General features: G+C 31.4%; 1 long non-coding RNA gene across 1 annotated transcript; it reads left to right on the forward strand.

Annotated features, from left to right (window-relative positions):
* Positions 1–818: 818 nt before the first annotated feature.
* LOC136271075 (uncharacterized) lies at positions 819–48,740 on the forward strand. The gene is made up of 3 exons (XR_010708879.1): positions 819–897; positions 3,407–3,478; positions 48,666–48,740. It is a non-coding gene; the product is annotated as an uncharacterized lncRNA (long non-coding RNA).
* The last annotated feature ends 23,349 nt before the right edge of the window (positions 48,741–72,089 follow it).

A 72,089-nucleotide genomic window follows, 5' to 3' on the forward strand; every position in this document is an offset into this window, starting at 1 on the left:
TTCATGCGGGGATCTAGAAAGGAGGGGGTCAGGGGATCTGGACCCCCTCCTCGGGAAAATTGGAGCTTATTAAATTTACATAGTAAAATTTTTTGAAATTGGCCTAGGACCCCCTACAGAAAAAATTAGCTACGCTTATGAAGTTCTCTACCATAACCGCATTTTTACACAAAAGGGGTGAATAAACCTGGGTTTTAAACTATTACTGGTAGTGAAATACCTTAGGGTTCAAACGCATCAGGTGGAAATGCACCAGGGCAAACAAAATCACTTAAATCCGCGAAGCACACTGCATTATTACTAGTCTACTTAGATATTCTGTGTAAAAGTAAATACAAATAATTATTAAGTAAGGTAGGTAGAAGTGAACATAGCATTTATTTGTATATAAGAGCATGTACGTATGATTTTTATTTAGAACAGTTTGATGTCGCTAGGATACATATTTTCAGATCCTTGATTTGATTGGTTAATTTAGATATTGAATCTCGAATTTCGAATCTCGAATCTCGTATTTCGAATCTCGTATTTCGAATCTCGAATCTCGAATGATCCTTCTCGGCTTTCGTATGATATAGATGTGAAGCATTGAAAACTCTTTTGCAACCTAACTGTTGCAATGTGAATATGAATATTGAAGTTTAACCAGTGTATACTGTTGCGTTGTTTTTGGATATCTAAATTGCAAAAATAAGTTATACATGTTAATACGAATAATAACTTTATTTGGAATATGAAACATATCCGGATGCAATATTTTTTTTAATATATTTTTTATGTCAATTCTGTGATTAACGTATTAGGTTTTTTTATATACCCAATAAGGGACCTTCGTAACAACCAGATAAGTGGAATCGACAGGAATGCCTTTCAAGGATTATTACAGGTTAAAACATTGTAAGTCACAAAAATATATTACTCCCTTTACCTACCTTTTCTTTGTAACAAATTGAGCATACTGACATGTACTTGTTTAAGAGAAAATTCAACTAAAATACACAACAGCCTTGCTTCAAGAAAAACGAAATTTAATGTTTAATATTCAATACGTGTACCTCGAATATGCAGATAAAAATGAAAGACTTTGATTCTGATACATTTAAAGAATATTTAAAGGTTTATTATGACAAATATTTAGTGACAAAAGCAGTCGTCATTTTTCAATTGTTCTGAGTTTGGTTGATAAAATTATATTTCTATTTTTTAAAATCATTGCATTTGTTAAAGTATTAAATAGCTAAGAATAATTTATATCGTACTCATTGGTTGCACAAAAAAATTCTACTTTAAATCTGTTCTTGGATACTGTGGAATCATTAGATTTCATGGTCGTTCAACTTTCGTGGATTTTGTGGGACCTCTTTACCACGAATAAACATCCTCCACAAATTAATTATTCAATTGATTAAGGTCATAAAGTCATATTCCCCTTTGTTGGTATAAGAAAACACACGACATAACGTCTCCATGAACCTTTAAGTTTTTAGCAATCCACGAATATTGACCCCATTATTTAAATGATTCCACAGTAAACTGATGAAACTTGTCTGATATAAATAATGTTATTACCTAATCAAAGGGATTTTGTTGTTCTATTACAAATTAAATATTTGCATCTATTTTGAACTGCCGGTCAATAGACTGCGATCTATTAGACCGCCGGTCATTAGACTGCGATCTATTGGACCGCCGGTCAATAGACTGTGATCTATTGGACCGGCAACGTATATCAGAACGCGTGTATGTTATACATGTAATGTTACATCCTTTCTCAGGGAATGTATATTCCTTTACATAGACGCTGTTTTAAGTACAAAATTCAATGTTATCAAAATGGAGTATCAAATAATCAACAATTTTAAAGCCTCATATATTAAGGTAAAAGACTATTTAAAATCTAATGGGTTGAAGACTCCTCCTTCTTTGTGTAAACTACATGTAATATTAAACTGAGATGTTGTAATGCATGCAACAAGTTTGGTGCATGTAAAAGATGAAAAAAAAATCTTAGTATATTGCATAATGGCACGAAAACCATTTGCAGTTTGCAAATTGTAAACCCAGAAAACTAAAAAAGGAATTAGGTAATAAAACAATTAGGTAATAAAACAATTATTTAATGCTTGAACAGTCAATAGACCAGAATTGTTTCCCTTGGTGCAGGGAACAGCTCAGTATGATCTATTGCCCTCTGCCGTTGGCCTCGGGCAATATATCATACTGAGCTGTTCCCTGCACCTCGGGAAAATATTCTGGTCTATTGACTGCTCAAGCATTAAATAATTGTATATTGTTGCCTTATTGTTATTATATTTAGAATCAAAGTACTGAAGTACTGACGGGAGTTGATTTTATCGATCATTATTTATTCAAAATCAACTATATGTGATTTTGCATGGCAAGTAGTATCAGTAATCGAAATATTTCTTAGATATTGTATGGATCCAGGCAAGATTGAACTCTTTTTATTTCAACCAAACGCTCGGCTGTCTCCGTTTATTTCCGACAAGCAAGAGAGACTCTGTTTTGTCGGATATTAACGGAGACAACCAAGCGTCTGTTTGACCGAGAAAACATTGAACTCTGGCGTAGGAATACATACAACTTTTAAAAATATCTAAACTGTTTGTACAATTTGAAATCTTATCATTTTCATGGTATTAATAAATAAGTCTTCTTAAAAAACAATGCTTCAGCATCGAATTTATCGATTATTTTCAAGAACTAAGTGTTGTCTGCGGTATTGATTTGTGCTTAGGTCCAAACACTGTTTCACTTTAGCTTTGCCCTAGTAAGTGCATATGAGAATTGATTAAAATCAACTTCCAATAACGTGAATGATGATTAAGTCTCGAATACACACATTGAAAAAATGATTTGACCATTGGTGATGTGCAAAAAAAAAAATCTCCTTGAATATATTTTGTGATCCCGCCTAATTATGTACTAATTTAACTTTTGGGCTGTTGTCTCTCTGTTTATCCCTGTTTATATCGTATTTACTAATAATAAAATATATTTTAGTAATAAATTAAAAATGAGCTCCATAATGATTATATTTTCGACCAAACGTTTACTTGATTATCATGACATTGCATGACAGTCACTGGACGCACTTCACCAGGATTATTAGCCAATGCAGAGATCAACGCAATAGGTCTATAATACATATTTGTAAAGGTTTTAACAAGCATTCATCGGAAATATTAATTTCATACTTATATTAAATCTTACAAACTCTAACATGTGTGCAGGGAAGAAAATAACATTATAGTAATATGAAACCAACGTGCCTTCTTACATCATTGTATTTATTCTACATATGCATAATAATTTTCTCTGTTTGATTTTTATTGTTAACTTCCAAGCCTATTTTTATCATTTTATTGTTATTTTACTCATGTAGGTACCTCCAAGGCAATCAGATAAGTAGGATTGACGGCAACACCTTTCAGGGGTTATCACAGCTTCAAACTCTGTAAGTCTGTTACTCTACTGTATTATTCCTAAGAATAAATATTCCGCCGATTTATTTATTAGATAAAAAAGATTGTTGCCTGGTCTTAATTCACGTTTCTAATCTACTGCAAATAAACTTTTACTCAATTGTAATTGATGATGAAATAATTAATTTTTTTTTCAATCAGAAATCTAAATTGATTGTGTTAAAGTCGACTGGAACATGTTAGCAAGTAAGATATAAATAGGGTCCGAGCGATGCTTCTCTGATATATTTTGCATTATGGCTGTTACTGCACATTCCAGTAAGTATGGTCATAACCATCTAGTGATCATGGTATTTTCTAAAATTGCATAACAGAAATTTCAATATTTCTATCAAAAATGTAATGTCTATAAAATCAAATGATAATATTTCAATACCATTAATTTGGTGTTAGCCTTTGTTGCTTAGGTGAGTGATGTGACCCATATATCTCTTATTTCGTGATATGTTTGTGTTTAAAAACTGTTAAATGCAGTTGAAAAGATTTTGATTTCTAATATAAAATGCTTTTAAGGAATCATTTCTTTGCAGGAAAAATTTGTTTATTAGTAGGTCAATAATATAAAAAAAACAATCATTCAAAATTAGTTCTTGGAAATTAGTATATATAGCAGACTTTATCTTTATAATACACAAATTTATCTGAAAGTGCATTAACTCCCTGACATTGATAAAACAAGTGAAAAGCTGTCAATGTGACAGCAAACATGGTTTCCTTTTATGTGAACTGTATCTACAATCCATGTCAACCCTGCATTGATAAACGCTACCTACCGTATCCAGAGAAATGGAGTACCAATATGCAATATTTTGTCAAAAAATTACTAAGTTTAAAAGCTAGTATTTTTTCATTCATAATCAGAAATCAAAATCCTAGCAATTTGAACACCTCTGATTTATGTACAATTGATCTGCAAAAGAAGAACGTCCTACCTCGAAAACTGTAGGAGAACTTATCCGTAAAATAAGGGTACCCTATATGTAATATTTTGCCAAAAATGATAAGTTCAAACGCTGGTATATTTTTCATTAATTACCAGAAATTAAAATTCTAGCTATGTACCCACTTCTCATATATGTACAATTGATCTGCAAAAGAACAACTTCCTATCTTGAAAACTGTAGGAGGAGTTATCCGTACCATAAGGATACCCACTTGGCAGCCGCCCACCCACAATCTTCACTATTTCAATAACTGGATTTTTCCGTTGAAAAACCCGGTTAAAAAATAACAAGAGACGAATGGACCACATCGCTTACTTAATTTCTTCAAACACTACCAAAAACGCATATATACACTGCTAAATGGAAAAGCTACGTATCTCATTCTATTACAGCAGAGAACATTTTTAACTTTGAAAACTTGCCTAAAGGATTTTTTAAAATCAATATTTGCTATATTCATTTACAGGAAATGATGCTTTAAACTAAATTTCAATTGAATTTTGATTATTGGTCTCCTTCTGTCTAAGTTTTGCAGTAATTTTACTTTTGGAAAGAGATTGTTCTTAAACTTACAATAATTTATATATCCATATCCAGAATGATGATTACTTCAAAATTTAAGGAGATACGACATCTCTATAATATACGTTATGATAAAATAAAGTATCGTATAATACAATTCTGCATTTTACAAGTTCACCTTCAAATAAAATTAGATATTTATATAAAAAAAATGAAACTTCTTTTTTTTTTTTTTTTTTTTTATAGAAAACTGTGTCCGAAGTTGTTGCCCACGATGTAACTCACATTATAAATTTATAATGTGATATCACATTATAACATATTAATTCCATTGTGGGCGATTGCTGCTGACACATTTTCCACTTAAAAAAATGCGCCGGTTACTTCACTTTAAACTTAATCTTTAAAAAATGCCGATTTTGAAGTCATGAGTATTGCTAGATACAAGATAGAAGTGTATAATTTGGTACATTGTATACACACATATTCAAGATAGTATATGTGTATTTTCATTAGATTTAAAAAAAAACTTTTGAATTTCCTGGCGAATATTGAAAAAAAAACCTGAACATTATGTCTGTCTATTTTCCTGGCATCAATCCTTTTGCTTCTTTCCAAGATATTTTAAAAAAAATGGGCAGAGTTCTACAATTAAGTATGGATATTATATCATTAAGAGTGCAAATGCATTGCTTAATGATAAAAATGTTTGTATCATTAGGGGTTGAGCATGTAGCTTTTGGCTTGTTTCATTAAGTGTTAGGTCTGCTGTAAACTTGCGACCCTTAATGATAAAATTGCAACATAAAGCGGCGATTTATCATTAGCGGTTGATGTTGTCAACTATTAATGCAATAATTCAAAGTATAAGGGGTTGCAATTGCAACGCTTAATGATATTTTTATCATTAGGCGGTGTTTTATCGTAAGAGGTTGATACAAAGTGAAGTGAATATTGTACCTTAATTTTAGGGGAAACTATATCATCTTTTTGATCGAAAAAAAAAACCCCAGCAATAATTATTGTATCATATGATTCAGTGAGATATCGAAACCGACATATCAAATTGAGTGTTAGCAAGCGAATATTTGAATTTGAAATTATAGCCGAACGAACTGTGAAACGCGGTATTTCATCGGACGATCTATTTTTAGTCCAATGTAGAGAAAGTCAAATGTGATATTGACTTTCGAGGTCACATGCAGTTGATAGGGTTTTTTTCCCTAGTTAGTTGGATATGAGCCAATCAGAGAGCTAAGAATTAATCAATCATATAGTAAAATGGTTTATTATATATATTTTTCTTTGCTGCAAATGTTTATTAAACAAAAATGAAAAATTGTATGTGATGATAAATTTTATACAACTTGATGAATTTACATAAATCAAAGATAACAAAGATAATCATTAAACAAAACATTTAGTCACAAAATCAAAAAACATAGATTTACATAAAATGAATTCACAAATTATAAAAATGAACATAACAAAATAAACGAATTAAAATACCTTGTTATGTCTCTTTTTTGCGGCACAATCTGGGATAATTCAATGCAGTTTACTGGTATTTTTGGCTGAGATCCCTCGCCGATGTAAAGTACAGTTTTTAGTTCATCACATGTTCTACGGAACAGTTTTATTTTTTCATTAGCGCTGCATGGTACAATGTACATTTTCTCTGGGGATCTAGTACGAATGGCCAAAGTTCCTCGCTTTCCGATACACGCTTTTGTAATAGTTACTGTTCTTAGAACTCAGTATCAAGATTTACTGATATTTTTCACGACATACAGTAATTCAAGTTAATATAATCTTAAAGTCTACAATCCTTACTTGTAATAAACTTTTTGCAGAAAATACGAGTCGTAACTAATGCAACGGGTAAAAGCATGATTGAGTTTAACGTTTTTAAGAATATAACCCCGTACACGTACATTAATGATATTGTTAAAATGTTATTAATCTTACAATTTGTGTCTGAACTGTAATGTGAGTCCTACATGAAGAATTCATGAAGACATTAACCAGCTAATGTCATCGTTTCATGTTGTTAAAATGAATTCATTCCATTGACATCTGTTGATCTATGACGGAAAACAAAGCATGTTTGCATTGTCCGAATGCAGTTTATGCTTTCCTCCATTGTAATAAATTGTACTAGAACGGAGTTTGCATAGTATTATTCTTATTATAGGACACATCACGTTACATGCAAGGATCGTATTAGTTCCGGGTAGATTCGTCATGTAAAATAGATTACTTGAAAATCAAAGTCAGGCCTAGCATTATTCTCAGTTGAAATCATTTTCCAAATAAACTGGGTCATTTACGTAACTGGAAATATTCAAGAGGAAAGACAACGAAACGAATAGAAACTTTAAAAAGCTTGTATCATTTTGAAGATCGTTTTTTTAGACGCGCGCAGTTTTAATTTCAGCTCTGGTTCCTGAACCTAATACAAATTTGAAATGTCAATTAATTATTTACATTACTGACACCTTCCTTTAATTTTAAAGCAATCCTATTGGCTAATAAAGCTGATCTCACATTGAAAACGTTTGTACACTCAAATTACCCAATTATTTTAATGTTATTAAATCGAGTTTGTAATTCATTTGTTTACCTCTTGTCGTTATATGAGCACTAGTATATTCGGAAATCAAACTGTGTCATCGCTTGAAATACGCCGCGCATATTCACTAAATGAAAGTAAATAAATGCATTTATAACGATTTGGAAATGAAGAGTTATTCAACGAACGTTAAAATGAATGGAAGTTCTTGCATTCTTTGGTCGTTTCTTCTGATTACGGTGTGTTTTATTGGTATGACTGATGGTTGTCCTGCTGGCTGTTCTTGTTATGAAGGAACATGTAAAGATGTGTTATGCCAATATCAAGGCTTTAAAAACGTTCCGACGGGGATACCCAACGATACATGCATTCTGTAAGTCATTGTCGTATTTACTGTATACTTTATTACATGAAAAACTGATAATGATAATGATAACTAATAAGGTGATATACGTAACAAATGTAAAATTTACCAATTACAAATAAGTAACTGATACATATTGCCTCTCTTAATTTATAAAATTGACATTTATCTCCTTTAAGATTATTTGTTAGTAGAAACCGTAATTTATAATGCATATGTTAAATAATTTTGAAGGTCACAAGGTTAATATATTAAGAAAAAATAATTTGTTAGATTTTACAAGGTTCGTAGAAGTTAATATATACCAATTGATTAACCATTGCATGAAAATTGTATAACCATTTATCTTAACCATTTATCTTTAAAATTATGTGTCAAATCAAGATAAGTGTTTATCTTTCAAACGTGTTTTATTAGGAGAGAACATTATTCAATGAACACACTGATCTTGGTCAGTACCAGTCTCCGTGTCCCACAAAAGACTCAAATAGCACACAATTCTTCCTCATTGTCCATGGAAATGAATAAGAGACTTCCAGTCTGTGATTATTTCATGATTGACAATGCTGTCTGTAAAACTATTCGTAATGACACTCAATTAAGGGACCGAGTGGAGCTAGCTTTTTAAAGTATAAAACATAAAGTAATAAAACAAAAACTAATATGTTTCACAACACACCACCCTTCTTTACAAAAAAGGAGGCATAGTTTTCAATGAAATGTATAGTTTTACAGAAATGACCGCGATGCAACGGCATACGGTTAAAATATACAGAATTTAATCATGACATTGAGATTTTGTGAAACAGTAACCCAAAACACAATCGCTTCATACAATAATTTATGAATCATACTTTTTCAGAGAATTGACAGATATATGCTAGATTTGGCATGTTTATGTAGTCATTATTAATATATATATATATATATATATATATATATATATATATATATATATATATATATATATATATATATATATATATATATATAATTTAAAAATGATAAATATCCAGAATAAAATCACAAATTGATCCTATTAACCGCAAACGTTTTCGCCATTCCTGGCTCTTCAGGCAGTTATGTACAAATGACTAATATGTAACGTAGTAACGTCAATAAGCAAAAGTTCATTGTGACGTCATAATAACGTTAAAGTAGCGGAAAGTTAGAGTCACAGAGCAAAAAGGCGCTAAAATATAATAATCGCAAATATAACAAATGATTCAATTATATCACATGCATATAATAAATTTTTCACTGGGTGCGATTAAGTTTTGGTTTAAATAATTTAATAAAGTGGTCTTCCTTGGCTAAGCGCAGTATTTCATTTTCATTTGGAAGTTTATAAAATGGGAATAGGGTAAATTTTCCCTGGCCGCATTCAGCAAAATGTTCACAGCATGGAGTATTACGAACACTCGGGTCTTTAATCTGTTGCTTGTGGACACGAACACGCGCGTGTTCGTGTCCACAAGCAACAGATTAAAGACCCGAGTGTTCGTAATACTCCATGCTGTGAACATTTTGCTGAATGCGGCCAGGGAAAATTTACCCTATTCCCATTTTATAAACTTCCAAATGAAAATGAAATACTGCGCTTAGCCAAGGAAGACCACTTTATTAAATTATTTAAACCAAAACTTAATCGCACCCAGTGAAAAATTTATTATATGCATGTGATATAATTGAATCATTTGTTATATTTGCGATTATTATATTTTAGCGCCTTTTTGCTCTGTGACTCTAACTTTCCGCTACTTTAACGTTATTATGACGTCACAATGAACTTTTGCTTATTGACGTTACTACGTTACATATTAGTCATTTGTACATAACTGCCTGAAGAGCCAGGAATGGCGAAAACGTTTGCGGTTAATAGGATCAATTTGTGATTTTATTCTGGATATTTATCATTTTTAAATTATTTAAAACTGTGCCGATTTATTTTTTATTTTTTGTTGTATTGGGAAATTATATATATATATATATATATATATATATATATATATATATATATATATATATATATATATATATATAATCGTCAAAAAATTGTATTACATGTATTGTATCTCCTTGTATTATTACTGGTTGTTTGATATAGTTTACTTCTCCAATTTGTAAATAAATGGTAATGTAAATGACGTCAAAATAAATATCTATTTCAAGTTGTAACAAATTATAAGTGCATTAAAATAAGTTCACTAAACATATTTTTTGAGATTTGAGAAAGTTGTTAAAATGTTTAGGGATTAAGAATTTTTAGTAAGATTTGAGTTCAGATAGAGTCAAGCATTTAAATTATCTAGACAGACAGGTAAAGCTATAACAATGACTGTTTATAAATAAAGAAATGGATTTGTTTAATTAAAACGCATTTGAAAAATATTGAATATGGTTTTTATTTGAATATTTTACATTCCGGTCTGGACTGCAAACGACCCTTTTAAAATAGTCACTATAACGTGATCACAAGCTTTTTTAGTATGTAAACAAAACGTCGTCATAAAAGCGTGGACGGCATGCGGCTTGTGACCATAGGTTAACGCATTTGGAGACAAAAGAACAACAAAAAAAACAACTAGATACTTCAGATATGGTTTGAGCAGAGGAGCTTTCAACAGGGACGGTATTTTCGTTCTATGTTTTATTCTTTGATCAGGTGTATAAATGATGATCTATATGTTTATTGATATCGTTTACATTTATTCTTTCGCAATAATGAAATGAAAGAATAAATTATTTTTCCAACGTCATAATAGCATTTTCATAATGTTCGATTTTAAAAAGAGAGAGAAAAAAGACCCGAAAACAAAACATGTTATCATGTCTTTTCCCTATACTGTGTTTATTTCTTATTTTAACGAGCACATGTTTTACATGTAGTTAGTGATGAAACCAAACAAATTTACATGTATTTAGATTAAGTTAATTCATCAAAATAAAACAAAAGATAAAACATGATAATTTTAATTCTTATACAGCACTTTCAATATCATGTAGTTTAAAATGTTCAAGACAGTGCAACTTTATAAATATGATTAAACATGAATCGCTAAATTGATCGATGCTTAAATTGAAAAGTGCTGCTAGAATCGCACGTTGTGTGTTGATTTGATGCAACATACCGTTTTCCGTGCAAACTTTATAAAAGTTGGAAAGGTTTTACGAGAGCCGGGTGAATAACTGTTTAATTAAGAAGAACATATAATTCTAACAGCGGTTTTGATTAAACTGAGATGTTTTGCCTTCACTTGCTATGTTTATTTTATTTTGGAAACCGCGGGGTAGTGTTGTTCTATCTCATTTTATGTTTCGGAATATACGTATGCTATTTATAGTTGTCACGTGATAATGCACCAATGTGGCAGTAATGTACTTCCCGATAAGGAGAATACTAATTTGTTGATCTAATTCAAAATAGTATATTATTTTCACGATTTTGAATATAACAGACAAAATATGACGCTTAATTGCCCTAATGCTTCCTTAACACCCCTGCGTGAGTTCCAAAATTATATTATCAAATATCTTAAAACTTATATCTTGTCTTGTGAATGAAAGTATTTGCAAATGCCACGAAGTTTAGTCAAAATACAAGATAAATAATCGAGATAGCTATACCAACAAAAAGTTTCGATCGAGAAACTAGACGTTATCTTGACTTAACGAGATAGCTATCTTGACTTTACATGATATGCTCTGTTGATCAAAAGTTATGTAGATGGCAAAAATATGCCACCATAAAAATCAATAAAAAAATACCTACAAGATGAACGTTTTGGCTAAAAACGATTTGAACAGAAAGCTTCTTTTATACGTATATACAAAAAATATATAGTTTGATGAAATGAAGACATCATATGGTTGATCTTTGTATCTAACAATGTAAAATTCCTACCTGTACATGTATATTATAATGTATTTTCTGTTTATCTTCAATCACTCGCCGTTATGTAAAACATGACTGCTGATTTCATCCTGTCACTTAGAATCTTTATTTTGCAACTTATGTTTAGATTATTACTGTTCAAAATTTGTTTCAAGTATACCTGTGTTGAGACACATGTCCGGTCACATCTGTGGTAATTCGTTTAAAGTACCGTAATTAACCTTTGTATATGAACTGAGTCACCTCTGCAAATTTTATTGTTTTATAAATTTAGACCACGTGTTTCATTTGACCCTTTCAGTTTCGCAGTACAAAGCGGGCATCTGAGTAATAGTCTATTTCATAGAAGCTGGACACTTATAATTCAAATATAAAATCTAAGCTTTAATTGATTTTAAACTTCATCTTCATTAATTGGGGGTAAAATGATTTCAAAAAATAAATGTGACAATGGAATATATAGCTTTTCCTGATGTTGCAACAATAAACATGTTTAGAAGTACCCCCCCCCCCCCCGTTACTAACATGACCAACACATCTTATTTATTAATTTATTTCTTGGGTTAATTTCAAGTTATAAGCAGTTAACAATGGTATTTCTAAATAAAGTTTGATTTAGCATTTAATGTGTCAGAGACGCATTCTTTTTAATTTTATTAACGTATATAAACATGATGGATACTATTTTCGAAGAAATTAACAAAACACAGTACATGACATATTTTGTATTTTGTGTGTGCCAAAGAAACCCACCAGCAACCCCCCCCCCCAAAAAAAAAAAAAGAAATTCCTTAAATTCAAGAGATTTGTAAACACAATCAATATACTACTATACGTTTCATATCAAGTCGATGAAATTGCCGTTTTATAAATCAATTCATTTTTATCGATAAATATAAAAACTATATGTGCGACATTTACAATTAATAACATGCATGGCCGTACAATTCACCTCCATAGATGATGGTTTCTAATCTTATGCAAGAAACAAATATCGATGATACTGAAGTCGATGTTTATATGTGTATATTAACATTTTCCAGTGTCTTTGCCTGTGATAACACTATTTCTTAAAACTTCGGAATACCGTATGCAACTTCATGCACTCTATAAACGTCTATCATTTATTTGCCATTTTATTTAAAATCGATAATCACTTGGCCGATATTTATATTAAATGAGAGAGAGAGAGAGAGAGAGAGAGAGAGAGAGAGAGAGAGAGATTCATTCATCGTGTAACATCGATGATAAGAAAATTAAATTTAGTCAACATGTAAAAATGTTTGTTACTTCTTACTGAGTATAAGCTTCGTATATCGGTACAGTACTACCAATTAGTGCAAAAGAATGGATATAATTAATGCAGAAGTTATATTGAAATTTACTTGCGATCTTGCATTTTGAAAAAAAGTGAAAAATGCTTATATATAATTGATTATTTCAACGATTATGGTTTATTAAAATCGCATCACAAAAATACAACAGTATGCATAAACTTACATGTACAAAGCCATTGAATAAAGTGTACATTCGGCACGTGGGTTGGCTTTTGTATTTTGTTGGTCTGCTGTATTTGATACACTTAATTAGGTTTGTACTAGTATATTTAGATAATAAATATGAACAAAAAGTATCGATCAATACCGAAAAAATTAAAGTAACCCGCGTTCTGTAATGTGAATATCTTTAAAACCCGTATATATCACCGGAGAAAGCATTTTATTGTTTATATTTACATCTTTTCAAATAAATTAATGAATTGAATTGATCCTTAAAAGTAAGTTAAGGTAATTAAATAATTGTTAATGTACACCAGAACAATAGATGAAAGATGTTGCCAAAGCGTCTGATATGGGAATTTGAGTTTGACATCATCATGATTATATAGTTCGTGCAATCAGTGATTTTTCTTAGGATGCTGAAGATTTGGACCGATCGGTAAACTGCATGATTAGAACTAGACCGAGTTGAATTTAGACCTGTCTGTTTCTATACAGCTGTGAATTACAATCAATTTTCGTAAGAAATAGAGGGAATCTTACCTAATAGTGGATGTAAATTTTAATCTTTAAATATAAGATCCCATTTCTGTTAAAATCGGGGTTTTTTTTCAAATCAACTGTCCACATTCTTGTAATTGTAATTACTTTTCAGTGAGACAATTAAAGCCAATTTTTTCCATCGGCAATTTTTATCTATACTACTATATTAAAAATAATAGACTCGAATTTTTGGTTTTTAATACCGAGAAATCGAAAGAATACTGTCTTTTGTTTTCTAAATTTTAAACATCATAGAGGGAGACATAGTATTCAATGAAATGAAAAGCTTTACAGAAATGACCGAGGTGCAACGTCATCCGGTTAAAATACACAGAATGTAATCATGTCAGATTTTGCACAAAAGTAATCCTTAAAACACAATCACTTCATACAATAGATCATTAATTGTACTTTATCAGAAAATTAACAGGTATATGCTACATTTAGCATTTTTCATGCAATCATTGTGAAAATATATAAATGAAATCTAGTCAAATAAATTGTAAAATCGTTTTCCCTTGTAATATTACTGATTATTTAATATCGTTTCTTTCTGCAATTTGTGAAAGGATGTTATCGGTAATGACGTCATGATGAATATTTATTTCAAAAAGTAAATAATCATAGGTACATTAAAGAAAGTTCACTAAACATTTTTGTATACAATATAATTTCGTACACAACATTGTATTTTTTCAAATAATACAATATTGTATCATATCGTTTGATTATGTATATTAAATGTACAATATTGAATAAAAGATATGATATCTTGGTATTAAATATGATATTTTTTTTAAGAAAATAAATTTTTCATGCTGTGATATTTACAAAATTTCAAATGATAATGGTCGTATCAAAAATTATAAATATGAGGTTGTTAAGATAATACAAATTAGCATTTTCTATATCAAGTCATGTGGATTATACTTACATCAAACTGCGCTTTTCATATAATATGATACATGTTTTTGTGGGCTCATATTGCTCTGTCAGTTTTGATTATCTATCTTTTAATATAATCTTACCATATATGATAAAGTAGTAAAACACTATGCAAGACATTTCATTAAAATTTCTAGAAATAGGTGTCAGATTTGGTTTTATTGTATATGTCATTCAATATCCTCGGAAGAAATAAAACTGGAGCATTTCTGCATTATGGAAAACAATAATGGAAGTAGGTCAGATGAAATCTTTGATTACGAAGGATTACGATGTATATATAGGATGTACAAATCCTTCGTAAAATTTGTATCTTGACACAAAAATATGTTTTCGCCATCAGTTGACACAAAAGGGCTAGCAAAAGGTGAAGTTAAATATAGTTAAAAATAAATGTACATGTAATTAATATACAATTCCTTGACTAGGTTCGAATGCTTATCAAATAGCAAAAAAATAAATGGGAAAAAACATCGTTAGCATAACGCTTATTAATGCTAATTCTGCAATATATAATCTATTTGCTGTCACTGTCTATACATTCGATATCGGTCTTCGATTAGTCGACCTACTTTCTCTTCCAAATTAAGCCAGGATATTGCAATGCTAACTTGAGCATCAAATCGCCTGTCAACGCCTTAAATTTTCACTTGTAACAAATTTCCTTTTATCAAAAGTCGGCTTGGTTTGTATTCTAACATACCCCATAATCATGTAGGTACAAAATCGAAAAATCGCGTTCTGAACTCCAAATTGTTTTCTCTGTTTTAAGATTAAAGGCTGTGATGCAATTGAAACAAGTATTGCTGCGATTCATTTATATATCTAACTAACTCTTAAATAAACCATATTACACCACAAGAAGACAAATGAAGGCGCTGAGGCTTTATTGCGACCATATGCTTGAAACTATAATGTACTCTGAAATATTGTTACGGTGATTTTGTCTATCATATCTGAGCACATCAATCTGAAAAGGTTATGAAAATATCGATATCGTGGTGGAATACATTAAACTCATTAGTTCATAGATGTATCGCCTATGTTATTCGGAACTCATCGGCTTTTTTGCGACTGGTAAAATTGCTAGCCACGTGATTTGCTAGGATTGAATTTAATATGGAAAAAAGATCAACAGAATAATATGAAATAAAAATCTTCAGGCATATGGTCTATTCTGAAAATACAATTTGAGCTCCATGTAACAAAAAAAAGTCAAACGGCGGTTCATTCTTTGTTATCAAGGTATGGTTTTCCTTTTCAGTGACAATCTGGGATTAAAAAGGTTTTAAAATATATTGTATTTTTTCCTTTGCCACAGCGCTCATGAATTTCAAAGTGACAATAAACGTTTGTTCAACAAAAAACAAAAAAATGAAAATGCATGTGAGGATGCATGTTACACCTTGATGAACTTATATATAAATTAAAGATAATGAAGATGAAAATTTAAAAAAAAATCAATTAAACATTAGAAAATATATATGAACAGAAAACAATTACATAAAATGAATTAACAAATTATTAAAAAAAAAAAAACATTTCAAAATACATGAATTAAAATAATGTATTTATTTTGGCAGCGTTATCTAGTGAAATCCACTGCATATTACCAGTATTTTCGGTTGAAATCCCTCGCCAATGTAAAGTACAGTTTAAAGTTCATTTCAAGGTGCGGAAACAGTTTTATATTTCAGTAGCGCTGCATGTTACTCTGTAAATTTTTTTCTCTGGTGTTCAAGTACTAATGGTCCGCTTATGTATTGATAAACAGTAACAGATATTTTGTGAATTTCACTTACTTTTTACAATCAAATTAATGATTCGTTAAAAGAAAGATGTAAACATAAACAATAAAACTCTTTGGTTATGAAGGTCGGGATCATTGAAGAAAAGATCTACATTACCCACTAACGCGGGTTATTTTTTTTTTGTTTGGTATTTTTCTGCAATGTCGTCACCTTCATGATACATGTATGCATGATTCAAAAAAAGAGGAATTTTTTTTATCAACCTGCCTGGTCCATATATCATCAATTTCATATTGATATTCAAATCCTTCTTAAAATATGTGCGAAAATTGGAAATACCCTTCCTAAAATGCGACCTTATCTTAATACATGTATTATGACTGTTTTAAGTGGTTTATTAGGCCATGCAAAATTAAGCTCTTGGTTTTCCGGCCAATATCTTTAAAAACAGATGTGGTCGAGCGATAATATTTTTTTCTTTTCACGTCATTAAAAAAGATGTCGTATATTTTAATTTATTTAAACAAATAAATGTAGAACCCAGAAAAAGTGATGTTTTATGGACGACGGACCCAATTCAAATTGCGCAGATACAGCTAAAGGGAGAGATTGTCACGAACATTGAAATCTCAATATTACGTCACAATCACTAAAAGTCAATGAAAATTGCTTATGACGCAATATATAGCTGTTCAACATCATCAATACTAATTAATACCCACTTTATGTAGCGCAAGTAGTGACTGATCTCACTGTTATTTAACATGCTGAAATATGCTTTTCAACATTATTTAACATGTACAAATATCTTTAAGGGATGTCAAGTACTGTGGTGAGTTTTATATTAGTTCAAGTTTCTTATTACCATCTACATACGTTAATCTACAGAATTTTAGCCAGTGAGCATTGCGATCCGTTGAATACTTGTATTGAAAATAGAGTAAAAGCGCTCCTGTGCTTACGTTTTGAAGTACATGTATTTTATCATAGTACAAATTGCATGTTGCACTATCACATTTCAGAAACTTACCGTTGTATGGTTTACAATGTCCCATCCATCTACTTTTCGTGTATATTTACCTTCCGTCTGTAACTTGCAATTTCACTGTGTAAAGTCAACACAACAGTCATAGCCGCAGATTTCGCATTTTACTTCTGATTCTCGTAAAAATACCTACATATAGGGCCTACATATTGCATATCAATTTCAACAAAAGACACCCTTTAACTAATGATAAGCATTAAAAATCATTTCATGAATTTTAGCAACATTCTTAAGCCTTAAAGTACAGCAACTCTCAATTATACAAAACTAGTGACGGGTACTTTATCCGAAACTGTCCCTTGCTACCCCAGTAGCATAATTTGGTAAGGTGTGACGGAGTATTGATAAGGTTAAAGTTGCCTATCTATTTGAAATTTAGTAAATCAAAAAAAAGACCAACAAGTTTATAAACTTTAATATATGAATTATTTTACTGGTTCTTATATAGCAAATTAGCATTTGTTTTTTTTTATGATTTCACACATCGTTATGCACTGGGTATTTAACATTGCTTAATATTCTGAAAACAACAGCAACAAAAATCACTGTAGTTTTATGGACAAATAGTGATATTTATTTATTTTTTAACTGTTGTTTCGATTATACTGTTTTAGATATATAAATGTTTACTTGACGCTCGTTGGGTGAAAATATTGATATTAATATTATTTGCAGCTAATTATTGGTGTATCTAGCCTTAAAGGTAATTCATAGAACTGATGAGTCAAACAAGATGTATTTTGTTCATTATTTACTGAGTATTTGCATTTTCTTTGAGTCAGGCATTTTCTGAGAGGTTTATTTACAGTGTTGTATTGTACACAGCATTGCAACTGTTCAGATACAAAATCAGGAGAAAGTCCTATAAAAGCGTTTTTTGAGACTTTTTCCAACAGCTGAAAATAGGTTTGCTTGCTAAAAAAAAGTCATGATGTCTTGAAAAGTGTAGTAATTTTCAGAGACGTAGTTGTTAGAATTCATTATATTTCGTATACATTCAACACTAATACGGTTCGTTAGGCCCGGTTTAGATATTGTAAAATTCTCTATTGTACGTGTTCTCGACTGTACGGATTTTAAAAACAGTACAGTATAGATTTTGCGCAGTAGGCTGACCTATTTGTATGACGCGCTACAATTTTCAGCGAACGCGCTATGACATTATTTGAGTCTTTAACATGATTAAGAGATCTGAGGGTGGCTAAGGTGCCCACATCTTTAAACACATATATCATACTAAACTTTTCAACCTCAATACATTTGTATGGACTTCTTTTTATGAACAATATGATCGATACTTTTATTATCAATGTAATTCTGTAATTATTGTGTAAATTGAGAAATTGTTAGATGTCGTCTTAGTTTGTTACGTAATTATTGTCTATATAAATGCTGATTTTCCATGATTTTGAGGGCTTCATTGCTTTGCTCAGCTCTGAATAAAAGCTGGGTTTCCTGAATAAGGAACGCTTAATTCAGTCTTGAATAAGCCATGGTCAATCAGCCTGAATAAAGCTGCAACCATTAACTCAAAACCTCCTAGCCAGAATAGGGATTCACTTTTTTACACCCTATATTTGATCCTTTGCTGATGCATTTTACCATTTTATAAGACTTCCAATAAACCCATACACCATAACTTGTTTTTCGTCACACAAACGGGCCCCGTAACAAATCTCTTGACTCCAGAATTAGACATGCCCTAACTATAGTTCAATAACGTTGATAAACAAATGAGATTTTTCATCCGTCAATTTTGTCTTATAAACAGCGTACGAAGGACAAAGTTGAAATTTGCATTTCTTTATATGAACTTTTCAATGCGTCAAAGATAAAAATAAAGTTGTATAATGAAGTGACTGTGCCTCCTTACCAATGCTTATGTTTGACATTTATATGTGGGCTGCAAATTCTACATGTAGTCAAGGCCTTCATTTTACACTTGGTAGGGGTCTTATTTCTATATATCTTACAATTTGTCATTCCAATGTGTATATTATACATGTATAAAATTTATTGTCATCTCCAATCACTCAATATGACGGAAAACGTGTGTGTTACTTTTGCCTTTTCATTTAAAATTTTTATTTACAATCTTCGTTTATCAATCGCAATCATGATTTTACGACTATAAATGCGTCTTGCTGAAATAAATATAAATATAACATTGCACACTCGCCGTTACCAAGTGTATCATATAATGCCGTTCATAATCTTTGTATATATATGGAGACTGGGGTTTTTGAAGTATTTATTTCAAATATCAAAGCGGATGTTTTAATGTTCTAGAGCGGATACTTTAAACAATTAAGTAATGAAGGTGTGGTTTGTAAGAATAATTCGTTGCACTGATATATACGTCACACAATACAATGAAAGCATCGTGTTCATATACAAAAATACCAGTTTGTAATTATGCACTACAAGCAAAGAATATGAACAAAGTTCAACATAACGAAACTGTTTGAGGTTTTTTTCTATTAAACCCAAGATGTGAAACTTATTGGTTGCTTTAATTATCATTTTTGTCAGACTTAATTAGTTTAGGATAATGAAAATAGATAGTCTTTTTAAATGTGATGTAGATGTTATTCATCGAAAACTGATTTGCAGTAAAGGTTGCAATGTGAATATGAATATTGAAGTTTAACCAGTGTATAATGTGGCGGGTTTTTTTATGTCTGAATTGCAAAAATAAGTAATGAACACGAATAATTAACTTTAACTGGAATAGGAAACATTTCCTAATGCAATCACTCCCTGTCCTTGATATTCTTTCCTCTGGCATATTTTTGTCAACATTGTGATTGACATATATGATTTTTATGTACTCATTAAGGAACCTTAGGTTCAACGAGATAAGCAGGATAGACAGTAATGCCTTTCAGTGATTATCACAGCTTCAAACACTGTAAGTAAACAAAAATATATTATGTCATTTACGGTCCCTCTTTCGTAAACATATTAAAGGATAATTACATAATTAATTATATACATATACTTGTTTCAGAGAAAATAAAAGTAAAGTAAAATACAAACCAGCCTTGCTACAAGAGAAGTAATTAAGGATAATTAAAATAAAAGTACATTTATATATCTAACACATGTATAAAGATTATTAACGGTAATATAGATGGATAGGCAAGAAAGTAAAGGCAAGTGTCTGATGTCAGGTATTTATTAAATCAACACGGGTCATTTGAAGAGGTTAAATATTTGAATAAGAGAATTGGTATAAGATTTTCAATAACAAATATTTAAGTGAAAAGTTAAAATCAGCACTCATGTTTTCCCTATCAGTGAATGATTGAATCAGAAAAATGAAATATTTAAAATATACACTTAGGAATGACAAATTCCTAGATACATAGATTTAAGACCCCTACTAAGTCTAAAAATAACTCTCTAATCTGTACAAAAGTAATCAAGATTATGTTTGTATGATGTTCTAATAAAACATTGCTGACTAACTCTGCCTCCTTCATTTCACATTTGGTCTTTTTGTTTTCTAAACTTGTAAATGGATATTAAGATAATGAAGCCATATTTTTATCTTTATGTATCATATACCTAGTAGTGTATCAGCCCTGATACATGTGTTTTGGACTAGGTGAGACAGCAACCGAAAGCTAGGGCAGTATCGCCCTCGGGGCTGATATTTCTCTGTCTCAGCCCGTCGTCAAGGGGGTGTATTGCCCTCAAATTTAAAATCGATAATTTCCATATACATCTGCTTTAAATTCAGACAAGTTTGTAAAATAACGATAGAATTACGAATATATAATACAAATTATCACCGTACACGTCGGAATATTTTTATTTATTACCGAAAATTAAAAAACAATCATCCAAAAATAGCGCCAAAGAGTGATGTGTATCCAAGTAAGGGGAGGTAACCCACACAACGGTTGTGTATTTAGAACAATAGCACGCTTTATTTAATATCAATCAACGTTTAAATTATGGAGAATATAGAGAAGGATGGAACGAGACTTAATCTTAGAAAACCAGAGATATGGCTGTAAAAATTAAGGAGTTAAAGTAATGGACGCGCTTACATGTACATGCATGTACGTTCTCAAACAACTTTCTAGTTTCTATAACAGTATGGATCTAAATGAATGGAAACTGACGGGAAAATTACGAAATCACAGTGAAAGAATTTGACTCATAACGAAGCTGCGTAGGAGGGAAGTTTCTCTCTCGATAATTATGAATTCTAGAAGATAGTGCTTCACTTCAGACGACATACTCCCTTCTACTATATTTCATATGACGATGGTATGTCAACAAAGTCCGACAACTCTTACAGTTTTAACACATATAAAAAGAAAGAAAAACGAACAAGTTTTGTAAATCCGAAAAAAATGTATAGCTTCTTCATGATACATTATATTCCTTATTTAGAATTTAAATTTGAATTAAAGTCTTTGATTTTAGATATATGATATAAACAACATCCCACTTTTGTTTTAATCTCGTCCCTGGTATCAGCCCTCGGATGGTATCGGCCCGAGCCCTTCGGGCTTGGGCCGATACCAACCGCTTGGGCTGATACCAGGGCCGAGATCAAAACAAAAGTGTGATATTCTATATGTACCAAATTACTTAGGCTATTTTTTGAATATCACGTTTGTTTTATGGTGAATAGAGATGCTTTTAGGTGCTTTATGATACAACCACATTACGCGGATATAATAAGCCAACTCTCAGCGATCGCTTGGGTTAAATTCCTCTGATTGATGTAACGTCGCAATAAGCAGCATGATGTCATATTTTTATCAGAAACATATCAATTTTTACTTTATCTCTGGTTTTAATTATAAAAACTACCGGCGTAGAATGTGTCTAGAAACTCTTCTAACTGATTATATTTTCGATTTTTCTGTATTACGTATCATTATCATTGATGACATCACATGCATGTTTAATAGAGTAGATCATTGTCAGGAGACAAATCATTGGAATGCATGTAAACAATGCCGAAATTATACTTATTTTATACTGATACACAAGATTTTGATGAATGTTAGATTTGAGATAATCAGGATAATACAGGCATTGATAGTTTGTTTTTAGCGATTGTATAGTTTACAATGTCCAATCCGCCTACTTTTGGTGTTACTTTACCTCCCGTCTGTAACTTGCAATTTCACTGTGTAAAGTCAACACAACAGTCATAGCCGCAGGTTTTGCATTTTACTTCTGATTCTCATGTACCTATATAGGGGGCCTACATATTGCATATCAATTTCAACATGAGACACCCCTCTAACTAATGATAATCATTAAAAATCATTAAATGAATTTAAGCAACACTCATAAGCCTTAAAGTACAGCAACTCTCAATTTTACAAAAATATTGACAGGTACTTTATCCAAAACTGTCCCTTGCTACTCCATAGCATGATTTTGCAAGGTGGGACGGAGTTTTGAGAAGATTAAAGTTGCCTATCTATTTGAAATTTAGTAAATGAAAAAAAAGACTGACAAGTTTATAAACTTTAATATATGAATTCTTATACCGGTTCTTCAATAGCAAATTAGCATTCGTGTTTTTATGATGTCACACATCGTTATGCACTGGGTATTAAGCATTGCTGAATGTTTTGAAAACAACAGCAACAAACATCACTGTAGTTTTATGGACAAATAATGATATTTTTTTATTTCTTAGCTGTTGTTTCGATTATACTGTTTTAGATATATAAAATGTTTACTAGACGCTCGTTGGGTGAAAATATTAATATAAACATTATTTACAGCTAATTATTGGTGTATCTAGCCTTAAAGGTCGTCCATAAAACTGTTGATTCAAACAAGATGTATTTTGTTCATTATTTACAGAGTAATTGCATTTTCTTGTTGTCAGGCATTTCCTGAGAGGTTTATTTACAGTGTTGTATTGTGCACAGCACTGCAAATGTTCAGATACAAAATCAGGAGAAAGTCCTATATAAAAGTTTGCTTGTTAAAAAAAAGTCATGAGGTCTTGAAAACTGTAGTAATTTTCAGAAACGTAGTTGTTAGAATTCATTGTATTTTGTATACATTCAACATTTATACAGTTCGTTTGGCCCCGCGGTTTATATATTGTAAAATTATCTATTGTACGTGTTCTCGACCGTACGGATCTTTAAAACAGTAGAATATGGATTTTGCGCAGTAGGCTGACCGATTTGTATGACGTGCTACAATTTTCAGCGAACGCGCTATGACATTATTTGGGTCTTTAACATGATTAAGAGATCTGCCCACAACTTTAAAGACATATATCATACTAAACTATTTAACCTCAATACATATGTTATGGACTTCTTTTTATGAACAATATAATCGAAACTTTATTTTCAATGTTGTTCTGTAATCATTGTGTAAATTGCGAAATTGTTAGATGTCGTCTTAGTTTGTTACGTAATTATTGTCTATATAAATGCTGATTTTTAAGACTTTGAGGGCTTCATTGCTTTGCTCAGTTTTGAATAAAAGCTGGGTTTCCTGAATAAGGAACGCTTAAATAAGTCCTGAATAAGCCATGGTCAATCAGCCTGAATAAAGCTGCAACCATTAACTTAAAACCTTCTAGCCAGAATAGGGATTCACTTTTTTACACCCTATATTTGATCCTTTGCTGATGCATTTTGATTCCAATAAACTCATACACCATAATTAGTTTCCGTCACACAAACGGGCCCCGTAACAAATCTCTTGACTCAAGAATTAGATACAGTGGAGCCTCAGTTATCCGGACGCTTTTGTTCCCAAGTCCAATCGTCCGGATAGGTGAAGCGTCCGGATATCTGAAATGTGTCTATTGTTGTCATGAATGATAATGTATTTGTATACATAGCTAAATTATTATTTTCCAAGTGTGATATGTGTGTGATACACTGTTATGCGCAATTTTCCAATTTTTGAAAGTTATTTGGGAAGTCAGTGTGTTTATACAAGCTACTCATGAGGGTCTAGCACGTAAAAAAGGTGTGAAACTTAATTGACAGGGGTAATCTTTTGTACTGAGTAGGGTATCATTAAATTTTACCGTCCGGTTAAATGAAGCAAGATTAGTAGTAAATCAGTGTTTTGTGGTAAAACAGACTGTCCGGAACCGGAGCGCGGAATTCCGGATAAATGAGACAAAATAACGTATAAAAAAATATGTTCCCAAATAAAATCGTCCATAAACTGAAGCGTCCGGTTATCTGGCGTCCGGATATCTGAGGCCCCACTGTATACCCTAACTATAGTTCAATAACGTTGATAAACAAATGACATTTTTCATCCGTAAATTTTGTTTTATAAATAACGTACGAAGGATATATACGGTTAGAAGTTGAAAATTGCATTTCTTTATATGAACTGCTCAATGCGTCAAAGAGAAAAAAAAATCTATAATAAAATGATTGTGCCTCCTGACCAATGCTTATGTTTGACATTTATATGTGGACTGCAAATTCTACATTTAGTCAAAGCCTTAATTCTACACTTGATAGGGGTCTTATTTCTATTTAACTTACAATTTGTCATTCCCATGTGCATATTATACATGTATGAAATTCATTGTCATCTCCAAGCACTCAATATGACGGAAAACGGGTGTGTTACTTTTACTTTTTGTTTAAAATCTTTATTTACAATCTTCGTTTGTCAATCGCAATCATGATTTTACGACTATAAATGCCTCTTGCTGAAATAAATATATATATATCTTTACACACTCGCCGACACCTAGTGTATTATATAATGCCGTTCATAATCTTTGTATATAAATGGAGACTGGTGTTTTTTGAAGTATTTATTTTAAATTTCAATGTGGATGTTTTAATGTTTTAGAGCGGATACTTCAAACAATTAAGCAATGAAGGTGTGGTTTGTAAGAATAATTCGTTTCAGTGATATATGCATCACACAATACAATAGAAGCATCGTTTTCATATACAGTTTTAGGTTTTTGAGGATTACCACAATTGTTTTAAGAGGGTTTTTTTTTCTATTTAACCCAAGATATGAGGCTTTTGTTTTACTTTGTTATAAATGTCAGACTTAATTAATTTAGGATAATGAAAATAGATAGTCTTTTTAATGTGATATGGATGTAATTCATCAAAAACTGTCTTGCAACCTAAAGGTATCAATGTGAATATGAATATTGAAGTTTAACCAGGGTATAATGTTGCATTGTTTTTGGATGTCTAAATTGCAAACATAAGTTATAAACACGAATAAATAACTTTAACTGGATAATGAAACATTTCTTAATGCAATAACTCTCTGTCTTTGATATTTTTTTCCTCTAGCATGTTCTTTGTCAACATTGTGATTAACATATATGTTTTTTATGAACTCATTAAGGGACCTTAGTGTCAACCAGATAAGTAGATTCGACAGTAATGCCTTTCAGGGATTATCACAGCTTGAAACATTGTAAGTAAACAGAAATCTATTACGTCATTTACGTACCCTCTTATTAAACAAATAAAAGGATATTTACATATACAGTGGAGCCTCAGATATCCGGACGCCAGATATCCGGACGCTTCACTTTCCGGTCGATTTTTATTGGGAACGGAATTTTTACACAATAATTTGTCTCGTTTATCCGGAATTCCGCGTTCCGGATCCGGACGGTCAAATTTTACCACGTAATACAGTTTTCCTTTAAATTTTACCTCATTTAACCGGACGGTCACATTTAAGTGTTCGGGGGCACAAAAGTTGTTTATGCGCAAGTGCAAATTGGTGTAAAAACATCTGACACTGGTTGTTGGTTTTAAACAACGCCTTCGTCCGGTAATCGGGGTCACCTGTGTCACGCTATGTACTCGCCCGAGGATATTACGATAATCATGGATGCGACATGTTTAATTGTCGCCATTTAACGTATGAACTGTTATTGTTGGATTAAAATGTCATGAAAATTGTTTAATTTGTGTTTAAAAAAGTCATCAATTGATTGAATTAAAATTCTATTAATCGTAGTGTGATTAGATCGTTCGTACGCCTATTCATTTTAAAACGTAATTGAAATGAAATATTTGATAATTTGAGTTCTGTTTACGATAGTTATTAAGACCGCTTGGGATGTTCAGGGTATCGACATTAATTTTATAGCGTGTGTTCAATTAACAGTGTAATAATAATTTATGCCAAACATGGCGTGGATGAGTGTTCACGCTACTTGTAAATATCGCTTGGGTGCAATTAACTCTATAGAAAGATGGATACGTAAAATTAGCTTGGGTAAGTTCTGTCAATGAAAAAATAGCTTGGACAATTATCAATAAGGGAATATATACAGATTTTCACCCATTTTCAAACATCAAATGTTGAGCAGCTTCAAACATGTCAACACCACCGGCCAAGAGAGCGAGAGTTGCGATCACCGCTAGCTTGAAGAAAAATATTTGTCAGCGTAAAGTGGAACACCGACTTTCTTCTCTTCGCTTTGTTATGCGAATGTAATAAAATTATCGGTTTAATACAGTGATTGTTATGTACATGTACATGTGTTGCCTTGTAGAATGTAGTGCTTGGTTTCCTGTGGAAAAATCATACCTTAAATAATGTTTTAACAATATTTTGTTTTGTTAATTTAAAAAAAAAAAAAAACTTTTTTTGTAGTGCTTATGGCTATCAAATTTAATTGTATTATTAATTTATGAGTTATGTTTCCATAAATATTAAAGGGAAATATCACAATTCAGATATCCGGACGCTTCACCTATCCGGACGATTTGGCCTGGGGACAAAAGTGTCCGGATAAGTGAGGCTCCACTGTACTTGTTTCAGAGAAAACTATGTAAAATAAAAATCACTCGTGCTGCAAGAAAGGAATTAGGATAATTAAAATGAAAATACACTTTTATATCAAACACATCTGTAAAGATTATTTACGGTAATATAGACGGATAGATAGGAAGTTAACGGCAAATGTGTGAGGACAGGTGTTTATTAAATCAACACGGGTCATTTGTAGTGGTAAAATATTTTAAATAACGTAATTGATAGAAGACGTTCAACAACAAACATTTAAAAAAGATAAAAAGTTAAAATCAACAGTCATGTTTTTCCTCACAGTGAGTGATTGAATAAGAAAATGAACTATTTAAAATATACACTTAGGAAGGACAAATTGCTAGATACATAGAATAAAGTCCCCTACCAAGTCTAAAAATTACTCTCTAATACGTACAAAAGATACTGAAGCCATATTTTTATCTAAAAAGTGTACCAAATTACATAGCTATCTTCTTAATAATGTGTTTTACGGTGTAACCGTTTGGAGGGCGAAGCCAATAGCAGTTGGGCTAATTATAGATATATGCCCTTTCATTACCTCTGGCCTGTCATTTCATATACAAGCACTGATATGCTATAGACTATAGTCTGTCCCAAGCTACTGTTCCATCACATGTTGACAATTTTTATGGAAACATACACAGCTAAAAGAAATACAATTGAAATCCTTCATTAATTAAAACTTCATCGCTTTTTTTCACAGGAACGAAAAACTGACTTCTTATGGAGATTTTAATTATCCTTTTTTTCATTTGGAAGTTTTTTGGAACACCTCACACAATTTTCAAATGCTATCATCAAGATCTTATTTTTTATTATTTGCTTTACAAATATCCATAGATTTTTATTTTAACAGCCGCTTTTTTTAGCCGAACAAGTCAGAGAGAGAGAGAGAAAGAGAGAGGGGGAATTCAAATACCGGGTATAAAAACCTGTAAACAAATTTCCATTCTGGTATGTAAACAAATATTGTTTAAACCCTGAAATATTTCATCTTTGTAAGCCAAGGGTTTCTGATCCGCGCCGCTCCTGCAGATCACACACCCTTGCCTAGCAAAGGTATTTATGAATAACTAATAATGAAGCAAAAAATCTTGGGACAGATTTTAGCTGCATTTTTGTTGTTATTGTTATTTTGATTCTATCAATATACATGTGTATTATTTTGATGTCTAATTGTCTTGTCTGAAGTAATTTATACATATATTGGATGATACCTGGCTGCATATACATGTAGTATCTACATAGCAGATCTCTGGATAATTTCTCAGCATGAAGTATTTTAACTTTTTACTCCCTTATTTCAAATGTATGCATAAAACATGAATTAAAGAGTAATGACGTATATTTTTTAAGATAAGAAAATTCATTTATCTTTAAAATATTTCACTTGTATGGACAGATATAAAGATTATTATTGGTCCCTAAATTCCCTAAAATTTGTCATCCAAACACCAACTTATTAAACATTCAATGATTGACTTGTGCATTAAAACTAGAGAATTGAGATAGTACCCTAGCTAATTCACATCGTAAGGTGCAAATGATGTCCTTCATTTATATTGTACATACCGAGTGTAAAATTTAATCTGAGTTTGTCTGACAAATGTCTTACATTTAGTGTTCAATGCATATTTGTGATTGTGAATGCTGATCAGTACTTCCTATTATAAATAATTTTTAAGTATTTATAATGCATATTACTCCAAATAATTTCCCTATTTGCTTTTATTTTTATGGCGGTTTGGGAGTACTTTGAACATTTATCGTATTTTTTAATCATATACGAATGGTTTACACATTTGAGGGAGGGGGGGGGGGGGTAGAATGGGGAAATATTTCACAATGTGCCTGTCAAAGATTAGGACAAAATTAAGTTTTGATTATTTTGTGTTTTTATTGAATTAGTTATTGGTGGTAACTTAATTTTTTTTTTATTTTGATAATTAATTTGAATTCTGTGTACGGAATGACCTGGGTATGAGTATGTCCGGCTACGATTTGAGGTGATACCTAAAAAAACGAAATTTAAAATTGAAAGTAGGAGAAAAAACTCTTTGGTGTTTTCAGAAAGTAATCAGAAAGCAAATTCAATTAAAATACATTATGTTACTTTAATAATTATGAAGTAAAACTGATTCACTGTTTAAACATTTTTTTTTGTCCAATCAGATATCTGAAATGCATTTGATCGGATCTAATGCAACTGTTGAAAGTTGTAGAAAACCCTTACCAAAATGAATTGTTTGCGGCAAATTTGAGGCAAACTTGCCGCAAAGGACGAGTGCACTTAAGCTATAGTGAATGGGCCCTTTTTCAGTGCCGTTTTTATGTAGAACATATCAAGGTGTCCATGTAGCGTAGTGGACAATGCACTCGCTTTTCACCGCTGCGACCCGAGTTTGATCCCCGTGATCGACAGAGGTAGTATGTGATAGGGTATGGCGGTCGCCCGCTTGGACACGTGGGTTCTCTCCGGGTACTCCGGCTTCTTCCGACACCAATGACCCCCTCGCGCTAAGATCCGTGCCAACGAGAGATATTAATATAAGTTGTAGAACTTGTTTATCAATCGTTGTATAATAAAAAAAGTTCAGTTCAGTTCTCTCTTTGTTCTTTCGTTTATCAGAAAATCAGATACATTCAAATGCTATTTTGCTGACGAAATGTTTTGATATTTCAATTAAATTAATTTCCTAGAGCAAATGTATACGTCATACATGTAATAGTTAATGCCTAAAATATTACCAGTAGAACAACATGAATAAAGCTAGATTTTGGAAGAAATTATACAATTTGGCATATAACTTATTATGTTTTTGCAGCTCTTGCAAACAATATGACTGCATTTATTTTTTTTAAATCATAAAAAATTGCATGGCGAGGACTCTTAGTTAAAAAGAACATTTGATGGTTTATGTATTTGTTTGTGTATTAGGGGGGGGGGGGGTAAATTTTAATGAACTTTTTGGACACTCTAAGAAATAAAATATTTAAAAAATTGAGAAAATGGCACATGATTTATTACTTTGATAATGCAAACGCTGGAGAAAGAAAAAAAAGTATTTGAAAAAAAAGATAGGTAACTACATTTTGACTCCTCATTTCGTTATTTTCGTAACAATTTTTTACATACTTCCAAAAAAGTGGGGGGGGGGGGGGCAACTCCATTAAAAATCATTTCTTTATATGTGAATTTAAAAAAATGTGTTGCTGCGGGTAAAAGTGGGGGGGGGGGCAGGCCTGATCCAGAGATAATAAGACTTGGAGGAGACATGCCTAGACTAGATTTTGGCTTGCAAAATATCTGAATTATGTTTTCCAACAAATATTTCATATCCACCATCTTCACTTACATGTTCAGAGGAATATGAAAGAGCCTGTTTTAACTGATAGACATCAAAAGTTAGCGAACGCAGATACCCTTCAGTTAAAACAGGACAATCTTGCAAAGCCTCAGCAGCATCAATTTCACACATTTTTACGGCAGTTCTTCTTCCATTATCTTTAATGAATAAACATTTTAATGGGTTAACTTCAATTTTTGATTTTTCCAACATTCTTTTTGCCACAGTGGAATCTGTTGGGGAATTTTTAGATAGCGGTGGTCTAAAAGCGTTTATAAGGGAAGCAACAATTCTAACGTAGTCCCCAATGAAGGGAACTTGGGTATTGGTCACTACGTTTGCCAAAAACTTCCACGTTTTTAGTCTACCATTAGCAGACTCAACCGCCCACCTGATTTTAGTAACTAAACGTGACAAGTTGGCTTCCTTTGTTGAATGTTGTTTTCTTCCCTTGTGTAAGAAAAAAGGACTGATTTTAAACCTACAGTTTCGATCATATCTAAGGAGTCCCTAAACCCACGATCTAAAACTAAAATATCATTTTCTTCGGCCCATTTCAACAACCCTTCACCTTTACGGAAATGCTGGTTTAAAATTGCGGCGTCGTTGTTTTTTCCGTCAGCTAGGAAGGGACCTAGAATGTCCAATATATAGCCATCGGAAGTGACAATCATCATAGGCTTTACTAAGGGACGGCCTTTATAGATACTGTAGGATTTTCTTTGGAACGTGTACTTAGAACTTTTCTGAATATAAATATATGTTCCATCAATTAACAAGATGGCAGTATTGTTACTTCCGCATGCTAATAATTCACGTGCAAATGTAGTCGTGTGTTTTGAAATTACATCATCTCTAGAAATGTGGTCAAAACCGATGTATTTTGGCACATGTTGCATTACTGCTTCCCTTGCACGTTTCACTATGCGGCATACATACTTACAGCAACTAATATTAAATAAAGTTTTCAAAATACTGCTCGAAAGACCTGTTCTCAATTTGGTTAACACAATCCCTATTGCATTTCTATTGGAATGTTTTCTTTTTCTTGAGTTTTTCTCAACCAAAGTGCAAATAGTATTGAATTGATCTCTTGAAATGCCGGTAAGATTAATGTAATCTTCATCGTTTAAAAAATCGGGGTTATCAAAGTCAATTCTTATACACTCTTTCTTAAGTAGCAATTCTCTACATTTTGACAGTTGTTGCAAAAGAGCATTGTTTGACATTGGGAACGACCTACGTGTTAGTCTGAAAGAGTACTTTTGGAATTCTGATTTTTTATGGAATTACCCGACAAATGAGAAGGACAGGAACGTGCATTGTCGTAAAACAAGATATTGTGTTTTAAAAAGAAATCGGAGCGGCATTATTGAGATATTCTGCATCGTTGTTTCCTTTTAATCCCACATATGGCACAGTACCGGTTTGATTTTGTTCCGAGGTAGAATGCTGTGGCTTTAACGTTTTCCCCAGAATTCTCTGATTTGGAATTTCTCTCTAGCTTTTCCGTATATAACACTTACCACAGATACAGTCATTTTCGCCTACTCGTCGCCCAAGCAGTACTGAGAGATTCTCCCTTAAAGTTCCATTTTTTCCAACATTCAAGGGCCTACGCCCTTTAGGGGGCACCTGTTTTTCACAAACAATGCAACAATAATGTTTTGGCATGGTTTTTTTCTCCGTAGAGAATTCTGTAGAAAATCAGTGTTATTTCCCTTTACTTTATCGACTTACCTTTGTCAATAATGACAAAAACAAAAACCCTAAATATATAAAAGTTTGAATGGTAATTTTCTACGAAATATACAACCTGAACCAAAAAATCACGAGACAATTATTTAAATGCGATACTAATCTACAATACTGAATTAAATAAACACAAAAAATAGACCATACAAAGTCGATGGAAAGCGATTTGAACGTGTCAGTGTTTTGCAGTGAGCACATTTGACAATGGTCTACCTGGATAGAACCCATGTGACTATTCAACATAATTTATTCCATGCGTGGGTTCAACATAGGTCACACAGGTAATAGCTCTACCTTGCTATAAGAAAAACCTTGAAATTTTCGTACATTTTCGTTTTTTTAAGTACCAGCCTAATCGAGTACAAACTTCTTATTTTCACAAGAGTTTTCTATACGTATAATGCATATTTTGTCTTTTCCATAAGTTTTTACTCGGTTAGGCTGACAGTAAACAAAGGCTTTGAATTGAATGCCCGTCCTCGATTTACTATACAAAATCACAATGTCGGCTGACCCCTCCTATGTTGTAAGGCTTCGTGCTTTTGATATACAGTAAATTCAGCACTAAAACATGTTGACTCTTATGGATTGGGTATCAATAGGTGATGTAAGTAAACAATTACGCTCAATTTGATTCTTTATTTTTTTCACTTTTTACCGGGGCCCATATGTGCACTCGTCCTTTTCGGCAAACGGATTAGTTTACCAGAAAACTTTAGAACTTGTTTGCCGATCTTTGCCAGTAGTAGCGAACTTCTGGTAAACCTCTTATATTTTGCCAGAAGTTTACCAGACACCCAATTATGTTTGCAGCTTCTTTGCCAGAAGTGGCAAACTTTTGGCAAACACCTAAAAATTTGTCAGAAGTTTATCACAAACATTTTTTCTTTTTTCTCTGTTTTTTTTTTACTTCATGAGCTTGGCAAAGCTTTATCAGAAATAAGACTTATACAATTTCATACACATTCAGCACAAATTTAAGACTGTCAATTATAATGAATTGCTTTTATAATTTGTGTATATTTGTATAGAGAAAAAATAAATCTAATTAATATTTTCGGATTTAAGTTTTATTCTAAGATATTCTCGATAAAAATGTTTATTATTACGAAAATAAGATAAACTTTAATCGCTTAATAATGACCCCCCCCCTAGACCCCACGTATTACGTGAACACCAACCTGTCTGTTCTTTTGTTATGCTATATTCTTTTTCTCTACGTTCAAATATCAGTCAACTTGGATTTGAGTATCTAAACCGCTTGATGCTGAATCATGTAGATTGAAGAGTTTTCCGTAACGTTTTGCTGTTCAGTGTTTGTTTCTACTTTTACTTTTGTTTCAATGTTAAGCTACGCGCGCGCTGATTGGTCGATCAATAGCTAGCCGCCAATTTTACATTCGATGCTGCCATGTTGTCTGCCATCACCGAGATGGCCATGGTAAAATGAATGAAAATAAGGGAATAAGGCTGTGCACAAGGAAAAAGAAACATTGTCAATGGAGTGTTTACTTTTGGAAAATCCACGGCTAAACAGAGGACGAATATAAGTGAATGAATCGAGTCTCAACACCCAAGGCCACTGCATGCACCATTTGCATGATCATGAGCACGTTTTTGAAAAGTAAGTGAAGTAATGAAAACATATTCGTTGAATGGCAGTTTAAACAGTTATTGGAATATAAAACGAAAGACTGTGATCTTTTATAATGAGTTTAACAGTATAAGGCCGTCCCTATGACAATGCGGGGTGTCGAATCAAGCAAAACGCTCGTTATTGACATCGTTGTGATGCATGAGCAAATAATTTGAATTTGAAATGTATTTAAACAACGCCAAATTTAGGAAATTATCATTACATAGTGTATAAGTACATTTTATATGATTTACATTTTTATTACTTAAATCAAAGAATTCATGTTCTACTCGCATAGTCAGAGTTAGAGTAGCTAGGCCTAGTGCAAATTTGTAGCTTTATATAGATTAATAGATTGAGTAAGTATATGATAGGCTAACTTGTTTTTCTTAGAAACTGCTTTAAATCTTAAAACAACTGTCCTTATATCAAATCCATTTATCTTCCCAATAGGTGTCTGCCCTGGTGACTGGGTTACACAGACCTAAAGAAAACCATGCATGAACAACTAACTCACTGATTTTATGATCAAATGCAAATGATGCAACCAAAGAAGAGTGAAGACAGAATTTGTGTAAGACTTACGGGGAAAGCATATAAACAACCTAAAAAGCAATGGGCACAGGCCGCGTTAGATTGGCGACCGCTTAATTGAGTTAATATATAGTGAAACACTAAACAGGCGGGATTGAAAGTGGCAGTTCGTGGGAAGTGGCCGCTGATTAAAGGTGGCAGTATCAGCAGATGTGACTGTATTAAAATCGTTTTAAGGTGCCTAAATAACTTGAAATAGTTTTTCAACTCACAGGAAAACGAGCAGATAGCAGGATAGCGGGTAGTAAAGAGAAGCAGAATGGATACATAATGAAGTATTATATAAGTCAAATAGGCAAAAAATAAGCAATTTGATGAAACAAAGTATGAGTGTCTCAAATTTAATTCAGTAGATAAGAACATAAGACCCAGCGGATAAGAATTCGGGATCTACGGTCTACAAGCGCGATACTTTAACCACGTGATAATTTGAAAAAAAAGATCGATATAGACAGTTTCATAAAGCAGGTATATGTCAATTTGAGAGTTATTGCAATGTTTGTGCTTATGATATGTAAATATCTATGCAATGTGTGTCGTTTCGATCCTCTCAATTTGTCGTTTAACTGCTTTCCACCTGTATTTCAAACGACCGTGTAGTGAGCGACCAGCGCGCTAGTTTTCCTTCATCATCAAAAGCAAGATTATTTTTGTCTTGCCTTTATGGCCCAGTGGTTAGCGCAGTGGCCGCTCACTACTAAGAGAATGGGTTCCAGAGTTCATGGGCAAAATATGAAAGGGTCAACATCTCAGATAAACCAGTATGTAGGACATTTTACAGGTTTTGACTACTAATTTTCTTCAGAAATTGGTGACTGGCTTGATAATGAGTGAATTAGAGGTATTTAAGCTGAATGGGAACTGAGGAAATTCTAGTTACAGAGTTCCAAAGACATACATTACCTGGCTACAATGAATTGTATAAAAAAAAAAAAACCTGTCCCATGCCACCTCAGTGATATATGATAAGCCAACTTGACCCTTGGGCTTTTTGGATCTTCTAGTCCCCAGGTAATTGTTTTATACAAGAAAAGGCATGCCAAAGTTTCAGCCTCCTACTTAATTAAAGGTATGCTACCACCCCATTCACTTGTTGGGTCACTATAACACTGTGTACAAAAGGCATTTCATTAATGGTTTACAGTGTTTTATTGTTCACAGCACACAACATCAGGAGAAAGTCTGCGGCATTTTGCATTTTTTTCCCTACAGGTTTAATTAGGTCTGCTTCCTCAGAAAAGATTTTATCAACCAGCGAATGATGTCTTGAAAACAGTAGTAATTTTTAGAAACGTAGAATCCATTGTATTTCATATACATTCATACACATTCAACATGTATACGGTTCGTTTGGCACAGCTTAGATTTTCTAAATGTATTCACTGTACCTTTTCTTGACCGTATTGATCTTAAAAAACCAGTAGAGTAAGGGTTTTGCGCGATAGGCTGACTGATTCGTACAAAGCGCTTCAATCGGCAAACGCGCTATGCCTCAAGACGGGTATATATCATGATTGAGAGGACTGAGGGGGGCTAAATTGACCGCGGCTTTAGATATATATATCATACAAAACTATTCAAAGTCAATAAATCTGTTATGGACTTTTCTTTTTATGTACAATATGCAAGAGACTTTTATTATTAATGTAATTTTGTAATCATCTTTCTTTAATTGTTTAAATTCCGAAATTTTTTAGCCGTCGCTTTATGTTTGTCACGGGATCTCTGTCTATTGAAATTCTGATTATTTTCATTGTGAGGGATTTGTTGCTATACTCAGCTCTGAATAAGGCTGTGACTACTATCATAACTTTCCTAGCCAGAAAAAGGCTTCAGTTATTTTAAATCTTTCATTTGATAGACTTCTATTAAATTCATACACCATAACTTGTTTTCCTTCAAACGAAACGAACCCCGTAACAAATCTCTTGACTCAAAAATTAGATATGCTCTAACTATATTTCAGTAACGTTGATAAACAAATGGAATTTTTCATCCGTCAATTTCCTCTTATAAATAATTTATGACGGACATACACGGTAAGATGTTGAAAATTGAATTTCTCTCCATGAACTGTGCATTGCAGCAAAGATAAAACGAAGGTATAATGATATGACTGTGCTTCCTTATAAATGTTTATGTTTGACATTTATGTGCGGTTGGTCTATGAGATCTAGTCAGGGCCTGAAGTCTACACCTGGTAGGGGTCTTATTTCTATGTATCTAGCAATGTTTCATGTCCATGCATATATTAGAGATGTTTATGACTTATTTTCATCTCCAATTACTCACAGTGATGGAAAACGTGATTGTTATTTTTTTTCTCATTTAAAATCTTTGTTTACATTCTTCCTTTATCAATCTCATTCATAATATTACGACTATAAATGTCGTATTGATTTAAAAAAAAAACATCCATCTTTACCTTCCTGGTCTTCTATAAAATGCAGCTCATTATCTTTTTATATGAACAGAGACTTGTTTAGTGGTAATATTTTTTTTATTTAAATGGTTTTAGAGCGAATACCCTCAGAATGTTTCATGTCCATGCATATATTAGAGATGTTTATGACTTATCAATAATTTCTGTCCTCCTATTTAATTGCATTGATTGATTGAGTGATATTAACGAATATCACAGAAGACCAAATCATCAGATCTGGTGCCTGTGAATACAATACCAATCAGTATTTCTCGAGGAAAATGATTGACATCTTCTTGCAACTTTAAACTTAATCTAAACCTGATATTATACCTACGGTGCCAACGTTTCATTGATTAACAGTTGAATGAATCTAATCTAGTTATTTATTATCACTTGAAAGGCTATATCCATCGGTTTACAAAATTAAAAATAAAATTACCAACCGTAGAAATTTGAGCTTAATATCTTTTATACTTTAGGAGAACGTCAAAAGACAAAATACCCATATAAAAATCAGAAAAATCTCAATATCTAAAAAACGGATATGACATCACCAATACAAAATATTTCCAATCAGGTTCAGACTAATATCTATCATATCTGAAAATTTGATTGAGATTGGCCGAGCAGTTTCTGAGAAATCGCGTGCATAAAAATAGGAAGAAAAAAAATTATAACTAGATCTCGTTACGATTAACGAGTAGGTCTTCCGTCCGATTTGTTTTATATGATACAATGAAATATTAATACTCGCTACCAAATCTGAGATCCTGGTGAAACTAGGTATGTTTTGTCTCGAGACAGGAAACGGACGAACGAAAGTGATTGATGAAAATAAAAGCTGGTTTTTTTTATACATTTGCCTCGTTTACATCACTGTTTATCATGCCAGATGAAACACCAAAGACAATCAGTTAAACTTGTTAAAAACATGAATTGTATAAACTTTTCTGGTGAGTACAGGAAGTGACGGTTGACAAAAGAAAACCCGTTAAACACATCTTCAATCAATTGTCTATCATTCGTAAAAGTTCGTGTTTCAATCACTTACAGTGACTAAAATCTCTCGGGTATCAAATTTGTAAAAAAGATAGGTACCTAAGATATTTGATATAACTCACCGGAAGTAGGATATGTTTTATTTTACAAATGTTAGATCGTGTAATGATATACCGTTATTCATTCCATGTAAAAAAAAAAATAAGGAAAACAATTTAAGTGCTTCCGGTGACGACCGGAAGTGACGACAATTCAAACAAAATAATGTAAACACGGATACATACTTAGAGCTATCATCCCACAGAGTTTGGTTGTTGAAGTCATCACCGTTTTTTAGATCTCGTGGTGTCATTGTTTTTTGTCTCTTGACAGGAAACGGACAAACGGAAAAGTTAATATTTCTTGAACATTAAACACTTGTACTTTATTATTTTGTCAATTTTACTAAAATTATCAAAGAAAAACAGTTAAACTTTCAAACAGCTTGATTTGTTTAAACCCTTCCGGTGAGGACCGGAAATGACGGTTGACAAAATGAAAGCGAATTAACGCATTTTCTATTGAATGCCTATTATCAATATAAGTTTCGTGTATTGATCACTTTACTTTCTGAGATCTCGTGGGTAAAACATTTACTTAAAAAACGCTTTATGATATATTTGAGATATATAACCGGAAGTATAATTTTTGCTTTAATTAACATCGGATACATGACATATATAAGGATTTTTACTTATTTTAATTTCTATATGAAACGAATTTAATGCGAAAGAAAAAAATAATTTTGAAGTGCTTCCGGTGACGACTGCAAGTTATGACAGACAAAACAAAATAGCTTAAAGACATCTACAAGTATTGATCTATAATCCTATAAAGTCTGAATACTCAAGTCCTTATCATTTTTGGGATCTTAATGTCACAAGCTTTTTGTCGCGGGACAGATAATGGACGACAGGAAATGAACTTTGAAAAAATGAAAAATGGATAATCGAGAGGTAAATTTTTTCTGTCACTCCGGAAAATTTCAAGAAAATCTATCGAGTCATCTCAGAGAAGTCGTGTGTACAAAAAAAATGAAAAAAATTTGTACCCAATTTTCGAGCCATAACGAACTCTTAAGAATGGCGCCACTGGCGTAACACAAAAACAATAGGCACAACTTCAGACTATGGTCTACCTATCCTGAAAATTTCATATTCATATCTCTGATACTTTGTTAGGAGAAACGTGCACAAAATGGGGCGTAAAAGTTACAAAACCAGCGATAAATCGGTACCAGAAGTGACGACGGCAAAAATATTAAAAATAAAATAACTTCAGATCACTTCCAATCATCTGTGAAAAAAAATTTTGCAAATCGGTTGGATAGTTTTTGATAAATCGCGTGCACAAAATTTATGGGGGAAAAAATAAGAAGAAGAAACTGTACGAAAACTATAAGGTCTTCCGTTGGAAACGGAAGACCTTAATAATAGGGAAAAAGAAACAAAGCAATAACAATAGGGTCTTCCGTTGGAAACAGAAGACCTTAGTCATATTTGTTAACAGTGAAAAGGATCCAACTTATACATTTATTAACATCGCTAAGGTTATATCCATCGGTTAACAGAATAAAAAATCGAATTCAGTAATTAGAATTTAAAGCGCTGTTCACTGTTTTTGTCAGCATAGTTCGGCTGTTCAAATTGCTCTTTCGTTAATATTATAAATAATATATTATATATTTAATCGTAAGATTATTCATAATTGGAAATAAAGGTTTGTAAAAATATCAAATCATCAAATCGTTATTTTTTTTTTAAATGTGGTTTTATAAGTGCAACGGTGTGTGCACAATGTTGCAGATATAAGACCGCATCTTTAAAAGTAAAAATTCAATGCTTTAACTTTTTACAATTTATGTTTTAAATAACAAGCTTGTTTTCTGCTTTGACACTCTATGTGTACTATTTCTTAAAATATTGTACTTATGTGATATGAACAATTCTTGGATTGATCACTGTCTAAAATATCCATAAAAATAAAGTCAGATCCATGGTTCTTAGATACATTCAAACATTCAAACAAGAATGAAAGATATAGGCCTGTATGGTTGTTGCACAGTTGATTCTGATGCAACAAAAGCGATATCATCAACCCATGGGTTAAATTGTTGTCATTCCCGATATGGCTAAAATTAAACAAATTGTGTGTGAATGTGGGATATTAGTCATCGTTCAATATACAATTGAATTTAAACTAGATTTTTCTTTCCCCATTGAATTGTCAAGCTGTATTTCAAGTGTAAGTTTACACATTTGAGCTGTGTCCTTTAAATTGTATAGCTCAAATACGTTTTGTGGATGTAACTAAGCCTCTGCAAACATGCAAAAGTGAGGCGTGCAGAACTGGATCTCATGTTTTAAATATATACTTTTAAGTTAAAACTATTAAGTTTTTTTTTTACAATGTAAAAAGTGTTCTTTCATCTTTTAACTCGAAATCCATCTCCAAATCCTAAGCATATGCGTGTAAAGACACGCTGGGGAATGATTTGGCTATATTCCAAGTGTTCGTATGTTATATAAAGAACACTGTGCCGTATGATTATGCCTATGCCAAGGTATGCACTCGCTTAAGATGCAGTTTCCTATAAATTCATTTAAACCAAATGATTGATCATTGCTTAGAGAGTGTACAAGCGTTATTTGTTTTAAATTATGCGTGTAATCAAGATAAGTGTTTATCTTTCAAACCTGTTTTATTATGAGAGAATATTATTCAATAAACACATTTGATATCGGTCTGCATCAGTCACCATATCTCACAAAAGACTCAAATAGCACCCAATTCTTCCTCATTGTCCATGGAAATGAATTGGAAACTTCCGATCTATGATTATTACATGATTGACAGTGCTGTTTATAATGATATTTAGTCAAGGGACCGACTTGAGCTAACTTTTAAAATTATAATACAAAAAGTAATAAAACAAAACTAATATATTTTTTTACCTCCCCCCTTCTTCACAAAAAGAGGGAGACATAGTATTCAATGAAATGAAAAGCTTTACAGAATTGAGAAATGACCGAGGTGCAACGGCATGCGGTTAAAATACACAGAATTTAATCATGCCATTGAGAATTTGCACAAAAGTAATACTTAAAACACAATCACTTCATACAATAGATCATTAATTGTGCTTTATCAGAAAATTAAGAGGTATATGCTACATTTGGTATTTTTCATGCAGTCATTGTAAAGATATATAAATGAAATCTAATCAAATAAATTGTATAATCATATTTCCTTGAAATATTAGTGGTTATTTAATATCGTTTCCTTCTCCAATTTGTGAATGGATGTTATTGTAAATGACGTCATGATGAATATTTATTTCAAATAGTAACTAATAATAAGTGCATTAAAGAAAATTCACTAATCATTTTTGCATATAATATAATTTCGTACACAACATTGTATATTTTTTTTTTCAAATAATACAATATTGTATCATATCATATGATAATTTATATTAAATGTACAATATTGTATAAACGATATGATATCTTGGTATCAAAATATGATACATTTTTTTTAGAATATAAATTGTTAATGATGTGATATTTACATAATTTCAAATGAAAATGGTCGTATCAAAAATTAAGAATATCAGGTTGTTCAGATATAAATTAACATTTTCTATATCCAATCATGTGGATTATACTTACATCAAACTGCGCTTTTCATATAATATGATACATGATTTTGTGGGCTCATATTGCCCTGTCAGCTTTGATTATCCATCTATCGCCTATGTTATTCGGAACTCATCGGCTTTTTTGCGACTGGGAAAATTGCTAGCCATGTGATTGGCTAGAATAGAATTTAACTAAATCAACAGAATTATAAAAAAATAAAATCTGCAGGCATATGGTCTATTCCGAAAATATAATTTGAGCCTCATGTAACAAAAAAAAATAGTCAAACGGCGGTTCATTCTTTGTTATCAACGTATGGCTTTCTTTTTCAGTACCAATCTGGGATTTTAAAAAAAATCATTTTTTAAGTAACAACTAAAATGGTTTTAAAATGTATTGTAATTTTTTTCCCTTTGCCCCAGCGCTCATGACTTTCAAAGTGACAAAAAATGTTTGTTCAACAAAAAACAAAAAAAAATGATAATGTATGTGAGGATGTATGTTACACCTTGATGCACTTACATATAAATTAAAGATAACAAAGATGAAAATTAAAACAAAATTCAATTAATAAATTAAAACATTATTAAAAAAAATAACATTTCAAAATACATGAATTGAAATAATGTATTTATTTTGGCAGTGTTATCTAGTGAAATCCACTGCATATTGCTAGTATGGTGAGATCCCTGGTGTTCAAGTACCAATGGTCCGCTTATGTGTTAATAAACAGTAACATATATTTTGTGAATTTCACTTACTTTTTACAATCAAATTAATGATTCGTTAAAAGAAAGATGTAAACATAAACAATAAAACCCTTTGGTTATGAAGGTCGGGATCATTGAAGAAAAGATCTATATACCCACTAACGCGGTTTTTTTTTTTTTTTGCATTTTTTCTGCAATGTCGTCACTTTCATGATACATGTATACATGGTTCAAAAAAGGAAGCATTTTCTTGGTTAAATTATATAAATAGATAATTTCTTTTTCATTAACCTGCCCGGTCCATATATCATCAATTACGTATTGATATTCATATCATTCTTTAAATATGTGACAAAATTGGCAATACCCTTCTTAAAATTCGACCTTATCTTAATACATGTATTATGACATTATGACCGTTATAAGTGGTTTATTAGGCCATACAAAATTATGCTCTTGGTTCGCCGGCCAATATCTTTAAAAACATATATGGCGATACTATTTTTTTTTCTTTTCATGCCATTAAAAAGATGTCGTGTTTTTTTTTATTCATTTAAACAAATAAATGTAGAATCCAGAAAAAAGTGATGTTTTATGGACGACGGACCCAATTCCAGTTGCGCAGATACAGCTAAAGGGAGGGATTGTCACGAACATTGAAATCTCAATATTACGTCACAATCACTAAAAATCAATGAAAATCGCTTATGACGCAATATATAGCTGTTCAACCACATCAATACTAATTAATACCCACTTTATGTAGCGCAAGTAGTGACTGAAGTAGTGACTGATCTCACTGTTATTTAACATGCTGAAATATGCTTTTCAACATTATTTATCATGTACAAATATCTTTAAGGGACGTCAAGTGCTGTGGTGAGTTTTATATTAGTTCAAATTTCTTATCACCATTTACATAAGTTAATCTACATTTGAGCCAGTGAACATTGCAATCCGTTCAATACTTGTAGTGAAAATAGAGTAAAACCGCTCCTGTGCCTACGGTTTGAAGTGTTTTATCATACACAAATGTTTAACATACTCTGATAGTTGTTTTGTTTCATTAATCAACTTCTAAATAATGTACATAAACCTTTCCTTAGAGTTTGCTAGTACTTCTCATGAAAAATTGAAGAAAAATAACGACAAGTCGCACAAATGGCATATGCTCCCGTCAAAACGAAATCGATGGCTTGGTCCGTTTTTAAATGATATTAATTCAAAATCATCTTAAGTGCCATATTTTAGTTTGGATAGAAAATCTATTGCAGAATTTTTTTTTAAAGTTGTTTTTCTCTTTTACAAGAACGCTTTTCCCCATTGTGTTTAATTTAAAGAGAGAAGTAACACTATGTTTTTTAAAATGGTTCCTACTAAAAATCTTATTCGATGTTTATGTTATTTTTTTATTGATTCTAATATATTTGAGTAACTCTAACTCATATACAATTTTAATGAAAATCACTATTGTTAAAGTGAATTGGATCTTTCGCCCTTATAGCAAATAAATAGTCATCATGCAACGCATGTATTTGATTTAATAGCTCAAAATAAATGAAATACTGTAAATTCATTATTTTAACATGAGAACTTAAATCCGCGATTCAACCGTTTTGCTTCAAATTGACTGATTATCAAATTGCTAACGCCGAGGTTTTAGTATTGATCCGTTTAGTTTACATGTGTCTAAGAAATAAGAGAGTGTTTGAAATCCGCAAGATGTACCTCTCGCAATATTACGCGGATATCAATTCGTGAAGTTTAATTAGGAATCTGCAGAAAGTCCTGTTTTTAAGCATTAAGAGATACTAAGTAATTATGGCCACGGTTGCTCGAAATTAAAATTAATACAGAATACATGTACAAGGTGAACCTTGGGACCAGCGGTTCACTCGTAAAAATGTATACCCAATTCACTAATACTTAGACATATTATATAAACCATTTAAAGTCCACGTGAGCACTACTGGTAAGCTGGTATATTCGCTGGCAAGCTCAGCAGTTGTCTCTCACAGATCAGGCAGCGTGATGGATAGGGTAGACTCTTATGGTGGCAGCTTTATCCTGAAAAAAATTAAAATGCAGAGCCAGAAAAATTAAACTATCAAATTGTAGTCAATTGAAATAACATAAAACTCAATAGGGCAACTGAAAATATGAAAGGGAGGGGTCGGTGGGTGGGTAAAATTTAAAGCGGCGACTGATAAGATGAACTGCAGGGAGTCTGTGACGTTACATGTTCAAGCTGCAAGCGATGACCATCTAATATGCGTTAATGTCCCCAAGGGTTGAAGGATTATTTTAATGGCAGAATTATTTAACTTTGATAAACTGATTTAACTTTGATGAGTTATATGCAATTAATTCAGTAAATAAAAACAAAAGATCTAGCGGATTAGAACCCGGGGTCTGCGGTTCACAAGCGCGGTACTTTAATCGCGTGCACTGGACTATGATTATTTGAAAAAAAATGATCGACTTCTTGAAGTATCTTGTGACATTGTGTCTTAAAAAGTATTTAAGCCCTGATAAAATGAGCGACCTTGAATAGATGAATTTGTTTTGTTTTGTTTGTGTTAATAGTATTCAAGAAGAGAGGATCAGGATTGATTATTGTTATAATTTAACACATCGTAATGCACTGGATATTTAGCATAGTTTAAAATGACATGTGGTGATAACGAACAATATTCTGCAAGAAGGCCTGGGAAACATTTTTGGTTATAACAGCAGCATACAAAATTGTTGTTTTCTTTAAAAAAAGTACGCTTCAGAACATAACCGAGTAAATCTTGAGGTGCATAAATGTTTAGGGATGGCTTGTTGGATGACATTGATATTTACAGAGAAACTTCAAACGCAAGTGCAATTGACTAACGTGATCCCCGGGCAAGCATTTTAGATTGTATATCTCTTGGGGTGTTATCCCTTGATAGTTGTTTTATACAAGAGGGGCATAATAAAGTAACAAGTACGTATACTGCATTCGATTTCCTTAATCATATGTGTACGAAGCTCTCGCTAATATACATTGACATATACCTTTTTGGCTGGAAACAATGAGAAGAAACGCATGCAAAATAAACAAACGCATTGTCAAAAGGACGTCCAGGTGGCATGGGACAGTTTTTTTTATACAATTCATTGTAGCAAAGGGATGCATGTCTTCGGAACTCTGTAACTAGAATTTCCTCAGTTCCCATTCAGCACAAATACCTTTAATTCACTCTTTATAAGGCCAATCACCTATTTCTAAAATAAATTACTAGTCAAAACCTGTAAAATTCTCTACATACTGGTTTTTATGAGATTTTGACACTTTCATTTTTTTGCTAATTTTTCATGATTTTTCAGCTTTTTAGACCTCCCCTAGCTAATTCCTTGCAAATGGTTGACCTTCCGTTCCGCGTGCATGTTGCACTATCACATGTCAGAAACTTACCGGTGTATAGTTTACAATGTCCCATCCACCTACTTGTCGTGTTATTTTACCTCCCGTCTGTAACTTGCAATTTCACTGTGTAAAGTCAACACAACAGTCATAGCCGCAGGTTTCGCATTTTACTTCTGATTCACATGTACCTACATATGGGGCCTACATATTGCATATCAATTTTAACAAGAGACATTCCTCTAAATAATGATAATCATTAAAAACCATTTCATGAATTTTAGCAACACTCAAAAGCCTTAAAGTACAATTTTACAAAAATATTGACGGGTACTTTATCCGAAACTGTCCCTTGCTACCCTAGTAGCTTGATTTGTTTTATGGACAAATAGTGATATTTATCTATTTCTTAACTGTTGATTCGATTATACTGTTTTAGATATATAAATGTTTATTTGACGTTCGTTGGGTGAAAATATTAATATAAATATTATTTACAGCTAATTGTTGGTGTATTTAGCCTTAAAGGTAGTCAATAAAACTGATGATTTAGACAAGATGTATTTTGTTAATTATTTACTAAGTAATTGCATTTTCTTTGTGTCAGACATTTCCTGAGATGTTTAATTATAGTGTTTAATTGTACACAGCACTGCAAATGCTCAGGTACAAAATCATGAGAAAGTCCTATATAAAGCGTTTTTTAGGACTTTTTCCAACAGCTGAAAATAGGTTTGCTTGCTAAAAAAAAGTCATGAGGTCTTGAAAACTGTTGTAATTTTCAGAAACGTAGTTGTTAGAATTCATTGTATTTCGTATACATTCAACACTTATACAGTTTGTTTGGCCCGGTTTAGATACTGTAAAATTATCTATTGTACGTGTTCTCGGCTGTACGGATCTAAAAAACAGTATAGTATGGATTTTGCGCAGTAGGCTGACCGATTTATATGACGCGCTACAATTATCAGCTAACGCGCTATGAAATTATTTGGGTCTTTAACCTGATTAAGAGATCTGAGGGGGGCTAAACTGCCAACAACTTTAAAGACATATATCATACTAAACTATTCAACCTCAATTTATTATCAATGTAATTCTGTAATCACTGTGTAAACTGCGAAATTGTTAGATGTCGTCTTAGTTTGTTAGGTAATTATTGTCTACATAAATGCTGATTTTTTATGATTTTGAGGGCTTAAATTAAATAAGTACTGAATAAGCCATGGTCAATCAGCCTGAATAAAGCTGCAACCATTACGTAACTTAAAACCTCCTATCCAGAATAGGGATTCACTTTTTTACACCCTATATTTGATCATTTTGAGGGCTTCATTGCTTTGCTCAGCTCTGAATAAAAGCTGAGTTTCCTGAATAAGGAAAGCTTAAATTAGTACTGAATAGGCCATGGCCAATCAGCCTGAATAAAGCTGCAACCATTAACTTAAAACCTCCTAGCCAGAATAGGGATTCACTTTTTTACACCCTATATTTGATCCTTTGCTGATGCATTTTACCATTTTAATAGATTTCCAATAAACGCATACACCATAACTTGTTTTCCGTCACACAAACGGGCCCCATAACAAATCTCGTTACTCAAGAATTAGATATACCCTAACTATAGTTCAATAACGTTGATAAACAAATGTCATTTTTCATCCGTCAATTTTGTCTTATAAATATCGTACGAAGGACATATACGGCAAGAAGTGAACTGCTCAATGCGTCAAATATAAAAAAAAAATGTATAATGAAATTATTGTGCCTCCTTACCAATGTTTATGTTTGACATTTATATGTGGGCTGCAAATTCTACATGTAGTTAAGGCCTTAATTCTACACTTGGTAGGGAATTATTTCTATATGTCTTAGAATTTGTCATCCCCATGTGTATATTATACATGTATAACATTTATTGTCATCTCAGTCCCTTAATATGACCGAAAACGTATGTGTTACTTTTACCTTTTCATTTAAAATCTTTATTTACAATCTTCGTTTATCAATCGCAATCATGATTTTTGGACTATAAATGCCTCTTGCTGAAATAAATATACATATATCATTGCACACTCGCCGATACCTAGTGTATTATATAATGCCGTTCATAATATTTGTATATAAATGGAGACTGGTGTTTTTGAAGTATTTATTTTAAATTTCAATGTGGATGTTTTAATGTTTTAGAGCGGATACTTTAAACAATTGCGTAATGAAGGTATGATTTGTAAGATTAATTCATTTCACTGTTATATGCATCACACAATACAATGGAAACATCGTTTTCATATACAAAAATACCAGTTAGTAATTATGCACTACAAGCAGAGAATATGATCAAAGTTCAACATTACAAAACTGTTTGAGGTTTTTTCTATTAAACCCAAGATGTGAAACTTTTTGGTTGCTTTGAGTATCATTTTTTCAGACTTAATTAGTTTAGGATAATGAAAAAAGATAGTCTTTTTAAATGTGATGTGGATCTTATTCATCGAAAACTGATTTGCAACGTAACGGTTGCAATATGAATATGAATAGTGAAGTTTAACCAGTGTATAATTTGGCGTTTCTTTTGGATGTCTGAATTGCCAAAATAAGTAATGAACACGAATAATTAAATTTAACTGGAATATGAAACATGTCCTAATGCAATAACTCTCTGTTCATGATATTCTTTCCTCGGCATGTTTTTTGTCAACATTGTGATTGACATATATGTTTTTTATGTACTCATTAAGGGAACTTTGGTCCAACCAGATAAGCAGGATAGACAGTAATGCCTTTCAAGGATTATCACAGCTGGAAACATTGTAAATAAACACAAATCTATTACGTCATTTACGTACCCTCTTTTGTAAACAAATTAAAGGATACTTACATAATTAATTATATACATATACTTGTTTCAGAGAAAATAAAAGTAAAGTAAAATACAAATCAGCCTTGCTACAAGGGAAGTAATTAAGGATAATTAAAATAAAAGTACATTTATATATCTAACACATCAAGATTATTAACGGTAATATAGACGGATATGCGAGAACGTAAAGGCAAGTTTCTGATGTCAGGTATTTATTAAATCAACACGGGTCATTTGAAGAGGTAAAATATTTGAATAAGAGAATTGGTATCAGATTTTGAACAACAAATATTTTAGTGAAAAGTTAAAATCAACACACATGTTTTCCCTATCAGTGAATGATTGAATCAGAAAATGAAATATTTAAAATATACACTAAGGAATGACAAATTCCAAGATACATAGATTTATACCCCTGCTAAGTCTAAAAATAACTCTCTAATCTGTACAAACGTAATCAAGATTATAGCTGTATGATGTTCTAATAAAACATTGCTGACTAACTTTGCCTCCTGCATTTCACATTTGGTCTTTTTTTCTCTAAACTTGTAAATGGATATTAAGATACTGAAGCCATATTTTTATCTTTATGTATGAAATTACATAGGCTATCTTTTGAATATCACGTTTGTTTTTATTGTGAATAGAGATGCCTTTAGGTGCTTTATGATACAACCATATTACGCGCATATAATAAGGCAACTCTTAGCGATCAATTGAGTTTAATTCCTCTGATTGATATGACGTCACAATAAGCAGTATGATGTCATATTTTAATCAGAAACATGTCAATTTTTACTTTATCTCTGGTTGTAATTATAAAAACTACATGCGTAAAATGTGTCTAGAATCTCTTCTAACTGAATATATTTTCGATTTTTTTCTATTACGTATCATTATCGTTGATGACGTCACATGCATGTTTAATAGAGAAGATCAATGTCGAGAGACAAATCATTGGAATGCATGTAAACAATGCCGAAATTATACTTATTTTATACTGATACACAAGATTTCGATGAATGTTAGATTTGATATAATCAGGATAATACGGGCATGGATATTTAGATTTTTAGCGAGTGTTATAAGGTAAGCAGATAGACTTTTATGTGGCTTCACCGGCCTTTCCTTTGTCAGTGTGTACAAACAAGGCAAAAGAGTTACACTACCCCGAATATGATGAAAGTTGAATATGGCAAATATCAAAAGCATATGACCCTGAACTGCTAAAAAAGTGCTGCTAGAATCCTGTGCTTTGTTTTTGTAATTTAAAATACGTAGTATTTTCATTTAAATTGAAAAAGTCAAGGGGGTTTCCGATAAATAATGACAAAATTCATTTTATGCGATTTACAATCGGATTCTAGCAGTACTACAAATAAAGATGATCTAATTGCCGATCGAATTATTGTATCATACATAGATGAACTTCGGGGTAGTGTTACACTTTTCGATTTTTTGATAAGGTAAAAAAGTGATCTATTTTTAGCTGTCACGTGATAACATTGCACGACTCGCTTCCGAGGTGGAAAAAATAATTTCATTGCGAACACATTCATTTGATATTAATATTCAGTACTGTTTTCATAAAGATAAACAATTTTTAAATTGATCATAATATCGACGGTCATTACACTCGGAGTTGCCTTAACCTACCCGTGTATCTATCTAAAAGAGATAGATAGTTTAAAAGTTGTTATTTCGGTGTGATTTAATTCATTACATCAATCATTAATTATCTTACAAGATTTATTCACATGTCTCTTAAATTAGAAAGTCAATATCTTTGTTCTGAATATGTTCATTTTTGAAATTTGTGTTCTGATATATATAGTAAATGACATTTTTACATGCGCATTCTTTAAAAAAAATGCATGTTCTCGTTATAAATCTTTGTTAATCACCTCTAAGCAATATACATCCTTATTAGTAATTATAAATCAGTCGAAACTGTTTCTAAATGCTGAAAATTGGCACCTGTTATTCCACTGCTTAAAGATGATTATTCATCCGTAACATTAAATTACTGCTGAATTGTAGTAGTAAAAGAAAGAATTATGCTTAAATACCAATCCAGTGTTTTTAATAACAATTATGACCATTTATTTATAAATATCAAGCTTGATATCCGCTTTTTAATTTCTTAAGGTTGTCATCCCAGATATGCTTTGCATATGGTTTAAAACAGTAAATTTTTGTGCGTGTGTGGGATATTAGTCACAGTTCAATACACTTTTATTTAGAATTGCCAAGCGCTGTTTCAGGTGTTTTACACATTTCAGCGGTGTCCCCTAAAATTAATTAATCAAAACACATTTGTAGATATGACTAAGCCTCTGCAAATAGTACTTTAGAGAAAAAAATAAGGTCATCATAAGATGTTTGTAGCTTTGGCTGTCTGTTGTGTTCTGTAATGCATCTGTTTGTTGGTATATAAATGTAACATTAACGCATAACTTTCATACTATTGATATGCACAATAAAACGACACATAGAAATAATTCATTACACATGCGCAATTAAACTTTGAATTACAGATTCAAAACTTTTGTTGTACACTGGTAACCAAACATTAAACAATTTATCAAAACATGTTGCACGATATTAAACTAAAAAACCCGGATACAATAAATTTATATCTTCTCCGAACAAGTCTTCAATGTTCAAAATCGCACATACACACAGCACAAAAATGTAAATATTAGCATTAAATCATGAATTTTTGAAAGATACAGTCTCATTACTGCAGCAGAGTGTTTGCATACAAACTAAGTAACGCGCGTTACAATGTTATACTAGTGGTAAGACAAACATGGTACTCAAAGGTTAGAATGACGATTTACGATGTCAAGATCTATAAAAGGTGCCTACATGTTTTAGAAATTCAAGATATAAATTCTTTCAATTATGCTTCTTAACAAAAACTTTGTTTCATAGCGGGGCTGACATTTTTGTAAACACAATGAAAAATCATGTTTTAAACAACCGGTTTTTTTTATGAAATATGAAGTTTTCTTCATTTTTTTAACTAATGAAATATGTCTAGAATGCCTACAGTCTCTCCCAAAACGGCATTAAACAAGGTCTTGACCTTCACTTATAAATGATGTAAAATTAAAAATATTGGTATCGGGATTACTTTTCCCGTGATTAAATATAAAATGTTAAAAAATTGTTTTGTTTTCTACATAAATTCTTTAAAGCTGTAAATTACGAAAAAAAATTCATCAAATCAGTTATGACGTCATAATGGTTCTAGCACCAAAACACACTCTGGTATCATTTACTAGATCTTGACCTTAAGGAAAGAGTCTTCTCGTTATCAAACATGCTTCTTATAATAAGAAATTCATGAAATTTTAACACAGTCAAACAGATCATAGAACCAAATGATTCTATCAGTTTAATTAAAATTTGACCTCTTTGTTTTCGCATAAAGGTCAGGTCAAGGTCACTACCTTCTTCCTCAGTTTAAAGGATGATAAAAAAATGTAGTTCATTGCAGTTATGCAGATATCTGTTTAAGATATGAAGATACTATTATTCAATGAAATATTGATAATATATTAGAATGTCTATCGGCTTATATTACTAAATTTGAATAAATATTAAAACTAAAAGTGATGTTTCTTAGCCCGCATTTCCTCTAATTTTATTAAATTTTGGAGATATTATGATTGTTTTTTTATGCTTCCAATAATAAGATATCTCTGATTTTTACGTATTATGAAGATTTTTTATAAATATATAAATTAAGAGAAAAGGTAATATATTAACCATTTAATAAGAGTGAACAACTGATATTAGTGATTTTTTTTTAACACAAATGTATAAAATAGCGCATTAAAAAGCTTATAAAAATATAATTTGATAGGCAAATCATGTTTTAAAACAAATTCTGAAAGCCAAATATCATATCATTAGTTAACATTAGTTAAACATTAATGTTATTGTTTTTAAAATGCTAAAACAGACTTATTAATCTACAGCAATTCTGAATTGAGCAACATGTGTTATTTTCCTACACCAATAATCCGACAAAAATATAGTCCTTGTTAGATTCTAAACATCAATCACTTTTTCTATGCCAAGTTATATGATAGTAAAAGAAAGAAGAAAAACTCCCATTCCTTATTTAATCAATAATGTAATTGATTAGATAATTGATGAAAAACATAATCCTTGTAGTCTGAAAGCGCCATGCTAAATAATAATAAAAAAGTAACATTTTCTCTTTTTTGAATACATGTTCATAAAAAAGGAAGCTGGGGTTTGGGGGCGGTTTAAAGATCGCTTTGAAAATTTTCGATGCTTAGCAATCGGTGTCCTGAAAGCCAGTGAAAGGTAATGAAAACCCACGCTATCGATGAACACGTTGATTTATGGTCATATATGAAGATGCTGTATATCCTTTGATAATACTGCAGGAAAGATAACCCTCGCGGATTTAACAGAAATTTTCAATATGCGTAAAATTTTTTTAAAAAATCCTAAAATTCCAATAAAATATACTTTCAAACAAAAGAAATTTGAAATTTAAGAATTTTTAAAATTTTTTGCATTGATATAAAACTCATCTGCATGAACGTTTTGGTTTCTTTAGATTTTCCATTGCCAGTCATTCAAATGAACAGTGTTATTATCCCGAACGTTGATACATTGCATTGTATTCATTGATATATATCTATATTCCAACTAGACTAGTCATATTACCAATTATGCATTTCAAGGGCCGTCACAGCTTAGAGAGTTGTGAGTAAAATGTTTTTATTATATTATCATTCAGCCTTGATTTTATCATTTTACTTTGAAGAGTATATTGTTTTGTAGAAAAAAAAATGATTAAATTGTCTAACCTTCGAATATCTCTGTTTTCATATTTTCCGAAAAAGATTGAATATTTATCAAACTTTGTATGTAAACCTGATTGCTAATTCCTTAAAAAGTTAACAATTCCTGACTCAAAAATGGAATAAATGTACTTAAAAGAGTAAAAATCCAACAACAGTTTCCATACGTCAATTTCCTTTTATAAAATTCACATTACAGAAAATGCCTTATCATAGGCTTCTGGTGACCGTAATCAATTATAAACAATATTACTGATATCATAAGGTTACAAAAAGTAAAAAAAAAATGAAATAAGTTGAAGTATTATACCTATGCTGAGGTCAATTGTCACATTTTCTTTAAAATTTTAAGTAGGTTAAGATTAAATTTGTATGTAAAAAAGTGTTTTTAATCACCTGTACTTAAATGGGTTCTTGGAATAGAATTTTGTAGTAGTGATTATCTTTTTGAGAATTCTTCCTGCATTATTTTATTTAAGCTTTTTCCCATGGACATTTTTGCATTTACTTACTTGATTGTTGAATTATTGTTATTCGTGGGGGTCAATGTTTTTGGAAAGCCAACGTTTTCTTCGATCATGGGGATGGTATATTGATGGTTGTGTATTCTGAATAATTGTAATTAATATTAAACAAATGATAGTGTATGGGTTATCTGGGATGCAAATTCATTCGCAGGGGTATCCCACGAAAGCAACAAACATTGGTCCCCCACGAAAAATGAAGATTCCACAGTTATGCATACTATTGTATCTTTGATAATAAGAAAAATAAAATGGTCATCACGTAAACATGATATTTCCGCTTATAAGCGAAATAAAGCTGATACCTTTTTGCGAAAAATACGTGAAATGTGTCAGGACTTTTAATTTGATAAAATATGTTTCTTGTGTTTATAACATCACATCGCATGTACATAACTGCAATGACAATGCAGAGTACCATTGATATATAAGTTATGCCGGCATGTATCAATAGAGAGTGATATTTATAGAGTATTTTTGTTTGTAATAATACACATGTAGATGTTAAAATGAATAAAACGCATTGAATGTGCAAGAAATAAAATCGAATGTTTATAATTAAAAACGTAAACCCCCTATATGCAGATAAGAATGACACACCTTGATATTCTGATATATTTAACGAATATCTCAAGGTCTATTGAGACAAATAGTAATCAGTGACAAGAGCAGTTGAAATGTTTCAATTGTTCTGAGTTTGATTGATAGAAATTCGTATTATGTTTAGATCATTGCATTCCTTAAATTATTGAATAACTGATAACCAATAATATTATTCCTGTGCACAAAAAAGAATCTAATTTAAAATACTGTGGAATAATTCAATTTCCTGGTGGCTTAATTTTCGTGGAATTCCCGGGTACATCTTTATCAAAACTTAACATCCTCAACAAATATATCAATTATGGTTATGAAGTCATATTTCCGTTTGTAGGTACAAGAAAACATACAAATTACGTCCGTGTGAACGTATAGAATTGCAGCAATCTACGAATATTGATCCCTACAAGTTTTAATGATTCCACAGTAAACTGATGAACTTTATCTGTTTTAAATAATGTTGTGGCTGAGATTTGATTGATGAGAATATTCATTGAATTGATTGATGAGAATAATGTTTTATAAGAATTGTCTGTTTGTACCTGATTACATCGTATTTAATTATGATAAAATATATATTATTCATAAATGAAATGAGCCCCATAGTGAATATGTTTTCTTCTAAACGATGATTATCATGTCATTGCATGATAGTCAATGGACGCTCATCACTGGGGAGATTTATTATCCAATGCTGAGATCAACGCAACATTTTTTTCTCTCTCAAAATATTCAAATTATAAATGTTATTGCATAGGTCAAATAATACATATTTGTAAAGGTTTTAACAAGCATTCACCGGAAACATCAATTTCATACTTATCTTAAATGTTACAAACACTGACATGAGTGCAGAGAAAAAAACAAAAATAATATGGACCCCTACATGCCGGTTTACATTATTGTATTCATTCTTGATATGCGTGAAAAGTATCTCTGTTGGATTTTTATTGTAAACTTCCAAGCCTATTTTTAACAATTTATTGTTATTTTACTCATGTAGGTCCCTTGGTGGAAATCAGATAAGTAAGATCGACAGCAAAACCTTTCAGGGCCTATCACAGCTTCAAAAACTGTAAGTCTGTTACTTTGATGTTTTATTTCTAGGAATAAATATTTCGCCGATTTATTTGTTAAATACAAACGAATTTGCCTGGTCCTATTTCACGGTTCTAATCCACTGCAAGTAAACTTTTACTGAATTGTCATTGATGATGAAATATCTCTTTTGAATAAGAAAGATTAATTGATTTTGTAATAGTCGACATAAACATGTTAGCAAGTAAAATATGAATACGGTCGTATCAATGCTTCTTGGATATATTTTGTCTTCCAATAAGGAATAAAGAACATGCAATAAATTGTATTATGGCTGTTAAACATTTGCTATCGATACACCTATTGTGTTATTGTCAACCACTTCTGAACTGCAATTACATATCATGATGAAAATAGAAGTCACTGCACATTCCAGTAAGTATGGTTATAACCCTACAGTGACCATGGTCATTTCTAAAAATGCATCACAGTATTTTCAATATGTCTATCAAAAAGATAATGTCTATAAAATCAAATGATAATATTTCAATACCAGGAATTTGCGAGAATTATTAAAATGTATTTGTTATGCTAGTTTCAGCAAATATAATACGATTTCGAAGATATGACTGCTTATTAGGCGTTCTTAAACCCTATGATTTTGCTTTGAACTTGTTCTATTGTACAACTGTGCATCAAAGGACCGGTTAGAAGTAGATTGTCAAATTTTGTTTGGCTTGAAATATGATTTTTGGACTAGAAAACAGGATTTTAAAGTAGGTACATAAACTGACAAAACACAAGAGGTAGCAAAATATCCCATAATTCCAATTTAAAATATACTATGATTAAAAAGCTAACTTTAAAGTAAATGTAAAAAATTATATACATGACTAAGAAAAAAAAACAAGATGTTGCGTAATCTGCAACATCATCTCATGAAAGTTAAAAAAAATAGAAAATGGAGGCAGGGAAAACGGTTGATTGAGAAAAACTGCAGCCAATGCTTACAAATAATAAAGACTTTAATATGCATGTGAAGAATAATGCGCAAAAATAGATTTAAAACTATTGAATAAGTTATGAGTATTATCTATTCAAAATGAAAGATTTAAAACTATGCCGTCACTGGCAATTAAACATTGAACATTTTATCAAAATATGTTGCACGATATTAAGCAAACAAAATACAGATACAGCATTTTATTCTCTTTCAAAACAAAAGTCTTAAAAGTTCAAAATCTCACATACAAACAGCACACGGAATTAAATTTTAATAGCTTTTTTAGCAAGAAGTCTACCTTTTTCTTACTTTATTAACTTTTTAAAGAACAGTTTCAAAGAATGTTGACATTATTAAGGTGTATAAGGTCAACGTGGATATTTTTGTCAGATACCAAGGGTATGACTATGATATAAAAGGGGGGATAACCCACCATGCAAAGGACTTGTGTATTGTTGTAATGGTGTGTTATGTGGGTTCTTTGATTGATTTTGAGCTATTTTATGTTTGTCTTAATTTTTTGCAACCTTGATGGATTTGTTGTCCTATTGTAGTTTGATAATGACTGAGTCAAAAAGCTATGGTAACCACGCGCAAAAGATTTGACTGTCTGTGCATCATGACAATGATATGCATTTAAACATTCAACATTGCTACAATTTCCTTTTAAATAAGCCTTTGCTGGTATGATACTTATTTGTCAAACGTTGATTCCATGTACATTATTGTACATGAATTTTTTTTTTGACAGCCTTTATAAGTCATAACATGTCACCATAGGTTGTCCAACATAGAAGTGTTTCTTCCCTCAGTCTAACGTCGTGTTTCTCTCTGCCCTTGTGCAGAATTAGATAACGCAACTGAGGTGTGTACGTAGTTTTTTGGTTTCCATTTAATCGTTAAAATTGTGTTTAATTTAACATCAGTAAAGTATCTTCGAGTTGAAATTCAATTAAAAATGACATACATGTAGTGAGTGAGGAATGAGCGCCGTTGTCTAGAATAAATAATTGATAGTGTGACTTTATCATGAGTTTTTGGTTTATGGAAACAGGATTGATACCAAACAATGTAATACGTTCATAAGAATGGTGACCTTTTCTTTCTCGTCGAATGTGATTGAACTTTTATTGGCATTTGTTCACATTTAGCAGATTAATAAATGAAAAACAATATATAAACCAAACAGAGACAGAACAATTGGCTACGTACTACATTTTATTCCTCATTTAAAGCAAAGTAAAGTAGCAAAGTTGTACAACTTGTATTATACATTCAAATAAGACTGTTACAATAAGTAAAGTAAATAATATAGACTTCAAAATGTAAACCATTGGTTTTACTGATGGCCCATCAATATGATGTTTTGGTTTCCAATCTGACATTGTGAATGTAATTGGTGAGAATTTGTGTTTTATACCTGTTTACAGGTATACAAATGCTAATAAATATCATAGATATTTAATGTACTTAAGAACATTGACAGTTGTTTTGACTGCTATTACTGCTTCTTGATTAATAGATAACGCAATTAAAATATGCTAATAATCTGGATCTCATACTAGCCAATTAAACTTGTAATAATCTAAGCATGCATAAGGCAGAAAATTTTCATTGATTAATTATGAAAAGCGTCTAATTTCTGATATTTGACTCCAAATGTCAATACCTTAGTATTGGGAGACGTTCACTCGAATCCCTCATTATTATGCCTTGATGAAGCACTGAAGGTTCTTTGACCACTTATAGTAGTCATACAAATGTAAATAATATTTTCATTTAAGAACAAATTCACTTCAGTGACTATATTGATTACTGAATTTAAAAAAAAATAAAACATTTCTTAAAGTAGATCCAGTGTTCTGTGATGTCACACTTTTTTGTAACACTTTGAATTCTTTAAAAATTGTGCAAGATGGTTTTATTTATTTTATGTGAATATAATCACATGGATGTAATTAGAATTATTGGTAGGTTCAAGATATTTTCGCACTTAATTTTATACTAAATTTCCAAATTTTTATATATTTCATCTATGCAAATGGGAAATAACTATTTTTCTGACTTTTCTCCCAGTTGTATGTCTAAATGCTATAGTTTTTCTTATTCCAACGATTAATTTTAAATATTTTTGTAATTTTAGTTTTCTGATAAAGTTGACATTAAAATTAAACAAGAAAAACAAATATCTGCCTACAAGATTTTACTTTTAACAAAAAAAATTGCATTTTTCTAATGCTAAAATATGCTTTAGTTTATGTTTATCTGGCATCTCAAAAAGTGTGATGACATGTATATTTTTTCTAACAATTGCTGACATTTAAGTCTATTAAGTCGAAATCAGTTTGGTTTTTCAACTTTCCTCAGAGAATTTTACGAGTATGGAGCTACCTTAAACGTTGAGGATGGACAATAACTAATAAAAACAATATATGTTCTTATATACATGGGATTAGATTGAATAGCGGAGCTTCACAACACGAAATTGTAAAACAGTAAGACAGGATTGTTTTGTTACAAAGAGATAAGTGAGAAACAATATTTTGGTAAGGCATTGCAGAAATTATTTGCTTAAAGGGTTTGATATACTGAATGCATATGATTTACAAACTAAACTGTAGAAAATGTTTTGGATTACAGTTTAAGTAGCCAGTTATGATTCACGTTTCGTAAATATTTGTTTAGTAACTTTGTGCACGAGAATTGTACAAAATACATTTATCCATAATTGATAATGTTCAATACTTGACCATGCAAATAGCATTTTTTCACTCATATTCCTATGAAATAATTGACCTCTATTTGCTCGAAATTGAACCACCTGAGCCTTTCGCCTTAAAAAAGTAAAACATCACAAAACAAATATGTATGTTGCACGTATGTGCCACTTTTGTGACTTTATAATTAACGAAATAATCAGGAAAATTATGATCATATAACAATACATATTAATTTTAAATAAGATTCATAATAAAATTATAAATACATGTATTTGATTCTTTATGCCATAATTTTTTACAACTCAGCTATCAATGAATCCCATTACTCATGTAATCAATGATGTAATTGATTAGATAATTTATGAAAAAATATAATCCTTGTGGGTTGAAAGCGCTAAATAAAAAAATAAAAAAAACGTAACATTTTTTTCTTTTCTATATACATGTTTATAAAAAGGAAGGTGGGGTTGGGGACGGTTTAAAGATCGCTTTGAAAATTTCAATGTTTAGCAATATGCGTCCTGAAAAGAAAGTGAGAACCCACGCTACTGAAATGACGCTCCCACAATTTTACCGCGAAATTAATCCACTAGTTACATCTGGCGACGTTCATATGTGTCAATATATGAAGATGCTGTATAACTTTTGATAATACCACAGGAAAGATGACCCTCGCAGATTTAACAAAAGTTTTCAATACGCATAAAATATTCTAAGAAATCTTAAAATTCTTATAAATTTGCTTTCAAACAAATAAAAATTTGAAATTTAAGAAATGTTTTTAATTTTCTGCGATGGTATCAAATTCATTTGCAAGAACGTTTTGGTTTCTTTGTTTTTTCCATTACCAGTCATTCAGTTTAAAATGTTATTATCCTGAACGTTGATATATTGCATTGTATTTATTGATAGGTATCTCTTTTCCAACCAGATTAGTCAGATTAGCAATAATGCATTTCAAGGGCTGTCAAAGCTTAGAGAATTGTGAGTAAAATGTTTTGTTATTATGTTAACATTAAGCCTTGATGTTGTCATTTTACTTTGCAGAATATATTGTTTTGCAAAGAAAAATGATTTAATTGTCTAAACTATAAATATCTCTGTTATCATATTTTCTAAAAAGGATTGAACATTTACCAAATTTTGTTTTTAAACCAAAGATATCTGTCATCCATTTCTCCGATTCAATCCCACTAAATAACAGTCGACAAAAATATGTTCTATTGTCTAAGGGGTCTGTTGACAAGATTAACAAAACGAAGAGTTTACTATTCCTACTCTATGTAAATAATAATTGATTGGCTAGATCCCTATGTAATAGTTGGTATTGAAGCCATAGTAATTTTGAATCCGTTGTGCACTTTAGCGACAGAGTATAAATTTTCCTCTATTGTTTTTGAGTCGATTCGATTTTTGACATCCAATTTGTTTCAGATTTTGGATAAGTTCTTTTCTTTAATTTTAAGAGGTTGTAAATTTCACTATAACCCTTCTTAGATCTACAAAATATTTTTAGGGTTTTAAAAATATTTTTACGCTTTTTTTGACTGTTTGAATCTTGAAAAAAAGTACTGTTAAGTAGGTAAACTGCTTCAAAAAGTCGCTTCAATTCCTGTACTAAATGGGCCTAATCCAGTCTCTACTATTATTAGGGACTAAGAGAGCTAAAACTATTCGCAACTTGCATACATACAGATTCCTTATAAAGTTCAAAATAATTTTGACTCAAAAATGAAATAAATGTACTTAAAACAGTAATTATCCAACGAAATTGTCCATACGTCAATTTCCTTTTATAAAATTCACACTACAGAAGATGCCTAATCATAGGCTTCTGGTGACCGTAATCATTTATAAACAATATTTCTGATATTTTAAGGTTACAAAAAGTAAAAAAATAAATGAAATTAGTTGAAATATACTAATGCTGAGGTCAATTTGCACATTTTTTAAAAATTTTAAGTAGGTTAAGATTAAATTTGTATTTAAATAAAGTTTTTTTATAAACTGTACTTAAATGGGTTTTTGTAATATAATTTTGTAATAGTGATAATTTATTTTCGAGAATTCTTCCTGCATTATTTTAATTTAGATTTTTCCCATGGGCATTATTGCTTTTAATTCCTTGACTTTGGAATCATTTTTATTCGTGGGGGTCAGTGTTTGTTGGAAGCCAACATTTTCCTCGATCATGGGGACGAAATTTCGATGGTTTTGTATTCTGAATAATTGTAATGAATAATCAGCAAGTGATAGTGTATAGGTTTGCTGGTATGCAAATTCATTCGCAGGGGTATCCCACGAAAGCAACAAACATTTGTCCCCCACGAAAAATGAAGAGTCCACAGAATGGCATATTATTGTATCTTTGATAAAAAGAAAAATAAAATGTTCATCACGTAAATGTGATTTTTTTGCTTATCAGCGTTATAAAGCTGAGGCTTTTTTGTCAATATACGTAAAATGTTTCAGGGCTTTTTTATTTGACAAAACACAACTCCTCATTTATGTTTCTTGTGTTTATAACATCAAATCACATCGCACGTACATCACTGCGATGCCAAGTAGGGAACAAATAAGAATGAGTTTTACATTGATAACTAAGTTGTGCTGCCATGTATCAATAGAGAATGATGCATTTTTATAGAGCATTTTTGTTTGAAATAATACTCATCCAGATGTTAAAATGAATAGATCTCATTTGATATGCAAGAAATAAAATCGAAGGTTTATCATTCAAAACTTACACCTCCTATATGCAGATAAAAATGACACACCTCGATATTCGGATACACTTAGGTCTATTTTGACAATTATTTATCAGTGACGAAAGCAGTTGAAATGATTCAATTGTTCTGAGCTTGATAGCAATTCTTATTCTGTTTAGATCATTGCATTTGTTAAATTATTGAATGGCTAAGAAGCAATTATATTAAGGTAACTCCATACTTGTAAAATTCTCTGATGAAAGTTGAAAAACTGAACTGATTTCAACTTATTAGACTTAAATTTCATTAATTATTAGAAAAAAATATACATGTCATCACACTTTTTGAGATGTCAGAGAAACATGAACTAGAGCATATTTTAGCATCAGAAAACCGTACAAAGTCTTTTTTTTGTTAAAAGTAAAATCTTTGTAGGCAGACTCTTGTTTATCGTTTTTAATTTTATTGTCAACTGTGTTAGAAAACTAAAACTACAAACACATTTTAAAGTCAGTAGTTGGGATTAGATAAATTATAGCATTTAGACATACAACTGAGGAAAAAGTCAGAAAAAGAGTTATTTCCCCTTAGCATAGATAAAATGTATAAAAAATTATAAATTTAGGAAAAAAATTAGTCTGTAAAAATATCTTTAACTTAACAGTATTTCTAATTACACAAATGTGATTATATTCACATAAAATAAATAAAACTATGTTGCACAAAATTCAAAGAGTTAAAAGTTTTACAATAAAGTATGACATCACAGAACACTGGATCTACTTTAATTGGATTGATAAGAAAAATGTAATTCAAAGCAGTTTATAGATACTGTGGAATTATTAAATTTCGTGGTGGCTCAATTTTCCTGGATAACCGGGCACCTGTTTACCACGAATTAACATCCTGTACGAATTATTTAATTAATTAATTCTAGTTTTAAAGTCATATTTTCTTTTGTAAGTATAAGAAAACACACAAAATTGCGTCCATGCGAACCTATAAAATTTTAGCAATTCACGAATAATGATCCCCACGAGATTTAATCATTTCACAGTAAACTGATGAACTTTGTCTGTTCTAAATAAAGTTGTTGCTTCATTGTGAATATATTTAGAATAAAAAGAATGATGTTTAAACCTCGGGTACACACATTGAAGAGATGCAAAAATTGATTGATGAGATTAATTTTTTATAAGAATTGTCTGTTTGTACCTGTTTATATCGGAATTACTAATGATGAAATATATTTTGGTCATGAAATAATTGAGCCTCATGATGAATATATTTTCACCTAAACGTTGATTATTATGTCATTGCATGACAGTCACTGGACGCACTCCACCGGTCAGATTTATAATCCAATGCTGAGATCAAAGCTACATTTTTTTCTCTCAAAATATCAAAGTTATAAATGTTATTGCATATGTCTATAATACATATTTGTAAAGTTTTAACAAGCATTCATCCGTAACATCAATTTCATACTAAATGTTACAAACACTAACAGTGCAGAGAAACAAAACATGTTAGTAATATGAATCACGAGTGCCTGTCTACATTATTGTATTTATTCTTGATATGCATAAAAGTTTTCTCTGTTGGTTTTTTATTGTAAACTTCCTAGTCTATTTTTGTCACTTTATTGTTATTCTAATAATGTAGGTACCTTAATGACAATCAGATAAGTAGAATCGACAGCAACACCTTTCAGGGCCTATCACAGCTTCAATCACTGTAAGTCTGTTTCCCTAATGTATAATTCCTAGAAATAAATATTCCGCAGATTTATTTGTGAGATAAAAACGATTAGTGCCTGGTTCTAATTCACGGTTCAAATCAACTGCAAGTAAACTTTTACTGAATTGTCATTGATTATGAATTTTTTTTTCAATAGGAAATTTAAATAGATTTTTTAATAGTCGACTTGAACATGTTAGCAAGTAAGATATAAATATGGTCCGAACAATGCTTCTCTGATATATTTTGTCTTTCAATAAGTAATAAAAATATGCAATAAATGGTATCCTGGCTGTTAAACATTTGCTATTGATACACCAAATGTGTTATTGTCAACCATTTCTGAACAACAAACACATATCATGAAGGAAATATAAGTCAATGCATATTCCGGTAAATATGGTCATAGCCCTCTAGTGACCATGGTCATTTCTAAAAATGCATCACAGTATTTCAATATTTTTATCAAAAATGTAATGTCTATATAACCAAATGATAAAATTTCAAAGCCATGAATTTGCGAGAATTATTTAAAGGTATTTGTTATGCTAGTTTCAATAAGTAAAATACGATTTCGAAGATAAGACTGCTTATTAATTAGGCGTTCCCTAACCCTAGGCTTTTACTTTGAACCTAAAGTATTAACTTGTTTTATTGTACAACTGTGCATTATACTTTTACAGCGGTTATATCGCTTTTAAGGACTGGATAGAGGTGCATTGTCAAATTCTGTTTCGCTTGAAATATGAGTTTTTGACTAGAAAACATCATTTTAAAGTTGGTACATAAACTGACAAAACATCGGAAGAAGAGAAATATTCCCTAATTCTAATCTTAAATATACTATGATTAAAAAGCATACATTGAAGTAAATGTAAGAATAATTTACATGACTGAGAAAAAATACAAGATGGTGCGTAACCTCCCCTATCATTTCATAAAACTTAAAAAAAAATGAAAATGGAAGCAGGGGAGATGGTCGATTGAGAAAAACTGCGGCCAATGCATACAAATAATAAAGACTATAATATGCATGTGAGGAATAATGCGCAAAAATAGATTTAAAACTATTGTATAAGTTATGAGTATTATCTTTTCAAAATAAAGGATTTAAAACTATTGTCGCACACAGGTAACCTAACATTGAACACTTTAACAAAATATGTTGCACGATATTAATCAAAGAAAATACAAATACAACATTTTATTCCCTTTCGAAACAAAAAATCTTGAAAGTTCAAAATCCCACATATACACAGCACACGAAATGAAATCTTAATAGCTATTTTTAATTAGCAAGAAGTCTACCTATTCCGATTTAATTAACTTTTCAAAGAACAGTGTCAAAGAATATTGACATTATCAAGGTGTATGAGGTCAACGTGGATATTTTTGTCAGATACCAGGGGTATGACTATGATATAAAAGGGGGGGGGATAGCCGACCATGCAGAGGACTTGTGTATTGTTGTAATGGTGTGTTGTGGGTTCTTTGATTGATTTTGCGCTATTTCATCTTTGAATTAATTTGTTGCTACATTCGTGGATTGGTTGTCCTATTATAGTTTGATAATGAATCAGTTGTAAAGCGATTGGTACCAGGCGCAAAAGATGTTTGACTGTCTGTGACAACGATATGCATTTAACATTCAAGATTGCCACAATTTCCTTATAAAAAAGCATTTGCTGGTATGGTACTTGTTTGTCAAACGTTGATTCCAAGTATATTTACAACGTATTTCTTTTTTGACAGCCATTATAAGTGATAAATTGTCATCATAGGTTGTCCAACATAGCAGTGTTTCTTCCCTCGGTCTAACGTCGTGTTTCTCTCTACCCTTGTGCATAATTAGATAACGCAACTGAGGTGTGTACGTAGGTTTTTTGGTTTCCATTTAATCGTTAAAATTATGTTTAATTTAAGATCAGCAAAGTATCTTCAAGTTGAAATTTGATTTAAAATGACATACATGTATTAGTGAGAAATGAAAGTCGTTGGCCAGAACTAAGAGTTTATATTGTGGTCAAAAGTTGTTGGTTTATGGAAACCGGGTTTATACCAAACCATGTTTATGCGTTCATAAGAATGGTGACCTTTTCGTTCTTGTCGAACGTGATTGAATTATTTTGACATTTGTTCACATGTAAAAGATTAATAAATAAAAAATAATATATAAACCAAACAGGGACAGAACAATTTGTTACGTACTACCTTTTATTCCTCAATTAAGGAAAGTAAAATAGCAAAGTTGTCTAACTTGTATTATACATTCAAACAAGACTGTAAGATTACGTAAAGTAAATATTATAGACTTCAAAATGTAAACCATTAGTTTAACTGGTGGCCAATTAATAAGATGTTTGGTTCCCAATCTGATATTGTGTATGTAATAATGAGAATTTGTGTTTTATCTCTGTTTTCAATTATGCAAATGCTAATCAATATTATAGATATCTAATGTACTCAAGAACTTTTACCGTTGTTTTGACCGCTGTTATCTGTTTCTTGATTAATAGATAACGCAATTAGAATATGCTAATTATCTGGATCTCAGACTAGCCAATTGAAAAATTGTAATAATTTAAGCATACATAAGGCAGAATATTTTCACTGATTAATTATAAAAAGCGTCTAATTTCTGTAACTATGAAAAGCGTCTAATTTCTGATATTTGACCCGTAATGTCAATACCTAAAGATTGAGGGACGATGGCTCGAATCGTTATAATGACTTTATCAAGCGTTGTAGGTTCAATAACCAATCATAGTAGTCATACCAATATAAATATTATTTTCAATTAAGAACAAATTTTCTTCAGTGCTTATACCGATTACCAAATTTAAATGAAAGAAACAATTCTTAAACGTAAGTAGCAATGTGAAGAATGCTTAACAAGTATAATCTGGAATTATGGAATTACAACACAGATCGTTAGAAAGATAAATCTTTGTATTAAAATCAAGCTTACGTGGTATAATATTTGCATATAGAGAGTGTTACTGTATTGTTCATGGTGTGTATACACTTTAATGCTGAGGATGGACAATAACTAAAATAATATGTGTTCTTATCTACATGAGATTAAATTAAAATAGGGGAGCTTCACAAAACAAAATTGTAGAACAGTAAGCCAGGATTGTTTTGTTGCAAACAGATCAATGAGAAACAATATTTTGGCAAGGCATTGCAGATTTTTTTCTTCAAGGATTTGATATACCGAATGCATATGATTTACAAACTAAATTGTATAAAATTTTTGGCTTACAGTTTAAGTAGCCAATTATGATTTGCATTTCGTAAATTTTTGTTTCGTTACTTTGTGCACGAGAATTGTACAAAAATACTTGATCTCTATCTGCTCGAAAGTGAACCACCTGAGCCCTTCACCTTTATAAAGTACATGTTACATAACATAACAAATAGGTATGTGGGGCTCTGCCAGTTTTGTGACTTTATTATTTAACGAAATTTGATTTGAAATAATCAGGAAAATGAGAATAAATGATTATTTAACAATAGTAATTATGTTTAAATAAGATTAATCATGAATTTATGAATATTTGATTCTTTATGCCATAATATTTTACAACTAAAACAATCAATAACTCCCATTACTCATGTATGGTGGCATATTTCTGCCATCCACATATATGTAGTCAACATAGCATAACACGTCGAGATAGCTATCTCGTCAAGTCAAGATACCTTTCTTGTTTCTCGACAAACTCTAACTTCTATTTTGTCTAGTCTACATAAGCTATTACATTTTGTTGTGATAACTTTTTCGACAAGATGAAATAATTTATCTTGTATCTTGACTAAAATTTGTTCGATTTGCAAATGCAGAACGAAATAATGCATGCATAACAATTGTATAATGGTATTTCGGGACTCATTAATAAATATTCCCTTACGTTTATAAAAAGGCATTTGTACCGAACTGCCCGTCAATTGGTGTCTGGTTAATTATCTTTTAGTTGATCTTCAGTTGCATATTCATATCTGAATCTGTAATTAAGATGAATATATATTAAACGTGCTGACTTATAGAGCTTCAGGCACCTTAAATAAAAGACAGATAACGCAAGGTTAATATTGAATTACATGTTATTTAAATTTACTCATACGATTAGATATTAAAATGATAAATAAAAAAAAACAATATCAAGAATACGTTTTAATATGTTTTAATTAGTACAGAAAACAAAATAAATATATTAAGATAAAGTAGAAATCTCCAAAATACATGTATAACCAAAGGTAAAAACATGACTGTTCATTTCTTATCGCAACATTTTCAATTTCATGTTGTTTAAAGAATTAAAGACAGTTCAACTTTATAAATATGATGAAATGACGTAAAGTGTGTACTAATGTAAAAAATCAGCATATTTATATATTTTGAAGACAGCCTTATAATTTTCATAAATAATCCTCGATGCAGATCAAAAAAGTCCTTGGTAATGAGTTCCAAAATTCTATTATCAAACATCTATTCATAACTTATCTTGTTTTGTGAATTGCAGTATTTGCAAATGCTAGGAATTTTAGTCAAGATACAAGTTAAATTATCCCAAGAAAAAGTTGGTTTCGATTAAAAATCTAGAAATTTATCTCGACTTGATGAGATAGTTAACTTGACTTTACGTGATATGCTATTTTGACCAAAAATTATGTGGAGGGTAGAAATACCGGTATGCCACCATACTCATGTAATAAATGATGTAAGTAATTAGATGATTTATGAAAAACATAATCCCTGTGGTCTTTATTATATACATGTTCACGAAAAAGAAGGGACGTTTGAAGATCGCTTTGAACATTTTTAATGCTTAGCTATCGGCGTTCTGAAAGAAAGTGAATATTCTCGCTATTGAAATGACACTCCCACAATTTTACCGCGAAACAGATCCATTGATTAGATTCGGGGATGTGATTTTGTGTCCATATATGGATATGCTGTTTAACTTTTGATAATACCGCAGGAAGGATAACCCTCGCGGACTTAACAGAAATTTTCAACATGCATACAATGTTTTAAGATATCTTAGAATTCGTGTAAAATATGCTTGCAAACAAATAAAAACTTGAAATTTAAGATATGTTTAATTTTTTAGATTGACTTAAAATTCATTTGCATGAACGTTTTGGTTTCTTTGGTTTTTCTCTTACCAATCATTCGATTAAACAGTGTTATTATCCCAAACGTCGATACATTGCATTGTATTTATTGTATTCATTGATATGTCTCTATATTCTAACCAAATAAGTCAAATTGACAATAACGCATTTCAAGGGCTGTCAAAGCTAAGAGAATTGTGAGTAAATTGTTTTTCTCTACTCTCACGTTACTTTTGAACTCTATAACAGATTGTAGAAAAACTTAAGACTTTTTTTCCCATAAATGTAGCAGTTACATGTGAACGATATGCCATTGACATTTCATCGTGACGACAGGCCAAACGTGTTAAGTAGTCTACAACGTTTTAGTTAGATAATTAATTAAAAAATTATTTAATTTTGTTTAGGAATAATAGCTTATAGAATCTCACCCTTGTAAAAGTATCCAATCTTGATAACAACGATCAATGTTATGTAGTATGAACTTTTCTGGAGGATCTTGTTCTGAGTAAAATCCCCTAGGGAGAACAATGAATATTCAATTCTTCTACAGATTCCTTCATGTCAAAAATTGCATTAATTTATTTTTACCTTATTCATGAAAGTTGACATCGACACGTTGAAAAATGACCCTGTTGAAATATGACTCCGACTTCAGAGTTTTCAATTGTCTTTGAACTGAAGTGGTACTTCACTGTTTAAATGTACATAAATGTACTTGAAAGTTTCAGTTTCAAAACTTTAACTCTCTCATACTGTCCGCTTTATTTGCCGATTTGGGTGATTTGACATGTTAAAGGTCGATTTTTTCGACCACAGTCAGCTATTATTACACTGACAACTTGGTAGGTATCTATTCATTATACTATGTAAAAAAAAAAAACTAACGAGTAAAAGCTTTTGCTTCTGAATTAGACTGATGAAACGGGGTAGCAAATCCTTTTTTATTACATAAATTGGATTTTCATTCCCTCTTGGAACATAATTAAAAGGTCATCAATGACCGATTGATTATTAGTCTTTGCTGTTAGTATTTTTGTAGCTTAAAAAAATACGTTATTTGTTTTCAAGTAAACTTGAATAAAAAATAATTAATGTCTCTTTTCTCAAAAAATTGACATTAACCCTAACTATTCCCTTTGATTGATGTAAACTCATCATAATCTCTGATAGATATGTCCAACAGATACTGGCCGTTAACTTCACTTTTTAGGCACACCGGCATAGCTTAATTCAACCGGCACCTGACGTTTCCTTCAATAAAAAAATGTATACACTCTTCCATTTTAATACTGTATTATAAAATAATGGGTTACAGTAACTTCTGATCATTAGCTATTAAATTTAAATTTGAAAAGTTTTGCTGGGATCGATCAAGCGAATAGTACGCTTACAAGCGAACTATCTAACAAACCTCGTATGTATTGCTGTTAGTTGATCATCAATAAATAAACACAATTTTAAGCTGAAAACATAGCTCCCGTCCGTTAAAAATGAGGAGCGTCGATTAGACATTTTATGCTGGTCATGAATACCGCATGAAGAGGAAAACAGCAACCGCCCCAATCGAGTGTTCGTACTTAATTGACGGAGGAGGTCAAAAATGGCCCTCAAGGGTCACATTCACTCTATATGGAATTAATGGGAACCTTATCTATTGATCCAATACTATCGTCTTTTTTTAAAGAGACATTTGACCCTCTCAATGTTGTTCAATTAACTATACTTGCCCTAACCTGAAGATAAATATCATGATGATGAAAGGGTTGAGGTTGTTCCGAACAGAGTTGTGTATGAAAATAGTATCTTCCTCTCGCAGATGCAGGCCTTATCTGTATCTGGTCCAATACTTATCGAATTGGTCCATAACTCTTATCCATGAACTGTATTTTAAGGACAGGTACGAGTGCAATTATATTAATTCCAGGGAAACAACCACAAGTGTTTACGAGCACCACAAAGAGCCGATGAAGGGCAAACTATAAGAGTTTTCTCTTCTATGGAATATTGTCCTCACATTAAATTAAAATAAAATTTAGGTAATACTTGACGTTGCTTTGAAAAAAAGTCCTGTAACCCCATTTCTTACAAATCCTAAACAGTTTAACATAAAACAGGATCTAATTAATATTATATAATAATACGAATAAAGTGTGTATGAAATACACCTTAATAAAATATATAACGAGTCTTTTGATAATACGCTGTTCCAGATTAACGTCCAGAATCTTAACAATCAAACCTTACTGGGTAAAAGTTATTGCTGTTTTTATGCAGTATAAATGAATTTTTAATTGCTGCCGTCAAAAGCATGTGAAACAAGTGTTTTGAACAGAACAGCATTAAACTTAGGGATGGTAAATATTTGACATAATATGGAAAACTGTGAATCTAGTTTACTTGGGCGTATTTGCAAACAATTCATCATGACCTCAACTAAATAGGACAATATTTATGTGGTGCTAGTTAAAAAGAAAAATAATTTAATAGATTATACAGAGGCTAGTGATTTAGCGAGGACAACGTACCAGAGATTTCTTTTAATGCACACAAACGACAAACTCTGGATTAGCAAAGGGAGAAGAAAGGGGTCTGATATAGTTGTAACATAATACATTTTTTATTTGAAATATTTTAATAAGAAAATTTAAAATGTGATGGAAGCGGACAAAAAGTAGAAAATATCCAATATATGCACAACAAGAGTCCTACAGCATTTACTGTCACCTGAGTACCGTAGTCCTTAGAATGACATGTACGAGTCATTTTTAAATATCTGTTTTGAATTTCAAGCTCCATACTGGAGTCTATACCCTCATTCTCTAACTGTTACCCCTGTTTTTTATTATTTGATGTTTGAAAAACGTTCATTCATAAAAGGAAGATACGAGTCCAAGGAATATTGATTATCTATTTTTTAGCTCCATGGGCCAAACATTGTCGATATTTAGTGACCTGCACTACTTTAATGGTCATTTTTTTTTCTTATTTTATTTCT

This window comes from Magallana gigas, chromosome 8 (assembly GCF_963853765.1).
Source record: "Magallana gigas chromosome 8, xbMagGiga1.1, whole genome shotgun sequence".
NCBI classification, from domain to species: Eukaryota; Metazoa; Mollusca; class Bivalvia; order Ostreida; family Ostreidae; genus Magallana; species Magallana gigas.